Source organism: Gossypium hirsutum, chromosome A05 (genome assembly GCF_007990345.1).
Source record: "Gossypium hirsutum isolate 1008001.06 chromosome A05, Gossypium_hirsutum_v2.1, whole genome shotgun sequence".
NCBI classification, from domain to species: Eukaryota; Viridiplantae; Streptophyta; class Magnoliopsida; order Malvales; family Malvaceae; genus Gossypium; species Gossypium hirsutum.
Genome location: NC_053428.1, coordinates 31,913,760 through 31,979,895, shown reverse-complemented (window position 1 = coordinate 31,979,895; position 66,136 = coordinate 31,913,760). Strand labels below are relative to the sequence as shown.

Genomic DNA, 66,136 nt, shown 5'->3' with positions numbered 1-66,136 from the left:
ATTATTTTTCATGTATACGTTTCTTTATATTGTTGTTTTATTCATTTTTTATATATGTTTCATGACAGATTCACTTATTTTATCATACACCTCCTATTTTATTTCATCTTTTGATCAATCTTATTTGCTTTGTTAATATTATGATTCGACCATCAATATTATTTTTATTGTTATTATCGTATTACTACTATTATATCATTATGTTGTTTTATTTGTTTGCATTTATATGTAAGTTGTTATTATTACTATATTAAACGAGTTAACATATTTCTTTTTTTTAAAAACACATTTATTTTATTTTATTTTATTATTATATATATCATCACTATTGATATTATCATTACTATTATCATTATTTTTATCTCGACTTTTTTATTTTATTATTTTTCATATTTTAAAAGATTTCCTACTTAATATTACGTACATGTATACTTCATTTATTTATTTTTTATATACTTTATGTATACATATTAAAGTTCACAAGGTTGATGTTTTCTATATAAATGATTGTTGATTCGTATATTTTCTTACTATTAATATTTACTCATGCTTCTGTTCATCATTTGTTTCCTTTTATGTACATGGTTTCATTGTCCCATTCATTTTTAAACATTTTACGTTATGTTTGTTTATTTTTTACATCACATATCCCTGTTTTATTGCTTCGCTCATTGATCGAGACTTGTTTACTAATATCGTCTCTACCTTTGTAATTTTGTCATTGTCATCATAACATTGAATCACATATTGTATATCACTTTAAATGTTGCATTAATTTTCACCCTAAATTCATAAAAAAAAAGAGATTCTTTAATAAAAGCAATATTTCGTGTTTGGAAATATCGAGAAAATTGTGCCTTATGTGCTGGGTTTCGATTTATTGTTTGACCAAACAATGGAATATCCTTTTATTTTTTTTAAATGCATGAGTTTTGAAAATCACGAGATGATTTCGGTATCGAAGGTTTGAAATGTTGTGTCCTACGTGCTGGATGTGATATTTTATTTCTTCGAAACAAGAGAATCTTAATCGTTTCACACTATTGCATTTTTATTCGAATTTTCTTTAAACGAGGCAATATTTTGTGTTTGGGAATTTTGAGAAATTGTGCCCTACGTGTTGGATGTCGAATTATCATTTCACTGAACAACCGAATATCCTTTTTTAAATTTCAATGCACAAGTTTTGGAAATTACGAGATGATTTTGGTATCGAAGGTTTGAAATGTCGTGTCCTACGTGTTGGATGTGATATTTTATTTCTTCGAAACAAGAGAATCTTAATATCCACTTCAAGTTATCTAAACATGCATAAAAGGGATCATGTTTTTAAAATTTATTTTAAAATCTTTTCAACTTTCGACATTAAGACGTTAATTAATCAATTTGATACCAATTTTGAGTGTTACGAGGGTGCTAATCCTTTCTCGTACGTAACCGACTCTCAAACTCGTTTTCTCAAATCTCGTAGACCAAAGTCAAATATTTAGTAAAACAAAATGTTTTATTAAAACAATCAAATTAGAAGGTAACCCGATCACACCTCAATAAAAAGGGATTGGTGGCGACTCCCCATTTTCGTTTTCTTTTCAAAATATAAAATCGATCCCCGTTTTTCAAAAAAATGGTTTCGAGAGCTTGGCAACTCCACTGGGGAATTTGAGAGTCCAGCCATAAATTGATTAATTTTTGTCCTTTGTCAAAAATTAAAATTCGTTTTAAACTTACGATCCCTTCATTGCATTTCATCAGTTTTTTTTACGGTTTTCATTATTTTATTCCTATTTCCTTTATTGCTTCAAGTTTTTTTATGTATATATCCTCGCACATTGCATTGCATGACCGTTGTGGTCACACCTTTTAAGTGGGAGTGAAAGACTATTCCTTCGTGAGGTTTTCACCTCCGTATAGGATAGTGGATCGCTTTCAGGATACATTCATACCTATGTCTTCGTGAGATTTTTATCTCCGTATAGCCATAGGGAAATGTATTCCCCTGAACTGAACTCAGTCTATATGAGCCTATAATGGGTGAGGATTGAGGAATCTGCTGGTTCAGGTACCCTTACTCTAGAACCAAACCACATATAACGAGCCCCACGAGCCTACCTTAGGTAGAACCGTACCAAACCCTAGCGATTACTCGCATGGGTGCTTGATTATTTCCTGTTTGCTTTGAGTTTTATTACATGATACTGACTTGTTGTGTTTTGCTGTTATTGCATGGCATCTCATCATAAAAAATGTGTTGATTCCCATTCGGTTATTAAATAAAAAAGCTTAGCATGGAAAAAGGGTTTCTTGATAAAGTGGAGGATAATGCGACGGTCCGAGTATGGTCCGAGAAGAGGCAACAAGAGAAAAGCGATAGTTTGACCGAAGGGTATGAATCAGAATTGTGGGATTTCACTCGCATCGGTGTAACTCAAAGTGACCTACAATAACTAAAAGAGATATAGGGTCAATGGAGTGACGAGGTCAGGAAACATTTTCACTGTAACTACGGTGACCTACCCTATTTGCTCGATGTAAAGGTGGACAAGCATCTGTTTCGAGCCCTCGTGCAGTTTTGGAATCCTGCCTACAATTGCTTCACCTTCGGAAGAGTCGATTTTTTACCTATTGTGGAAGAATACATGGCTTTACTTCGTAGTCTCAAGATTCTGGTCGACAAAGTCTATTCAAGAGCTGCTAATGTCACAGCCTTCGTAAAAAATTTAGTGAGAATCCCGGGGATGAGCGAACAGTGGGTTACAAGCTGAATTAAGCAAAAAAGAGACAGTAAGTGTATTCCTTGGAAGAACTTGAGAGATCTAATTTTAGCGCATCTGGATATAAAGAAGAGGGTTGAAATTTTTGCTTTGAGCATCTACGGTTTGGTTGTCTTTCCTAAGGCATTAGAACATGTAGATGAAATAGTCTCAGACCTTTTCGATCGAGTTGATAAAGGTGTTACACCCGTCCCGACAATCCTAGCGGAAACTTTTAAATCCCTGAACGCATGTCGAAGGGCAGGTGAAGGAAGATATATATGGTGTGCGCAGTTATTATTGACTTGGTTCCACAGCCACTTTTGGAAAGTGGACAAGGTCTCTTATCGAGTTTTCTCAGAGAACTATTCTCCATTGAAGGAATTAGTGGCTACGCCAAGGCGAGATGACCTTTTCGAAGAGAAATGGATAGCGATGCTCCAGAATTTACAAGCCGAAGATGTTGAATGGTGGGCCCCATGGATGATCTCTAATAAGATCTTATACCGTTGTGGTGACTTTGACTGGGTCCCTCTACTAGGGATATAGGGAGCCGTTGGGTATGCTCCACTACTTGTGTTAAGACAGTACCAATCAAGGCAGTTTATACCGGCGACACAAGGGTTGGCTCAATGTGAGTTATCTTATAAAGACGACAATTATAGAAAAAAGGTTCGTGAGATGTCAAATACTTAGAAACAAACCCGAAGAATGAAAGGATTCACTGCAGGTCCAATGACGACCTCCAAGTATGACTGGTGGTGGGGAAAAAGAATCAACGACAACATCCCAATGCCAAGTCAAGAAAATACTCGGCCAATAGAGGAGCATTTATAGGTAATCCTCTCCGAGTTAGAGATCATCAAGCAAGACTTCGAGAAAAGGAGCTCGAAATTGGGAAAGAAGATAGAGCAATTAGAGGTGGAAAAGATACGGCTAGCATTAGATGTCGACATCCATAAACTAGAGGCTGAGAAGCTAAGGAAAGGGAAGAACAAAGCCGAAGAGGGCTTGGATAGTTTGAATACTGATTATAAGAAGCTGCGTATGTCAATAAGAACAGCCGATTTGGGTAAAACGTCGAAGCAGTGGCGTCAAGAAACTGAAAAAGAAAAGACTAGAGCCGATCATTGGGAGAAGAAGTTTCAAGATCTTCGAGTGCGGGAGGATGTTGTAAAAAAAAGTTTATTGGAAAGCCAAAGCGAAAAAGAGAAGTTACAAGCTCGAGTAGCCGAATTGGAAAAATCACTACAGCTGCATCGTAGTCGTAACTCTGTAATTGAGTTGAAAGCTAGCCTAAGCAAGATCGAGGAGTTCAAAAAGAAAATTGAGGAATTCGAGACTGCACTACAAGATAGCAAAAGTTGAGTGAAATTCCTTGAGGCAAACAATGAATATTGCAAGGAACAACTTCACCGCTTTCAAGATCAGATCAGAGATAGAGATTATGTCATGGGCGAAGCTGTGGCTCAAGTTCGAGAGGTAGCCGATCATTTGGAAACTTTAGCAGTTCAGGCTGATGTATTGAGCTTAAAGTACGAATCAGAATCAAATCGAGGCTGGGACTTAGCTTGGCTTCTTAGGAAGGTTAAAGTTTTGGACAATAGGGCAAAGTCGTATATGTAATTATCCGTTCTATGTAAAGAAATTTTGCTTCTAGCAAAATTGTTATAATAAAATTGAATTAGAATCAATGCCTTTTTTTTGCATTCATTCATTTGCACTACATTTCATCATATGCACTAAATTTCATGAAAATGCCCTAATTAAACCAAATTATTTTAGTTAACCTGGAAACCAACAAGATTCAATCAACCGAATACTGCTACAATACTTGTCACAAAACTAAAGCAATGGATCAAAGAATAGAAAGACTAGAACAAATGCAAAAGGATATGCAGGAGCAATTGCAAGTACAGATGCAATAGCAGCTAGCCAAAATGCAACAAGATATGAGGAAACAAATGCGGGAGTCCCAAAATAATATGTTAAACCAATTGGCACAGTTGCTGGTCAGAGAACGCGAGAAAGGAAAGAATACTGTGAACTAAAAGCCTATTTACCCTCCAAGCTTTACTCCAATCAATGTCCAGACACCACCAGAAGTATACCCACGAGGGGTACCCATTACTATCAGGCCTCAACAGCATCAAACCGATACTTCAGCACCGATGAATTATCTAACAGGCTCGGGTTTTAACCCTAGGGATAACCCAATCAATCCCATTGTTCCTGATCTAGATAACGTAGCAGAGATGGAGAAAACAAGAGTGGAACCACCAAAACAACCAGATGATCGATACAAGTGGCTGGAAGAAAACTCAGAGCGATCGAGAACGCTGATTACCGTTGCGAATGGATGCCAAGGACCTAAGTTTGGTCCCAGATTTAGTACTCACTCCTAAGTTCAAGACCCAGACTTTGAAAAATACAATGGAACTAGCTGTCTAGAGGCTCACAACACCATGTTTTGTCGAAGAATGACAGGGTACGTTCACAATGATTAACTATTGATCTACTGCTTCCAAGACAGTTTGGTCGGGTCTGCGGCCAAATGGTACAACCAACTAAGCTGCGCTCAAATTCATTCATGGAAAGACTTGGCACAAGCTTTCATGAAGCAATACGACCATGTGACAGACATAGCACCTAACCGAATCACGTTACAAAATATGGAAAAGAAACAAAATGAGAGCTTCAGGTAATACGCCCAAAGATGGAGAGAAGTGGCGACACAGGTCCAACCACCTCTTCTGGAGAAAGAAATGACTATGCTCTTTATCAATACTCTGAATGCTCCATTTATCAACTACATGCTAGGAAGCGCTACTAAGAGCTTCTCAGACATAGTAATGTCTAGAGAGATGATAGAGAACATGATAAGGTGTGGAAAAATTGAAGTAGGGAAAAATGCCAAGAAATCAGCACCAAGAAGGAAAGAAAATGAGGTGAACAACACGAGCGTGTACAATAAGAGTTATTCCAAGCCAGTCACCATGAGTCAACCAAAGATAGTGACTACTGGCCAACAGGGCTCCACACGACAAGATTCAAACCTGAGGCTAACACAGAAAGAGTCCAGTTTACGCATATCCCAATGTCATACAGAGAGTTGTATCAGAGTTTATTCGATGCCCATGTAGTGTCTCCCTTCTACTTGAAGCCTATGCAACCTCCATTCCCGAAGCGGTATGACTCTAATACCCAATGTGTGTATCCCGTAGGGATAACAAGGCATTCAATCGAGAACTGCATTGCGTTTAAAAAATTGGTAGAAAAGTTTATCAATATGGGTATCGTGAAATTCGACGACCCATCAGGACCTAACGTAGTAGGAAATCCGTTGCTTGATCACACTAATAAAGGGGTAAACGCGATAGTTGAGAGCGGGAGTAAAAGGATTAAGACCGACGTGGTAGAAGTAAAAACCCCATTGAGTTGGGTTTGGAAATAAATGATCGATGGAGGTTTGATTACACAGCATTCAGGGGAAAGGCCTAGAGAAACGAGGAAATACTTCGAGTTTCATGCCGTTGAGGGTCATGACGTCCAAGAGTGCAGTGAGTTTAGGTCCATGGCACAAAATTTGATGGACAATAAAGAGATTGAATTTTATGAAGAAATCGAAGAATCAGAAGAAAGAGAAGTTTACACCTCAGAGGAAGGAACAATAGAAGGGGTCTAAAGAGTTAATCATCCTGTGGTGATAATTTCACGACCGAGGAACAATGAAGCAGGAGGAAAAATGGCGTCGAGAGTCATAATCCAGAAACCAGTATCCTTCCCCTAAAAAGAAAGCAAAAGGGTTCCTTAGAATTACGACTGCAACATGACAATCCCGAAGAAGAAGAGCCAGGCTAGTGCTTTAGACGGGAACGAAGACATAGGTTTTTATACATGCAGTGGGAGACGTTATGATCCCGCGGATACAAGAACTGAAATTTTCAAAGAAAAGACCTCAATAGACGAGCGAAGGAAAGAGAAGAAAATCAGACCTGAATCACCAGTCAATGAGCCAGTGACTAAAAAGAAGGCTAAGAAATTTTTAAAGTTCTTAAAGCACAGCGAATATAGCGTTGTAGAATAGCTATATAAGCAGCCAGCTCGTATCCAATGCTAGCCTTACTTTTGAGCTCGGAACACATCAGAGCACGTTAATGAAGGTGCTAAACGAAACCTATATCGCGGATGATATCTCTGCCAACAAGCTGAACCGTCTTGTCAATAATATAAGCACCGATAATTTTATATTTTTCAATGACGATGAAATACCGCCGGGGGAATTGGGTCAATAAAGGCGCTACACATCACCACCTGCTGTAAAAGATATACACTACCGGGAGTATTGATTGACAATGGGTTTCCACTAAATGTCCTACCCCTATCCACACCGAATAGGTTGCCAGTGGATAGTTCCCACATGAAGACGTGCCAGAACATAGTAAAGGCATTTGACGGCACCGAGAGAAAAGTAATGGGAATGATTGAAATACCCCTTTTAATCGGTCCAAGCACGTACGAGGTAGATTTCTTGGTAATGGACATTAAGCCCTCTTACAATTGCTTATTGGGAAGGCTATGGATTCACTCAGTGCCTTTATCGCTGCATCAAAAGCTCAAATTGGTAACTGAAGGCCGATTGGTGACCATAAACACAAAAGAAGATATTATTGCATCCGTTACCAGCGACGCACCATATGTGGGGACAGATGATGAAGTAATAGAATGCTCTTTTTGATCATTAGAATTTGTGGACGCAACCTTCATCAGCGAAGGGAACAAGGTCCCAGTGCCCAAAATCTCCAAAACTACAATGATGGGCTTACAACTGACAGTTGGGAAACGAGCTTTACCTGGAAAGGGGCTTGGAAGAAGCCTACAATGAAGGATTGAGGCACCCATGCTCATGGACAAACGAGACAGTTTTGGCTTAGGGTACAAGCCAGATGCAAGGCAGAAAAAAAAGATAGAGAAGAAACAAGAAAGGAAAAGAACACGTTTAAGTGGAGAAGAGGTCAAATGGGAGCCAATGACCTTTCCTAATATATCCAGAACATTCGTGTTGGGAGGGACTATTTACTCTAAAGGAAAATCGACAAGGAAAGAGTATGCTTTGAGCATTAACGCTATATCTAATGAAAAAACAAGAGAAGAGGATCAATTAGGCATTTGGTCATACGTGCTTGGGAGCATTTTAAACAATTGGACCGCGGAGGAGATCCCTGTAACTTTTAAAATTAATTCAGAGTAATATCCAAAACAAGCTTATTGCTCTAAGTCTAGGGGCAAGAAGAATCTTTTTGTGAAATAGACTCTTATCCAATATCGTTATTTCAATAAAAATGCATCTTTGCGTATCATCTTGAGCAAATATTCTTTTATTCTTTCCATTTCATTCATAATCATACCACCAATAAATATTCTTAGATTTTTTTGTTCTTTGGACTTTTCTTCATCTCTATAACAGGTCACCAGATATCAATGATATGAGTAACGATGCTACTGACTCAGAGTCTCCTTTTGATAAAGATATGTGTACAGAGGATTCTCAGAATTTTGAAGATGACCGAAACTGTAACCTATCTTCGAATTTGTTAAGAATGGTAGAACAAGATGAGAAACAAATCCTACCTCGCAAGGAGTCAGTGGAAATCGTGAGCTTAGAAGAGGGAAAAGAGGTGAATATTGGAGTTTGTATCGCCGCAGAAACAAGGCGAGACCTCATTGAGTTACTACAAGAATTCAATGATGTCTTCGAATGGTCATATCAAGACATGACTGGGTTGAATACCGATATTGTGGTACACCGATTCCCTATAAAGGAAGAGTGCAAGCCAGTTCAACAGAAGCTCCGAAGGATGAGACCCGATGTTCTGTTGAAAATAAAAGAAGAAGTTAAGAAGCAGTTCGATGCCGGCTTTTTACAGGTGGTTAAGTATTCAGAGTGGATAGCCAATATAGTCCCCGTCCCTAAGAAAGATGAAAAGGTACGGATGTGTGTGGACTATCGGGATTTGAACAAAGCCAGCCCAAAAGATAATTTCCCGTTGCCTCACATTGATACATTAGTGGATAACACGGCAGGTTACTCACTTTTCTCCTTCATGGATGGACTCTCGGGATACAACCAGATAAAGATGTATTCTGCAGACATGGAAAAGACCACATTCGTGACCATGTGGGGAACGTTCTGTTATAAGGTGATGCCATTTGGACTGAAGAACACAGGAGCAAAATATCAGAGAGCCATGATAACTCTGTTCCATGACATGATGCATAAGGAGATCGAAGTTTACGTCGATGATATGATTGCGAAATCCAGAACAGAATAGGAGTACGTACAAGTCTTGAAGAAACTATTTTTAAGATTAGGAAAGTTCCAGCTAAAGCTCAATCCTGCGAAATGTAACTTTGGCGCCAGGTTAGGAAAGTTGTTAGGATTCGTAGTTAGTGAAAAGGGGATTGAGATTTACCTAGATAAAATCAAGGCCATACAAGAATTACCTCCTCCACGCACTAAAAAAGAAGCTCGAGGTTTCCTAGGAAGGCTAAATTACATCGCCCGGTTCATTTCACAACTAACGGAGAAATGTGACCCGATATTCCGCCTCCTTAGGAAACATAACCCAGGTGTATGGGATGAGGAGTGCCAGAGAACTTTCGATAAAGTCAAGCATTACCTGTCTAATACCCTAGTGCGGATGCCACATTGCCCAAATAAACCACTAATACTGTATTTGACAGTGTTCGAGAACTCCATGGGATGCGTGTTAGGCCAACATGATGAGTCAGGAAGAAAAGAAAATGTGATATACTATCTTAGCAAGAAATTCACTAAATGCGAAACAAGATATTCGCCGATCGAGAAATTATGTTGTGCTTTGATCTGAACAACCCGAAGAGTAAGACAGTACATGTTGTACCATACAACTTGGCTCATCTCGAAACTAGACCCTCTGAAGTACATGATGGAGTTAAATTCTTTGAACGGAAGAATGACTCGTTGGTAAATTTTGCTTTCTGAATTTGACAGAGTCTACGTGAACCAGAAGGCTATAAAAAAGAGTGCGATAACAGATTTTTTGGCTAGTAGGGCTCTAGAAGATTATGAGCCTTTGAGCTTTGATTTCCCAAATGAAGACTTAATGTATGTTGCGACCACGGAAAAAGACTCTCAAGAATATCATCATTGGAAACTGAATTTTGACGGAGCCTCAAATGCTGCGGGTAATAGAATTAAGGCAGTTTTGGTATCCCCAAATGGAGATCATTATCCCTTTACTAGTAAATTGGATTTTGATTGCACAAATAACATGGCGGAGTATGAAGCATGCATCATGGGTATCCGTGCGGCTATTGAACGCAAAATCAAAGTGCTAGAAGTATATGAGGATTCTGTATTAGTGATCTATCAGCTCAAAGGTGAATGGAAGACGTGAGACCCTAAGTTGATCAATTACCGAAAGCTGGTTCTAGAGTTAATTAAGGAGTTTGACGATATTACTTTTTGTTATCTCCCACGAGATGAAAACCAGATGGCTGATGCTTTGGAAACTTTGGCTTCCATGATCAAAGTAAACAAGCAAGAGAATGTTAATCCTATTCAGATGAGTATCTATGAAACTCCGGCTCATTGTTACAATATTGAAGAAGAAGAAGAAAAGGACGATCACCCTTAGTATCAAGATATATTGTGATATGTGAGGAATCGTGAATACCTAGACCAGGCGAATGAGAATGATAAGAGGACGTTGAGAAGAGTGACTAGTGATTATGTCTTAGATGGAGAAATCCTATATAAAAGAAAAAAGGATTAGATACTCCTAAGATGTGTGGACGCTATCGAGGCTAAGCAAATCTTGGAAAAGGTCTATGAATGTGTCTGCGGAACACACGCTAATGGTTTCATAATGGCCAGACAAATCATGAGATTCGGATATTATTGGTCCACTATGGAAGGGGATTGCATCAACTACGCCAAAAAGTGCCATAAGTGCCAAATCTATGGGGATAACATTCATGTACCGCCTTCACCTCTTCATGTCATGACTTCTCTATGGCCATAACTCGTCACCATATCGGCCAAAAATGAATGGTGCGGTGGAAGCAGCCAATAAGAACATCAAGGAAATCGTGGGAAAAATGATTGAGACTTATAAAGATTGGCATAAGAAATTACCATTCGCCCTCTACGCCTACCGAAGTCAAGTAGAACCTCCACCGGGGCAGCACCTTTCTCTTTGGTTTATGGAATGGAGGCGGTCCTGCCTATTGAGGTTGAAATTCCTTTTCTACGAGTCCTGTCAGAACTAAAGCTAGATGAAGCAAAATGGATCCAGTCTTGATATGATCAGCTGGACTTAATTGAAGAAAAGAAGTTGAAAGCTATTCGTCATGGTCAAATGTACCAAAAGCCAATGATGCGGGCCTATAACAAGAAGGTTCGCGCTAGAGAATTCCATAAAGGAGACCTTATTTTGAAAAAGATCCTCCCCATACAAAAGGACTTTAGAGGAAAATGGATGCCAAATTGGGAAGGAGCATATGTGGTGAAGAAGGCTTTTTCTGGAGGAGCTCTAATTTTGACTGTGATGGATAGCAAAAGCCTGCCTAATCCCATAAATTCGGATTCGGTCAAGAGGTACTTTACCTAAAAAAAATGGAGGCCAAGGCTAAAACCCGTAAAAGGGTGCTTTGAGACTAAAGGGGTTTTGAGTTGAAAACCCAAGAATGGCCAATTCAAATTTTAATCGAAGACAGGGCATGCGATAGTCTTGTTTTCTCTGAATTAACAAGGAGGGATGCTACATCTTGGGGCATCAACAAATGACTCTTGGTCTTCTAAACGCATATCAAGTTCAAAGGGTTCTTGAGAAGCTCTGTGCAGAGAAGGTCATACTACGATATCTGGGGCACCTATTTTCATGTTATTCATTTTGTACCTTAGCAAAATTTTCTATCTTAATTACTTGATTCATTTCGAGCTTTACTCTCAATAAAATTTCATCTTGTCCATTGCGACAATCTTTTTCAAATGTCTTTCATTGAAATAATGATTAATAGACTAATGATATTCAAAATGGGAGTTCTGCATACTACTCTGAAACACTTCTAAATAGTGCAAGGACCTAAAATGGGACCAGCTGAAGGAAAAGACCGAATAATACGAGTAATATCAAATTAAGCATTAAAAAATGACATTTTGCATTCATACAAACATCAGTCATACATATCTAGTTAGGAGCATTTGATTCATTTTGATCATAGCATTCTAATCATTTGGCATAAGCATAGGTACATGAAACCGATTCTGCAGATCATGTCTCTAGAGGATGGTGTAGCAACATCGGTAAATTCACAGTCTTATCTCCCTGAAGTTGCAGTGGAACAGGCTGAAGATAGCAAATCTTATTTCCCTAAAGTTGTAGTAGAACAGATTGAAGCTATAAATTACAGATCTTATCTCTCTGAAGTTGCAGTAGAGTAGATCAAAACAAGTCTTATCTCCCTGAAGTTGCAATGGAGCAGGCTAAAGATAGCAAATCTTATCTTCCTGAAGTTGCAATTGAACAGATTAAGGATATAAATTACAGATCTTATCTCTCTGAAGTTGCAATAGAGCAGATCAAAATAAGTTTTATCTTCCTAAAGTTACAGTGGAGCAGACTGAAGATAGCAAATCTTATCTCCCTGAAGTTGCAGTGGAGCAGATTTAAGTTGGAAATCACAAACCTTATCTCCCTGAAGTTGCAGTGGAGCAGGTTAAAGTTACAAGTCTTATCTCCCTTAAGTTGCAGTGGAGCAGACTGAAGATAGCGAATCTTATCTCCTTGGAGTTACAGTGGAGTAGATTGAAGCTAGAAATTACAGACATTATCTCCCTGAAGTTGCAGTGGAGCAGGTTGAAGCTACAAGTCTTATCTTCCTGAAGTTGCAGTGGAGCAGACTGAAGTGGAGCATATTGAAGATCCTTAAAGAAAAGAAGCGCTAGGAGAAGTCGAGACTCAGCAGGTCCAGGCAAAATTGTCTCTTTTATAGTCTTTGCTCTATTCTCATCACATGGCAATAAGCAAAGAGGGGCAGCTGAAATGGGTCTATTTTGCCCGGGGCTAAACCAATAACCCAAAAACAAAAATAAAACCAAAACAAGTTAAGAGTCTGAGTCCAATTACAAAAAGACCCCGAAGGTAAAACATACCAGACCCAAATTTACAACCCAAATATAAAGCCCAAATTTTGTAGGCCCAAAGCTAAAAAACCCTAGCCCAAAGAATAGCTCGAAACCTAAACTCATTCAGCCAAAAGAAACCCTAGGCGTCATTTCCCCCTTTCGCGTGCCTCGAGTGCACTGTACCACCTCCATGTGTGCCTTCGGCGTACACATAGCCCGAGGGTCATTTCCTCTATCGACCTTACACCAAAATGGCATGTTTTCGCCCCCGTTGACCCTCTAAGCCTGCAAAACAGAAACAGAAAAGAAAGCAAAGAAGCAAAAACGAAGTAAAACAGTAGCAAGGAATAGACTAAAGCATTTTTTGTATTCGGCTATATAGCCACAAGCACAAAAAGAATGTAATACACATACAATTAAGCAATCAAAAAGCAAAAACTAAAAGGTTGAATCTCATTTTCTTGTTTTTTTATTTCCTGTTTTCTTATTTTCATTTTCTGTCTTCAAATCTATTTTTCACAAAAAATATTTAAAAAAATAGAGAAAAGAAGGCTCACTTGAACCTCGGGGTCCCGTCGCCGGAGTCCCCACTCCATCGTCGGGCCTAATCCCAAAAGAGAAAATAGGCCCTCTTCTCTTAGGCCTTCGGGCACTCTAAACGGAGGTTAAGGAGCCCTTCCTTCGCGCAATCTCGATCACCACCTACAGTGGCATCACGACGGCGGCGGCGATGATGGGTATATAAACCTTAGCAGAGCATAAACTGGGGGGGAAGCTGTTCTTCTTTAGAAAAGGCAGCAAATAAAAAAATTAATAAAAATCGGTTTATATAGCACAACAAAATGGTGCCGTTTTGCACCAAGGAAATCTGCGCTGAAACGATGCCGCATCGGGCCTCTGACCCGTGACCCAATCCATCTCCCTTGAGGATCCGCGTATTTGCGGTGAAGGGGATAATTGCGCGCGCAGCCTCTCTGCTTTCGTGGCGCCTTACAATATGGCCCTCATTTGATTCTTTTTTTAAATTTTGCCCCATGTTTTTGTGTTCAGTTCAGATCGATTCCTTGAAATGCTGCGCTTAAAGGGCTGGGAATATTTTCCCAATCAGCCCGTCAAGGTTCCAGTGCGTTTCAAATCGGTCTGCTACTTTAGTTTTATGTCTAAATTTCTCCTTTAATGTTATCTGGATTTCGATTTAGTCCTTTATTAATTTAATTTCAGTTCATGTATTAATTTATTTATTTCTATTTCTTGTTTATTTTTACTCCTTATTACCTCCTATTTCGTTTTAAAATTTATTTATTCATATTTATATTTTCTTGTTGTGTCGTCATTACTACATATATTTCTGTTGTCTACTTTCTTTATTATTTTCATGTATACGTTTCTTTATATTGTTGTTTTATTCATTTTTTATATATGTTTCATGACAGATTCACTTATTTTATCATACACCTCCTATTTTATTTCATCTTTTGATCAATCTTATTTGCTTTGTTAATATTATGATTCGACCATCAATATTATTTTTATTGTTATTATCGTATTACTACTATTATATCATTATGTTGTTTTATTTGTTTGCATTTATATGTAAGTTGTTATTATTACTATATTAGACGAGTTAACATATTTCTTTTTTTTTTAAAAACACATTTATTTTATTTTATTATATATATATATATCATCACTCTTGATATTATCATTACTATTATCATTATCTTTATCTCGACTTTTCTATTTTATTATTTTTCATATTTTAAAAGATTTCCTACTTAATATTACGTATATGTATACTTCATTTATTTATTTTTTATATACTTTATGTATACATATTAAAGTTCACAAGGTTGATGTTTTCTATATAAATGATTGTTGATTCGTATATTTTCTTACTATTAATATTTACTCATGCTTCTGTTCATCATTTGTTTCCTTTTATGTACATGGTTTCATTGTCCCATTCATTTTTAAACATTTTACGTTATGTTTGTTTATTTTTTACATCACGTATCCCTATTTTATTGCTTTGTTCATTAATCGAGACTTGTTTACCGATGTCGCATCTACCTTTGTAATTTTTTCATTGTCATCATAACATTGAATCACATATTGTATATCATTTTAAATGTTGCATTAAATTTCACCCTAAATTCATAAAAAAGAGATTCTTTAATAAAGGCAATATTTCGTGTTTGGAAATATCGAGAAAATCGTGCCCTACGTGCTGGGTTTCGGTTTATTGTTTGACCAAACAACGGAATATCCTTCTAATTTTTTTTTAAATGCATGAGTTTTGAAAATCACGAGATGATTTCGGTATCGAAGGTTTGAAATGTTGTGTCCTACGTGCTGGATGTGATATTTTATTTCTTCGAAACAAGAGAATCTTAATCGTTTCACACTATTGCATTTTTATCCGATTTTTTTTAAACGAGGCAATATTTTGTGTTTGGGAATTTTGAGAAATTATGCCCTACGTGTTGGGTGTTGATTTATCATTTGACTGAACAACCGAATATCCTTTTTTTAAATTTCAATGCATAAGTTTTGGAAATTACGAGATGATTTTGGTATCAAAGGTTTGAAATGTCGTGTCCTACGTGTTGGATGTGATATTTTATTTCTTTAAAACAAGAGAATCTTAATATCCACTTCAAGTTATCTAAACATGCATAAAAGGGATCATATTTTTAAATTTTATTTTAAAATCTTTTCAACTTTCGACATTAAGACGTTAATTAATCAATTTGGTACCAATTTTGGGCGTTACGAGGGTGCTAATCCTTCCTCGTACATAACCGACTCCCGAACCCGTTTTCTCGGATCTCGTAGACCAAAGGCAAATTTTTAGTAAAACAAAACATTTTATTAAAACAATCAAATTACGAGGTAATCCGATCACACCTCAATAAAAAGAGATTTGTGGCGACTCCCTATTTTCGTTTTCTTTTTAAAATATAAAATCGATCTCCATTTTTCAAAAAAATAGTTTCGACAATGGGAAATCTTCACTTGTTGATGTCTTTGGCACAGTTCTTTGACACTACTCACTACCTCCAGAGTTTGAATAGCTCGTGTCATCTCCGGTTAGCAGCACCACCACCTTTTTATTGTTGTACATATATGAAGCCTGCACTAATGCATTCAATTTCATCATAATTTCGAAATTAAGCATATTCGGGCAAGAGTAATATTAAAATGGATGACTCTTAAAATATTTTAATATTGTACCCCTATTAAATAATAAATAAATTTTTAAAAAACTTAAACAATCTAAAAACTTAAATGATTCATAAGGTAGCCTTTAGTTGAATTTTACCTTTTAAAATTCATGATTTATAAATTCTTTATTTCCAAATTCTTTATTTTAATTAAAATATTTGAAATTCAAGATTTTTAATTAATCCAAAGTTAATTCAAATTTAGATTTAGATTTCAACCAATTCTCACCTTTAAAAATATTTTTAAATTTAGTTATTTAGGAAGATCTTAAATATAGTTACTTGAATTGGACCAGAGGGACCGACCAAACTAATTGAATCAAGAATTGGCTAGGGTACTGATCCAACGAGAGGCACTAAAGCGGTTGATTCGGGAACTGGTAATGACCAATTGAACCGAACAAAAATCGGTTGAACAAGAATTTTTTTATATTATTATTTTTATGAATTTTTTAAAGATTTATTTAATCAAACAGGACAGACTTACGAATCGTTGGCCTAACCTGTTCAACTATCAGATCAATTCTGAAAACTTTGATTTTGAATGAAGAAAATGGCTTTTCCACTTTGTTATGAACAATTTAAGATGGAACTTATTGCATCTATATTTTTTTTAAAGATATATTTTTTTTAATTATACCTTGGCCAACAAAATGTAACTTTTAATTTTTATATTTTTATAATTTCTTTCAGTTAAAATACTAAAAAGAACTCTCAACTTTATCGTATTATGTATTTAAGGCTCTTATGTTTTATTTACACCTAAATAAAATCATATAATTTGATTTGTACCTAAATAAGAGCACTTACATATATATAAATTAAAATTGTAAAAATTATGGTATAAATGGAAATTTTAATATTTATACTATACTAAAATATATATATAAAGCTTTATAAGTAAAATTAATTAATTATTTTTTGAGGTTTTTGAAACCAATGTAAAAGAAGAGAGAACAAATAAATTATCATATTTTTTAATGAATCTTAGATTTTGAAAAGTCCAAATTTTAAAATAAAAATTTTAACTCTTATAAAATTAAACTTAGATTTTCTAAATTTAATTCCAATTTTTTATTTGTTATCCAAGGAAAGAAATTTGATTTTTCAATGAAATTCTAAATCTTTTGACCCAAATCATAGTTTCAAATAGTTCATAAAAAAATTTATTTAAAAATAAATACTCTACATATAAAAAGGATGCCCCAAATTTTCTACTAATGACACGTGTACCAACTTTTTCCAAAAGTATATTGGTAAAATTCTAATTTTGATCTCTCCACTATGTTTCTCTAGTTTTACATTGATATTAATTAATCTAAATAATTAATCATACTTAATTATTTCGGTTAATTGATGGTGTGGATTTAAAAAAAATATTTTTCTAACACACAAATTTTTTTTTTGACATAATAAGTTAGAATGAATATTTCTAAAAAAAAAATTTGGCATTAGTATTTTAACTGAATTAATTGAGGGTATCAACTATTTTAACTAACCAATGGTATTATGTATAGGAACTAAATTATGTCAAATTAAAATGTAGATATTAAATTCTAAATTTGAAAATATTAGGTGACCATAATCATAGAGTAGCCTAAAACAATCTATATATAACACAAACATTTGTCATTTGATTTAATAAAAAGTTTGATATTTTTTTGAAAAATATTAATTTAATTAAAACTATTTATTGAAACGAAACGAGATAACAAATTAATATAAATAAATTGAATGGACTTTGTTTGTGTGGAACTCATAATAAATTAATTTTAAATCTTATTTATACTTATTAATTAATTTGACAAATGAATAAACTTAAACATAAATATTTTTTATCTACGTACGTTTTATTATTAGTGTGATGATATAAGAAAAGAACTCAATTATTATTTGTGTATTGCAATAATTAAACATGAAATAAAGAATAATTAATAGAAATATAAAATTAAAATTAAAAAGATAAGTAAAAATTATTGTAAAATATAAAACCTCATAAAATAAAGTTCCTTTTCTCTTAACATAAAGTCATATGAATAATTTATAAATTACCAATTAAATTTAATTTGCTATTAATTCATATAGATGAATAAATAATACTTCTTGGAGATGTAGTAATAAAGTTTTAAAGTATTAAATATAATTACTATACTAATTGAAAATTGATTTTTATAATATTAATATAACGAAAAAAGATTGTATAAAACAGAAATATATATTTTATGTCACATTATTAGTTTTATTATTAATTTTAAAATTTTAATTTATATTTAATTTTTTAAAATGAAAAACTGGAATTCAAAACAAAGACATAAAATTATTAAAAAAAATACAAATGACATGAATTTACTATTACATATTATCTTATCTCTGTCTTAATAATTATCTTATATAAGAAGAAGATAGTTATCTACAAGGCTGAGTGGTTGATGCAGTCACAATCTATCAAATCAGCAAATGATAGAATTGTGGCTAAGGAACAAAAACATTGGTCACTGGTAATGGGTTCTTTCCTTTCTTGCCGTGGTCTCAAGAAGGAGAAGGAAAAGGAAATTGGGTTTTCCGCCTGACCTTCTAGATTACTGCCTTTTTCTTCTTTCATTAGGATTTAAATCCAATTTTCTTTTATACAATGATTATGTTATTATTGTGTCCAATGACCAATGTTTATAACCATATTACCAAAATCTATTTATTTATTTTGGATTTTGTAATGTAATTTTAAAGATAATGTTTTTTTTTAATTTCACAAATAGTGTTTGAAATTCATTATATATATATTTACTGTAAATATTTATTTTTAATAATTTATTATAATTTTATAAAATATTTGTCAGGCCTATTTTCTTTTTTTCAAATAAATTATTATATATAATTTATAAATCATTTTAATTTTTAATATATTTATAATATATTTTTTTATTCCACGAAAAATCTTAATTTTTTATAAAGATTTATTATTTATAAAAAATTATAGTAAGAAATGAAAATATGATGAAAAAGTAAGTTTGGGTGATATGAAATGAAATCAATGGGAAGAAAGAAAGAGAAGGGGTGGATAAAGGGCGAAAGGGGAATGATGATGAGAAGAGACAAAAGTTGTTGCAAAATGCAACGTCAGCCAAATCCTAATCCTACCAAACCTCCACCACCCCTTTTTCTTTTCCATATCCATATTTTCCTTTGTTCTTATCCTTTTTGTTGTCTTTCCACTCACCTCTTTCTCCTTACGGTTAAAATACGACAGAATTGACTTTCTCTTTTTCTTATTTCATACAACCAATTATCACTCAGCTCATTTTGTTGTATTTTCATTCTATCCACCATTTTTCATTACAAATGACGTGGATTCAATCAAATCTTATAACTCCTCCATATATTTTAAATGAAAATTGAAAAAAAATCATTAAAATTCTAAAAATTACCTAAATTTCTTATTCACTTTTAAAATTTTTAAAAAAAATTCATAATTTTATAAGAATTTTAAAAAAATAAGGAAATAGTAAAAAAATCATAAAAATAATTGAGGAAGGATTAATTTATATTGAGGTTGAAAAGTGATTTTGAGAAAATAAAATATTTATTTTAAACATGATGTTGTAAAGTAGATAATATTTATTTAAATTCATTAATATTATGATATATGAAATATATAAACTTAAATTATAATAAAAATATTAAAAATAAGTTATTAAGGAATTAATATTATGATATAGGTAATGCATGAAATATATAAATTTAAGTTATAATTAATTACAAAAATAAATATAATTGACTCTAATATAAAGTATCATCATTTTCATATGTTATTTTTAGTACGATGCCAAGTTATTATTTTAATATTAATAAATATTCAACTTAGATTATAGTAGAAATATAATAAATTAATTTATGGTAATTCATTGTTAATATTGTTGTATATAAAATATAAATTTTAAATTTTTTATAAAATTAATATATATAAATTATATCTTAATTTTTAGTTTAGTTAACTATTTTTGCATACGTATATAAAAATAAAAAAATATATAAATATCTAGTATCCAAACTTTTTCAACATCCTTCTATGCCTAGTTGAAGGAAAAGGCCTAAGACAGAGACTATTATAAAGGTTAGCCTTCGCCATGGATGATAGCTTAGTCGGTTGGAAGGGATGAGCAAAAAGTAGTCCTCTAGTATTTACCAGCAGCATGGTTGTTTAGCATCAGTTGGTGAACTAAAAATTGATTGATATATTAGTTTTAAGAAAGGAATTAGATCAACTGAATCACAAATCGAGAACCGACTAAATTAATGGAGTTTGATTTTATGTTTTTAGCCCAAACTAGAAAAAAATTCAATTTTAAACCGACTAATTAACTGACTCAAGCCCAACCCAAATCAGGGAAAAAAAAGGAATTTGTAATGTATAACTTATATAGTTAAGTTTGTTAATGTTCTAAATTTGTAAAGTAAAATTGATGTTTACGTCATTATTGTTATTCAACTATATTTTTAACTTTTATAGTATAATTATTTGTTTAAAGAAAATTTGAAAATAAGAAGAACAAAAATTTTAATAATTTAACTAATTTAATCACCTATTTAATTTTAAAAACATTAACGAATAGATAAAAGTTTAACCTTAAGAACAATTGAAGTAGAGTTATGTGCCACATAAGGATTGTACGTTGAAGATAAACACATAATGATATAATTGGACCTTAGGAACAACTTGAGGGATAAATGAGGTTAAATGAAATGTAGATGCATATACCAAAGTACATGGCAAGCTCTTGGTCCACCACAAACAACAATACACTGGGAAATTAAATATTGGCAGGCCTAAACTAAGGTCACTTCATAACCATCCTTAAGGCAATCGGTATACCAAACTGAGCCGAAAAGACCTTACTAGCTTGTGGCCACCGATTATGGCCTCCAACAATGACACTTATCTGATGCAGGCAGGGAAGGTAAAAAGGTCCAATATGCTAAGCTGTATATCCCAATTTACTAGGTAACGTGTAATCTGTAAAATCTATCCAAATATAAAAAAATTTTAGTTGGTGTGAAAGCAAAGGAACCAAGAGGAATTAGGCAGCAGCTTAGGTATGGCTAAAATTAAATAAAATCGACTTTTCTTAAAAAGAAGGTGAGGCCATGTTTGGGTGCCCATTTCCGTTCCCCCATTAATGCTGGATTGGAATCTCATTCTCCTACCTAACTGTATCACCACATGTCCCCATGTTCTTCCCTACCATACCCTCTTTTGGTTTTACTTCAACTACCTACCTTTAACTGCATTTAAAGTACTTTATCAATACAGTACTTTTAACTAAAAAATAAATATAATTAATTGATTGAGCCTTAGTTCGATTGATATAAATATTATTATCAATATAATAAAATGTAAATTTGAGTGTGCTGAAATATATTATCTTCCTATTTATGAATTGGGAGAGATTATGAGTTAATTCTAAATATTATATAAAAAATAAATACCATAATAACTTATATTAAAATTGTTAAAATAATAATTTACATAAAAAATCTACTTGTAACTAACGAAATGTTGTGGTTTCTTTAATGATATTTTCTTTTTGTTTAAATACAAGATTCGGTTACCTACCTCCCAAACATGTCACATGCTGTTTCTCTATCTCTTCCCATTTTATATTTCGCTCTCGTCCAATCAATCAAAGATGCTTAAATTCCATTTTTTTTATTAATAATTTACTTTAATTATCGTAATTGTCTGCCATTGACTTTCTATTTAGGAATTAATAACTTTAAACCTTACTCCATTCCATTAGCCTCACCACTCGGCATCACATGATGTCTATTTCGTCTGTTTACGTTATAAGCTAACTTGTCACAATATTTTTAAATGAATTTTTATTACATTTGATCATTTTCTTACACGAATTTGATTCTATTATATCATTAAAATATTAAACATAATCACAATACAAATGTACAAAAATATATTAAAATATATAAATTAAAATTCTTTTAAGGTACTTTTAAACTAATAAAATCAATTTAAAATTTAAATATATATACGCATGAATTATGAAATTAAAAGAATTTCATTACCAATATATTATTATATTAACGTTCATTTGACTATTTTCTAATTGAATTTAATTTTATTTCTTCTGCATATAAATTCTATCCTTGATTTCTATGTGTTACTTAACGAAAGTGAACAGAGGAAGAAGATGGTAACTGAAAGAGGAGGAGAGGTGAAAGTTGGGAGAGAGGTTCTTGTTATGGAATAATAAGGGAATTGAGGAAGAGAGAATATAGTAAGTCTGTGTCAGCTATTTGTATGACTCTTTTATATTGGGAGATAAATTTGGATACGTGTTCCAAATATAGTGGCTAGTAATCAATTACTCTAACTCTCCATGTGGTCCTCATATAGTGATGTCTAATTCTAAAGTTCTCCAAGGTGAGGTTCAGAAATTAACCCCAAATTTGTAGTGTCGCTAGTTCAATGGGAAACACATGTATAGTTCTCTATGAGTACATTATGAGATCTGCAGAATATATTGAAAGGTCCACGAGATTTGCTACATGAGATATAATAGTATGGTATTTGAGATTTTGAATAATTAGTTACTTGTTGTTTGTAGTAAAAATTTAAGTTGAATTTTTGTTTTTTTAAAAATATACTTGCAAAAAAAAACATAAATTATATTAGATTCATTAATAATAGATTAAAATCTCATGATTGTTCATGACACCTAGGTTTGGTATCAAACTTAGGTAACAACTAGGCTAAATGAACACTTAAATTAATTTACATTTGATATGATAACTTTAGTATATATATAGATATATAAATTTAACTTTTATCCTTGAATTTAACACTGAGTTTTAGCTATTGAGACATTAGTTTAATGACCGAATTTAGGTTATAGAAAAAGAAAAAGAAAAAGCATAGAAGGGTATATCTTAGATGAAGTGAAATGGTGCTTTTAGGTGGAGAAAGAACCGCCATCGTTAGTGGACCCTCTTTTAAGATACCATACACGTGGGTCATGTTTGATTAAATTCATAATTTAATTATTTTACTATTTGAACAACTAATCATGACATTTAACCACATGATCCTACTTCCCAATCATGTTTTAGTATATTGTTGATGATGAACATCAACATCTTTGGTTTTTTAGGATTCAGCTTAAATTCCCATTTATATATAATTATTATGCCTCACTCTCTTGCATCTTCATCCATAAATTGTCGATTTTCTCCATTATATTGTAACTTTATATTAATTGTTCCCACATATCTATATATTTTTGTACTTTATTTATACTAACCCTAACCGGGTTAAGAAAATTACATTAATTTTTTGGTTCCCCTACAGCTACAAAAACCAATGATGTGATGGTATTCAATTTTTATTTTTTTGAAATCTATTGGTCTTCGAAAACTATATTGAATTAGGATTAAATTTTAAATTAAATTAGGTTAGATCCTTATACAAATGCAGAACTCTTCCATAAAAATCAAACCTAAAATCTTACTTAAAAAGTATCTCTCAAACTCAACAAACGTTATACATGAAGCTTTTAAAACTTTGGCCCACAATCAAATTCATTCGTTCCAACTTATTTATTTTAATAAAAAATTATTAATATATATTTAGGATTAGATGAGAGTTGAATATTCATTAATGTAAATATGAAAGGTGTTTGAATTCCGGACCTAATCTAAAATATCCATCGCTTTTTACGAGGAGATTCCTCCAAGACAGGGTTTTATCTTTGCAATTGCATATATTCTTCTCGTTTCAATTCCTCCAAACAATGCCCAAATATATTTGTGATCGAATGCAAAATGCTTTTAGGATAAATTCCTTTCCATTGTCTAATATATCAATCCAATTACCCCAAATGTTATTTTACCATTATTTTTAATAGAAAAAAAATGCCAAACACTGTTATATAGATTAAAATATTATAATATATGAAATATCAATTTTAAAGTATTTTTAACAATTATTTTTAAAAATAAATTAAAACGTATAAATATTAAAATTACATATAAACATAATTTTTTAAAATTAATAAAATATTATAAATGATAGAAATAATTTATTCCAACGAATGTTGTTGCTGTTGTTATTATTACTATCACCACCATCATCACCATCATATCATGTTTGTATTATTTTGATATATATTAACAAATATTTATAAAAATAATTTAGGATAATCCATTTATATTATGATATGTAAAATATAAATTTTAGATACCTTTTAAATAATTAATATAAATTATTTTTAAATTTTAATTTGAATGTATACATTGAGATTAGAAAAACAAAAGCAATATTTTATTATTGTTAAATTAAGAATAAAATAATTTAATATAATTTGATAAGTTTATTAGAGTATAATTGGATAAAGTTAGTATAATAAAATCTACTTTCTATATTTTAGACGGAACATGGAAGTCCAAACATAAGAAATTATAAATATTAATTTACACTTTATATTCATGTTGAATTAGAATTTGGTTATAATTTAAACTATTTAAATTTATAAATAATTATAGGAGTAAGTGAAAAATAAAAAAAAGAGAGATAATGACTCCACTTCATCAAGTTCTACCGGCATATATTTGTCCAACTTATTCTTTTCTTCCAAACAAAGGATTAAAATAAGAATTTCATTTTGTTTACTTCACCGCTCACCGCCATTGCGGTGCAATCAGATTAATCCTTCTGTGTTTTATATTAACTAACAGTTTATTCATTTTTTAGATTTTTAATTGGTGTTAAAATTTTTTTATACGATAGTTTAAATTCATGGTTCAATGTAAATTAAGATTAGTGTGAAGTTTTTATGTGTTTAATAGTTGGTGTATAAATTTATATGGTAATAATATATTAAATACAAAACCATTTATTAATTATTTGTCATCATCATTATCATTAAACAATTACCCTCACATGGATAACTCTTAATCCACATCAAAGCTGCACGTTGACATCAATAACTTTTTAGTAATAATTTTTAGATTTCATTTTGTTTTCACATTTGAAGTTTTCCAATTATGAAATAAGGTTAAAAGAGGATAATTTGATTATGTTGTGCTATATGTGTTAACTTATTAATTTCAACATTTAAAAATATAAAAAAATAGCTTTTAATGAAAATAAACAAATAAAAATAAGATAAATTACATTAGTCACTAAATTATAAGTAAGTTTTTATTTTAATCATTTAATTAAGAAAATTATGATTTAGTCATTAAACTATTCAAAAGTTTTTATTTAAGTTATTAAGCTATTAAAATCAATGTTATATAAATTTTTTTATTCGCATTGCCTACATCCATTAAGAGCTCTCTTTCTCCTCTTTTATAGTTCAGTTTCTTTTCATAAAACTTTTATCTCAAATCTCATTGATTGTCTGAATGATTTGGATCTAAAGTATGATTTTTTATTCGTTGATGGGTACTAATCCACCATATCAATCGTTAAATCATCGCTTGAAACTCATTAGCAAAATCTTTTAACTTAAATAAAAACTTTTAAATAATTGAGCAGCTTAAATAAAAACATATTTTTTTATAAAAATAAAAATTTATCCATAGTGTAACCATATAGTAAAAGATAATAAAACCATTATACATCAGTTGATTTAGTTACGTATTTTAATTGTATTTATTTTTTAAAAACGGCAATTTATATTAATTTTATTTTTTATAAAATTCAAGGAAATTTTTAAATGTTATGGGAGCTTTATTATTATTATTATTATCAAATTGGATATAGTGTAATTTGAAATTTCTTTTTCCTTCAACAAATTCAATAATAAAGCATAGCAAACATCTTGTGTTTGTAATTTAGCTTGGGTTAGTAAATTAAGCATTCATGTCTACCTTTTTCTCAAAACAAGAAAAATAGAATCATATTGAGCACTATATGAATCCCAAGGTCAACAATATGTATTAAACCCATTTGTACTTTTGACAGTTCCTGCAAATTTCACTTGTTCCGAACCCTAACTGCCAACACAAACAGACTGCTTTAGCCGCCATAGCCTGTCCAAGAAACTGGAAATTGCTTTTGTCTAACAGCGGTTTGGATTCGGCTGAGTTAGCAGTTGAAACCCCGGTTGAGTTGTTGTTCTTTCCGGATGAACTAATCCCAATTGATAGCTCCAAATCTAACTCTTGACTATTACCTGCATACTTGTCCTCCTGTTGTTGTTGTTGTTGTTGTTCTTCATCAGTAGTCATTCCACTGCTGCTAGAGTTTCCTTCTTCAATGGATTCTGCTTTGGCCTTAACTTGAAATTCATTGAAATTGAAATCCCGAGATGGGTTTGGAGCAAAGTTGGATTTTGAAGCTTTAGGTACGTTCCTGAAATCCAATTCAGTGGATTTATTGGTGTTGGTGGGTTGATTGAGTGGACCATGATTTTGTGGATCGATTCCTCTGCTTATAAGCTTCCTTTTGATGTGCGTGTTCCAGTAGTTCTTGATCTCGTTGTCAGTTCTTCCCGGTAATCTCGCAGCTATTAAAGACCATCTGCCATTAGAGATTCAATCTGTCAGAAAAAAAAAGAAATGCAAAAGTTGCTTAATTTCGTGAAAGAAGAATAAGAAGTCTCACTTGTTTCCAAGTAAACTGTGGAGTTTAATGATAAGTTCATCCTCAGCTTCACTGAAATTTCCTCTCTTAAGATCAGGCCTCAAGTAGTTTATCCATCTTAACCTGCAACTCTTACCACACCTAAGCAGTCCTGCATATATAATTCAAGAACCCAAATTACTAAAAGAAGCAAAAAAGAGAGAGAGAGAGAAGAAAGATTTGGGATTATTGGGTTAATATTAGTACCAGCAGCTTTGGGGAGGGAACGCCAGCAACCTTCACCGCGGAGACGGATGTAGTCAATGAGGCGTTGGTCTTCCTCTTTGGTCCAGGTACCTTTATTGGTATGTGCCTTTTCACAACAGGGTGATCGTCCCATGATAATTCCGATTAAGAGAACAACTTTGGGATATGCATATATGTAGGGGGTGTTTTGTTTGAAGGGAAAGGACGGATGCAATAATTATTTGAAAGAAAAGGGGAGCTTGTTTTTTTGGGAAAGGAAGTGTGAAGGGAGGATTTATTATAGGGAGGGAGGGGAGAGAGAAAGGTGGGTTCCCAGGGCCAATATATAGTCTATATTGTGCTGTTATTATAACTCGTAATTTTGTTTAAAATATTGATTTAAAAAAGTGTAGATTATAGTTTTGGAGGAGAGGTGGGATTTGACCAAGTTGGTAGGATAGAGGAGAGGAGAGGAGAGGAGAGGCAGATGGGGCTGGATTTGGTAGGTATGTATCTATCCACTTTTTACTCACTTTCATTTTTATTTAAAGGCCTTTGTTTTCGGGTTCTTTTTTGTGGGAGCACTTCTTTTCTTTCTCTTTCATTTTGGGTAACGGGTTTGCTGTCATTTCAAAATCCAGATGTTAGTGTTCTTCTCACAATTAAAATATCTAAAAGGGTGTTTTTATTAAAATAAATAAATATGCATTTCATTCTCTCTATTTCATATACCATGCATTATTTTAATTTTTACTATTTTTAACTTTAATTTTTAATGTGTTTTTATCCTGATTAATACTTAAAAAAAATTATCCTTTTTAGGTAACTAAAATGAAAGCAACTTGAAAGTTGAGAGATCAAAATGAAAGTGTAAACATGATATGACGTATACAGTCAATCACTGTTAAAGATTTAATAATTGGATGACTAAAATAAAAGTATCCTAAAAGTCAAGTGACCAATTAAGTAGTTTACCTTTTCTTTTAACAGTTTTAACTTTTTATGATTTAACTATTTAAGAATATATCATGTGATAAAATTGCCATATATCATCACCTAAACTTATTATGAAAATTTTAAAAATATAAATAAATTTAAAATTAATGAAAATATTTAAAAATTTTCTAAAATTCTAAAAATATATAGTTTTATTTTAAAAAAAAATCTAAATCTAAATCTAAAAATTGAAATCTCTATTTTTTACAAATTGTAAATACAAATACAAATACAAATATATATTTGTCCAACTACAATATTAATCAACAAATATAATACATAGTGATTAAAAGATGAAACCAAAGACAAATAAATTCCCAAAAAACCAAACAAAACCATAAAAAATAAAGCACATAATGTGAGAGAGACTCACACATAGCAAATATAGATGGTGAAATTAATAGAATTCCATAACGTATCAAAACTCCTAAATACATTTAAAAAAAAAAATGAGAAATTTGTTCTCGAAGCCTATAAGAATAAAAAAATGTAAACTCTATGAGAGAATAATCCATTAATATGAAAGAACACAAGTTTAAACATTATAACTAACACTGTTAAGAGGTGCAACCACCGTCCTTATAATATATAATTAAAAAATTCATGCCCAGCTAACCGGTTTTTTCCAAATTTTAGGCGCCAAATCAAATAGATTACGCCTATAATCAATCTAGCATTTTAAGACCTTAGAACACTTTTTTGCTCCAAAATTGCTCTAGAAATTTATAAACAACCCGACAACTTTCTGAAATTTAGGAATGGATTCAGAATGACTTCTTTTTTAACCAAAATAAATATCAATTCTTCTTCACTAATTTTTTTTCTTATCAAATAAATTAATTTAATATTTTTTAAAAAGTATGAATAATTTAATTATAAATTTTTTTTTAAAAAAAATCACACTATATAAAAATAAACACTACTTTGCAATATGCAATATTAATATTATACTAAAAAATTCATAAATATTATTATAATTTCAAAAATTAAATTAAAAAAACTTAGCTTTAGTCTTATTTTTCAATACTAGATATCCTAAATTGCACGTTCTACATTTTCATAAGCTTAAATTCATCAATGATAGAACCTGTTGAAAATTCTCAATAGGTCTTTCGAGTAAGGAGCTGAGAGGAAGATAATTTGTATTTTTTTTACTCTGTGCTCTCAGTCTCGGCCTCAAACTCCTTTATTTTTCTCTCGGCAATGTTGGTACCTTATCAGAGGAAGATAATTTCTTAGTAAAATATACAAATCAAAATACAAGAAAATCACTAACCTAATATGTATGAGTATGAGCATGAGCATGAGCTAAATCAATTAATCTTAGAATTCAGCTTTAAAGTCCATATTGAGTTTATAAGTTTAGTCTTTTAAAACCCATCATATATTAATATTTGATTATTATTAAAGCTATATAATTAAAAAATGAAATTTACTTTCTTAATATAAAATATGACATTATGGCTTAAGGGGGAAAATCATATGAAATACAATTTGGCCTAAAGGAGTTAATGTTATATAACATAGACACTAAATCTAAAATACATGATAATTTATATATAAAATTTAAAAACTTTATTCAAACCATCATCTTTAAATCTCAAAACATAAACTCATAAATCATAATCACTGCTCGAAAAAAAAAAACCCAACAATTTTTCGACAATCTCTACAAATTGCTATGCTAATATCCCTTTCGAATCACATTGATTTTTGTCTCTTTCTTTCAAAAAAAAAAATTATAATCTTGCTTATGATTCTAGCGTTTTCTCCCTCCCAACCACTCTCTTGAAAACATCAAAGAAAATCATGTTTCAGTATATATCATATTTTGCAATCTAAAGCTTTTACCTAAAGGTTGAAATCACTGAAACAAAATATGGAATGTTAAGATTTTAAGCGCCAACTTGAAAGAATGATGAAAAAAAAGAAAATATTTATGTGTTGAAGGTAAAGAGTTTATTAATAATTTTAGATGGATGACGTTAAGGTTTTGCGAAGGATTTCTGGATTCAAGCTCAATTTTAAAAAAGAAATAAAATTAGTAGAGAATTGAAAGAGAACGTAGCAGGAGAAAAGTGTGAATATTCCTTTGTCCATTCAGCATTGCAGTTGCATCGTATAATATTTGACTATATTTCCACGTTCTTTCAATCAACATACTTCTCGAGAAAATACAAAAAATGCCACAACAGTGACCTACAGTAGTAATATTACTTAAAACTCCTTTCTAAGAAAAAGCCTGCATTAATACCCTTTTGTTTGACCAACCCTTGTCCTCAAGGAAACCTATGTTGCAATTCATGTAAAACCTCCCAAGTAGCATCCTCTGTAAAAGCATTAGTCCACTGTGCAAGAACTCGAGTCACTGCTTTATTGCCTGCCGTCCCAAAATCTGACTCGGTTCCTTCACCATGGTTCCATCAGTGCCTAGGGTAGGTAGTTGCTATTAGAAGGTTGTTTCCCGATATATGCTTCTTCAACTGAGATACGTGAAAAGTTCAGTTGACTTTAGAACCTGGTGAGAGTTTTAACTTGTAAGCCATCTTCCAGCTCTATTGAGTAGGTGAGCGTTTGATTGAAACGAGTGAAAAATTTTGAGTTGACGAGTCTTATTTTATTATCTTAATTCAAATTAAATTTTTAAGACGAATCAAATAAAATTATTCAAATTAAATTAAAAAAATTAAATATGTCAAAATGAAATCTTGTTCCTACAATACATGGAGCTCCTAGCTACTTTAATAATCAAATATATATAACCCTTTAATCAAAATTAAATCAACGGTTAAGATTAATATATTAGTTTAATTTAAAATACCCTTTTTATTATTGTCAAAACCCCTTTTTTCTAAAAGATAGACTTATATTTTGAAAATCGCCACCAATTATTTTTGTGAGGTGTGATTGTTTTACCTCGTAATTTGATCGTTTTAATAAAATATTCGATTTACTAAAATAATGAATTTTGGTCTACGAAATTTGAAAAAAATAGGTTTGGGAGTCGATTACGCACGAGGAAGGATTAGCAACCTCGTGACGCCCAGAATTAGTACCTAGTTGATTACTTGATGTCTTAATGCCGAGAATTGAAAATTTGAAGGGAGTTTAAAATACGATCCCTTATTAAAACCTTACTTAACTAAACCAAATTTCATGAAGAATGCTTATTTCAAGTTAATCGAGAAGGAAGGATCATGTTCCATAAGTTAGGACACAATGCCTTAAATCCTCGAGAACGAGAATAAATGCTGATTGATCATTACTTAACTCTTATTTTTTATTTTAAAGTAAATATTCATATCTCGGTTTTAGAAGGAAGTCATATTATGTGAGTTAGGAACACTATTTTTTCTAATTCTAAAATAACGAACATTTACTTCGGTTTAAAAAATTCCCTTTTTATGCATTGCGCGAAAAAAAAGTAACATTTGAAATGACGTGTATTTAATTTATTCGGTATAGTATAGAAACGAGTAAATATATTTGAACACGGTTCGTGACATGGTTGTAGCAATAATAAAATAATAGCGTGCATAAACGAAATGATGATATACAAAAAAAGAAAAAAAAGAAAAAAAATAAAAAATCATACTAATAAATGATGATGATATATCTATAATAATAAAATAACAAATAAAAAATGGCAATAATCATATTATAGTTACAAATTCTAATACTATTTAAATAATAATAGGAAAAATAAATAATAATGATTATAATACAAAAAAACAAGTGTACGAATAGAGAAAATATAAATATCATAATTTTTAAATATAAAAAAGGTAAAACATAATAAATAGATAAATAAATAAATAACATAATATATGCAATTACTATTCTAATTCTAATATAAATAATCAAAACAAAGTAAATAATAATAATAATAATAATAATAGTAATAACGAGTTGTGGTATTTCATTTTGAACTAACTACAGATTTTTGATATCGTGCTGTTGTTTAAATTCAATGCATTGTTAGATGTGATCCTTTCTGGCATCCCTACTGACATATGATCTCTTTCTTCAAGAATTTGCTAACTGCCGACTTTGTAAAGTTGGCATATGAAGCGACCTCTACCCACTTCGTGAAGTAATCAATGACTACGAAAATAAACTGATGCACATTAGAAGCTTTCAGCGAGATCGACCCAATGACATTCATGTCCCACATGGAAAAAAAAAACCATAGAGAAGTCATAATATGAAAAGGTGAAGAAGGCACATAAATTTTGTCTCCATAAAATTGACACTTATAGCATTTATTGGCATAACTGATACAATCCCATTCCATGGTGGACCAATAATATCTTAACCTTATGATTTGCCTAACCATTGTAAAACCATTAGCATGCGTTCTGCAGACGCCCTCATGGACGTCTTCCAAAATCTTCTTGGCCTCAATGGCGTCCACACATCTTAGTAGCACCTGATTTTTTCTTCTTTTATACAGGATCTCCCCATCTAAGACATAGTCATTGGCCAGTCTCATCAGCGTCCTTTTATCATTTTGGGTTGCCTGATCAAGGTATTTACTGTTCTTTACGTATCTCAGTATATTATGGTACCAAGGGTGGTCATCCTTTTCTTCTTCCTTGATGTTGTAACAATGGTCTAGAGCCTCATAAATACTCATCTGAATAGGTTTTACATCCTCTTATTTGTTCATTTTGATCATGAAAGCTAAAGTAGCCAAGGCGTCAACCATCTAGTTTTCATCTCGCGGGAGGTAGCGGAAGGTGATGTCATTAAACTCCTCAATTAACTCAAGAACCAGCCTTATAATTGATCAATTTAGGGTCTCTCGTCTCCCATTCACCTTTGAATTGATAGATCACTAGTGCAGAATCCCCATATACTTCTAGTACTTTGATCTTGCGTTCTATGTTTGCACGGGTACCCATGATGCATGCTTCGTATTCTACCATATTGTTCGTGCAATTAAAATCCAATTTACTAGTGAATGGAAAATGATCTCCATTTGGGGATATCAGGACTGCCCCAGTTCCGTTACCCACAGCGTTTGAGGCTCCGTCGAAGTTTAGCTTCCAAGGATAACCTTTTTGAGAGTCTTCTTCAGTGGTTGCAACATACATTAGATCTTCATTTGAGAAATCAAAGTTCAAAGGCTCATAATCTTCTAGAGATTTACGGGTCAGAAAATCTACTATTGCGCTCCCTTTTATAGCTTCTGATTCACGTAGACTATATCAAATTTGGAAAGCAGTATTTGCCACCGAGCCATTCTTCCATTCAAAGCAGTCGACTCCATCATGTACTTTAGAGGGTCCAGTTTTGAGATGAGCCAAGTTGTATGGTACAACATGTCCTGTCTCAATCTTCAGGCTGTCCAGATCAAAGCGCAACACAACTTCTTGATTGGCGAATATCTTGTCTCACATTTATTGAATTTCTTACTGAGATAGTATATCGCTCTTTCTTTTCCCCTTGACTCATCATGCTAACCAAGCACGCTTCTCATGGAATTCCTGAATACTATCAAGTACAGTATCAGCGGCTTATCTAGGCTAGGAGGCATCAGCACTGGGGCATTGGATAGGTAATGTTTAACCTTGTCAAAATTTTTCTGACATTCCTCATCCCATACACCTGGATTATGTTTCTTAAGGAGACGGAATATGGGGTCGCATATTTCGGTTAATTGTGAAATAAACCTAACGATGTAATTTAATATCCTTAAGGAATCCTGGACCTCCTTTTGAGTACGCGACAGAGGTAACTCCTATATAGCCTTGACTTTGTCTGGGTCAATCTCAATCCTCTTTTCGCTAACTACGAATCTTAGCAATTTTCTTGACCTAGCCCTGAAGGTACATTTTCCTAGATTAAGCTTTAGTAGGAATTTTCTCAATATCAAGAATAATTTTCTAAAAACTTGTACATGATCATTTTCTGTTCGGGACTTCATAATCATATCGTCGAGATAAACCTCGACCATATCATGATACAAAGTTACCATCGCTTTTTGATATGTCGATCCTGTATTTTTTAGTCCAAATGGCATAATTTTAATGCAAAATATTCATCACGTAGTTACGAATATGGTCTTCTCTATGTCTTCAGGATGCATCTTTATCTGGTTGTATCCCGAGAAACCATCCATGAAGGAGAACAATGAGTAACCTGTCGTGTTGTCCACTAAGGTGTCAATGTGAGGAAATGAGAAATTATCTTTTAGGCTAGCTTTGTTTAAATCCTTGTAGTCTACACACATTCATACCTTCCCATCTTTTTTAGGGACGGGGACAATATTAGCTACCCATTCTGAGTATTTAACCACTTGTAGGAAACTATCGTCAAATTACTTCTTGACCTTTTCTTTTATTTTTAACAGAACGTCGGGCCTCATCCTTTAGAGTGTCTGTTGAACTGGCTTGCATTCTTCTTTTATTGGGAGCCAGTGTACCACGATATCAGTACTTAACCTAGGCATATCTTGATACGACCATCCGAAGACATTTTTGAATTCTTAGAGTAACTCAATGAGGTCTCGCTTTGTCTTTGCGGTGATGCAAACTCCGATTTTCACCTCTTTTTTGTCTCATAAGCTCACAATTTCTACTGACTCTTTATGAGGTAGAATCTGTTTCTCATCTTGCTTTACGATCTTTAAAAAATTAAGAGACAAGTTACAATCTCGCTTATCTTCAAAGTCCAAAGGTTCCTCTAGACAGATATCTTGCTCGAAAGGGAATTCTAAGTCAGTAGCAGAGTCGCTCATATCATTGATATTTGGCAATCTGTTATAGGAACGAAGGAAGACCCAAAGAACAAATGAATCTAAGAATAATTATCTGTGTGGTATGAGTATGAATGAAATAAAAAAATAGAAAAATATTTGTCAAGTGGGACACAAAGATGCATTTTTTTATTGATATAAAAATAGTGGACATGTGCCTTTTTCACAAAAGGATTCCTATTGCTCCCAGGCTTAAAGTAACATGCGTGTTCTGAATATTACTTTGAAATGGTCCTAAAAACTACAGGAATCTCCTCCACAATCCACTTGTTCAGGACACCTTCGAGGATGTAGGAACAAATTCCTGATAGTTTTTTTTAGTTCCTACTTCGAAGGTACAAACATCTTTCCTTTCTGAACCTTCGATATCTTCAAAAAATTCCAACTTTTTATTATTCATCAGGCTCTGTACTAGAGTTCTAAACTCGACGCACTTTTGGATTTTATGAAACTTATTGCATGCAATGAAATGTAATGTTAATGAATGAAAAAGATGCATGCAAAAAAGTGTTGATTCTAGTTCAATTTCATTAGAAACATTTTACTAGAAAATAAGTTTCTTTACATAAAGCAGATACATATACGACCTTGCCTTCATATTCAAAACCTTAACTTTCCTAAGAAACAAAGCCAATTCTCAGCTTCGATCTGACTTCGATTCATATTTCAAGCTTTGAACTTCTGGGGTTTGCGAGTGGTCAGCCACTTCTTTTAATCGGACCAAAGCTTCACCCATAATGTGGTCCATATCTCTAAGCTGTCCCTCTCGCAGGCTGTCACCTTTCTCTTGTTGCCTTTTCTCGGACAATATTCGCGCGGTCGTCTTCCACTTTATCAAGAAACCCATTTTCCATGACAAGCTTTCTATTTAGCATCCGAATGTGAATCAACATCCTTTTTATGATGCAAATGCAATGCAATCACAATCAAAACAAAATGAAACAAGCTAGTATATTTCATGCAAAGCTAAAGTAAGCAAGCAATAATAAATAGAGCACCTATTCGGGTGACCACTAAGGTTCGGTATGGTTCTATCTAAGGTAGGTTCTTAGGGCTTATTATATGCAGTTCAGTTCTAAAGTAAGGGTACCTGAACCAATAGATTCCTCGATCCTCACCCATTATAGGCTCATATGGACTGAGTTCAGTTTAGGGGAGTACATTTCCCTATGGCTATATGAAGATGAAGATCTCACGAATACATAGGTACGGATGTATCCCGAAAGTGATCCACTATCCTACACGGAGGTGTAGACCTCACGAAGGAATAATTTCTCACTCCAATTTAAAAAAGCAAAATCGAATGATTATGCAAATGCAATATGCAGAAAACACACAAAAAGAAATTTTGAACCAATAAAACAGATATACTTGATCACTATACAACCCGAGATATCAAAACATGAGGGATGAAATGCAATAAAGGAATCGTAAATTTAAACCAAATTATCAATTTTCGACTAAAAGACCAAAAAGTAATCAACTCGTGGCTTGACTCTATTATATTTTTCCCCAACGAAGTTGCCAAGCTGTCGAAACCCCTTTTTTTGAAAGATCGACTTATATTTTGAAAAAGAAGATGGAGTCGCCACCAATTATTTTTGTGAGGTGTGATTGGGTCACCTCGTAATTTGATCATTTTAGTAAGTTTTAATAAAAGATTTGATTTACTAAAACAATATTTTTTGGTCTACGAAATTTGGAAAAAAAATAGGTTCGGGAGTCGATTACGCACGAGGAAGGATTAACACCCTCGTGACGGCATAATTGGTACCTAGTTGATTACTTAATGTCTTAATATCGAGAATTAAAAATTTGAAGGGAGTTTAAAATACAATCCCTCATTAAAACCTTACTTAACTAAACCAATTTTCACGAAAAAGGCTTATTTCAAGTTAATCGAGAAGGAAGGATCATGTTCCATAAGTTAGGACACAATACAATGCCTTAAATCCTCGAGAACGAGAATAAATGCTGATTGATCATTACTTAACTCTTATTTTTTATTTTAAAGTAAATATTCATATCTCGGTTTTAGAAGGAAGTCATATTCTGTGAGTTAGGAACACTATTTTTTCTGATTCCAAAATATCGAACATTTGCTTCGGTTTAAAAAATTCCCTTTTTATGCATTGCGCGAAAAAAAACGTAACATTTGAAATGACGTGTATTTAATTTATTCGGGTATAGTATAGAAACGAGTAAATATATTTGAACACGGGTCGTGAGATGGTTGTAGCAATAATAAAATAATAGCGTGCATAAACGAAATGATGATATACGAAAAAAGAAAAAAAAATAAAAAATCATACTAATAAATGATGATGATATATCTATAATAATAAATAACAAATAAAAAATGGCAATAATCATATTATAGTTACAAATTCTAATACTAATTAAATAATAATAGGAAAAATAAATAATAATGATTATAATACAAAAAAACAAGTGTACGAATAGAGAAAATATAAACATCACAATTTTTAAATATAAAAAAGGTAAAAGATAGTAAATAGATAAATAAATAAATAAATAAAATAATATATGCAATTACTATTCTAATTCTAATATAAATAATCAAAACAAAGTAAATAATAATAATAATAATAATAATAATATGGGCGAGAATGCATAACCAAAAAGAAATAGAAACATTACACATTTTAAATATTATAAAAAGGGTAATAATATAATAAATAAATAAATAAGATAAAAAAATCTATAAAGGGTTGCTATTAAATAAATGAGGATTAAATTGGAATTAAAATGAAATTAAGGGGACAAATTAAAAAAATAAACTAACAAAACAGAAAAAGGATCAAAATAAAAACACGCGAAAAGGCGCAAGGATTAAATGGAAAATTATCCCAAACTATCTATACGTATCTTTCTAGGGGACCAAATTGAAAATAAAATCAAAATTTCACGTCATAAATTTTAAATAAATAAAAAAGGAAAAAAGGACTGGATTGAAAATTGCCTAAAAAGCAAAAGGATTAAAACTACAAATATACCCTCTTAAGAAAAACATGCAGTTCCCAGATGTGGATCAGCTCGGGCCATGGTTGTGCCAAAATGATGCTGTTTTGACGTTTGGTCATTGGCCCAAAACGGTGCTGTTTCATGGTGCCTATTTAAACCCAAAATTAAAAAAAAAAACTCATTTTTGTTATCTTTCAAAAAAAAAAAAGCTGAAACCTTCCCCTCTTTTTTTTAAAAATTTCGTCCCTTGGCTGGCCTTTGGCTCCGGCGAACCCCCTGACAGCCACCGGTCGTCGGCGATGGGCTCCGCCGTTTCCAGTGGCCGAAAAACATCAAAAGACCCCACTTTCGAGCGCTTTAACTTCTCGAGTCCAAATCTGAGGGAATATTTCCCAAAAATCTTTCAAAAATCACAAAAACTCCAAAAACTTTCATTTGTTTTTTTTCTTTTTTTTAGGGGTTTGGAAAACCCTAAAAATTACCAAACCCTCCACCCACGGCGGCAGAGTGCAAGCATTCCGTAAGTTTTTTTGATATCTTTCTCTCTTCTCTTTTTGTATTTCTATAAAATATAAAAAAATAGAACGAGTAATAAAGTCAACTTTTTGAAGTTTTTGTATTTTGTTTTTCTATTGCCCCCCTCTTTAATCTTACAAGAACTAGGCTTTTATAGCCGTTTTAGATTACAGTATGCCTTTTTTTTTCTTTTTTTTTTTCTCTTTGCTATGCTACTATTCTTGCTATTGTTTGTCTTTGCTTCTTTTCCATTTCTTGCGCTGTTTCTGTTTTCATTTCTGTCATTTTTTCAGGCGTTGGCAAGGTCAACGGAGGAGAGACGCTCCCAAGGAATCAAGGGCGATGTTCGCGCTGACAGCGGCGACTTAGGAACTATGATTTTTTTTATTTTTTCTGAAAATTTTGGGCTTTAGGATTTAGGTTAATTTTGGGCAATTAGAAATTTGAGCTGTAAAATTTTTGACTTATTATTATTATTTATTTTATTTCTTGGTTTATTTTTTATGGGCCCGGGCAAATTTGAGCATTTACAATTATAATTTATCATCTTCTTCTATTAATTTCTTCCCTCTTAACATGTATGAATAAAACTTTTTTTCTTTTGTTACATAAATTTTCTAAAGTTTAATATATCCAAAATTACTATAAATTTTATTTTCCAATCTCTTTCTCCAACAATAATTCTGTTCAATCAAGTTGGATTTATATTTTATTTACTATTTGTATTCAATGAAATGAAATAATCTTTAGAATTATAACTCATATTCTAGATTACAATGAATAGAAAAATACTGAATGTAATATCATTGTGTTTGCTCACTAGTCACCCTCAGCTTATATATATGATGAATGTATTTCTTCTCAACATAACTATTATTTGCTAGTGGGATTGATTGACTGTGGAAGCATAATTCAAATTTCAGGTTTTTTATTGCAGTTGTCTTTACTGAAGGCCAAAATAATGATGCTATTAATTTTTAAGTGAATTTGGATCTAGATTTTATTTAGTTTAAAAAAATTCAAGTGACATAATGAGTCAATAGAGTCTTTCATATATATTTTTTTAACTATAAAACTAAATAATATCACATTTTTATCAACATGCAATTAATTCGAACGGGTTATAAAATTAATTAGTGTTAATATATAAATAATGAAAGTAATACTCTAAAAACAAATGTAGATTTAATATATAGTTTTGATACTTAAATTTGACATTTTTCTTAATTTAATATTTATAATTTTTTTTTACTAATGTTATTCTTGAACTTGATAAAAGTTACACGTATTGCCCTAATGAATTAATACAACTACATAATGAGATAGTAAGCAAGAAAAACATGAATATTTGTAAAGACATTAAAATATATGAAATATCTACATCGTTTTTTAATGAAAATAGTGGCTAAGGAGTTATATATTTCTCCTAATCAGTGTAGTGCTTAAAGCAATCCAACGGTACAAGTATCATTCTAAAGCAGCCTCATAGTCTAAGATCAGGTTGATCATACATTTGTAAACCATTGCTTGAATTTCTTATAAATTTTACCATATAATCAGTTACTTGGTTGCAAACCCTCGTAACATGTCTAATTGTTGCTTCCTATTGCATATGAAGCATGCTCTTCATACGTAAACCAAGAGAACATATATCCAGTCATATTCACATATGTTACTATTTGAACAACCTTTACACAGTCACTTGCAAGCATAACCTTTGAAAAACTTTTATTCCAAATCACCTCCAAATCACCATGAATAACTCATAGTTTCGAATGAAGAATCAAGGCAGTGCCAATATTCCTACTAAAGCTCGATATCTATACGCCTTGTGAATCTTGAATAACACCACCATCTTTGGCATTACTCGTTTGCACACCGGTTGCTCCATGACCATTGACTTTGACCCATCCTTAGGTGGTGTCCACTTCCTAGGTCTTGCATCAGTTGATCTCTTCTTTTTGTCTGCAACAATTTCAAATCCACGAGCCAAGCTCCAGCAAAGTTTATACGGAATTGGAATGGATGAATGCAGAAGTGGATCGTAAAGTTTGTTCAAGTCGAAGATTTGACTTAGGGCTCTAAACATTGGGAAAGAAACTTGAATTTTGACACAACTTGAAATGCAATCAAATCCAAGTTAGTTAAAATAATTAAAATAAGTAGCTAAGATAATTTAAATAGAATAATAAATCTACGATTAGAACAATAAGGAAGAAAATAAAGAAGATAGATGGAAAGATAGAACGTGGTATGTAAAAGTCTTAAGAAGCCTTAAAAACACGAAGAACCCGCAACTCCCTTCAAGCGACTCTAACTTCCCCTCCAAGAAAGAAAACTTGGCAAGAAAAAGTTTGAAAATGACCCCACAATCCGAAAAGATTGTTAAAACTCTTCCAAAAGAAACTTAAAAGAAATTCTTGAAAAGAAAAACTTAAAGAGAATTTATTAACTCAAAAAAAAAAGTTAAATAATGATGAATTGTGTCCAATGCAAAGGCCTATATATAGGTTAGCTAAATAAATCTAAATAAAACTCTTAAGTATAGTAGAACTCTAATTAATCTAAACAAGAAGTAGTTTTAACTAAACTTTTTTGTTGACATAAAACTCCTAAGTAACTTAAACTATTTAATAATTATTAAAATTTTGGATAATAAAATAATAAAATATTAAGAGCTAATAAATATAATATTGTCTCATATATAATAAAAAATAAGCACAAAACTCAAAGCCAATATGATTTAAACTCGAATTAAAAGCCCGAAACTCATAATTCCTGTCATAATACGTCCAAGAATTCTGCTCACACAGACTATATTAAAACGGTCATAATTTGAGCTCCCAAACCGAAAATTGAGTGATTCGAAGTGAGTTTCAAAGCTAAAAGATAGATCTTCGAACGCCATGAAGACATATCAACCCATAAATGTCTGGATTCCATCCAAAAAGTCTTTGTAAGTCTGTTGGTTTCCCAAACTTGAAAATTGGCAACTTCGGTGAATAGAATTTAATAAATTTCACCCATCTGTGCATGTATCATTCACTCTTTCCTCGAAAAGATTCGCTCTCGAATTTTGGTTTGATTTGCCTGGCCTTTGACATTGTTGTTGGGCCTTGAGGTAATGTGAGCCCATCACATCCATGGGTCTGAAATTGGGCCTTGAGACTAGCATCATTCACATTCCTCAAGAAGAGTTTTAAACTAAACTTTCTTATTGACATAAAACTCCTAAATAACTTAAATTACTTAATAATTATTAAAAAAAATTAGAATAATAAAATAATAAATTAATAAGAGCTGATAAATACAATATTGGGCTCATATATAATAAAAATTAAGCACAAAACCCGAACCCAATTTGATTCATCCTCGAATCTTGGTTTGATTTGCTTGGCTTTTGACATTTTTGTTGGGCCTTAAGGTGGTGCGAGTCCATCACATCCATGGATTTGAAATTGAGCTTTAAGACTTACATAATTAAAATAATAAAAGAATAAGAGCTGATAAATACAATATTAGGCTCAAATATAATAAAAATTAAGCATAAAATTAAACTCAAATTAAAAACCCGAAACTCGTAATTCTCATCATAATCACTTCCAGAAATTCTACTAGCATGGTATTAATTAAAACGGTCATAACTTGAGCTCCTGAACCCTAAATTAAGTGATTTAAAGTGCGTTTCGAAGCTAAGAGATAGATCTTTGAACTCCATGAAGACATATCAACCCAGAAATGCCTGGATCCCATCTAAAAATTCATTTGAAATCTACTGATTTCCCAAACTTGAAAATTAGCAGCTTCGGTGAATGGGATTTAATAAATTTCACCCCATACATGCATGTATCAAAAGTGATATCAACTTATCAAAGTTATAGTTTGCTTGGCAGAACACAAATAAGTTGCACTACTTCAAAATTTCCTTGTAGATAAAACCAAACAGTGTACAATACTCTTTTAGGCCTTATGTGAATGACATTCTTCGTGTTAACTATTAACCGTTCTTGTGTTGTATAAGCGAATAAACTATCATAGTGATCTAATGTAACATCCTACACCCGACCCAATGTCGGATCTGGGTATGGAGCACCACGAGTCAAACCATTGAAATCATTAAACATTGTCTTTTAAACCTAACTTTCCAATTCGACAGGTACCCATTTACCAAAGTGGTGTTCCGTAAATTTGAAAAAACATATATAATTGAAAATGAAATTTAAAATGGTACCACGCCACTCTAGAAGGTTAAAGATACAAGTAAATAGCCTTTGACTGCAACTTAGAAACTATCCATTAGTTCATACGAAATTTCCTTTTGAAATACTACTCGAGCTATAATTTAAAATTCAACTCAATTTGATTTAATAACACCATAAACCATAATTAATAATAAGCAGCAAGGTTGCCAATAAATATTCAAAAGTACAAAATATAGTTTTCAAAATACAGTGTGGTTTCTTTTAAATGGGGACATCTAACAATCATCCTAGTACCCCTAACAATTACATGTCACATAAAGAAAATTAGAAAGGCGCACAAATGGGTCGCTAGTTTGGTTGTTCCCTTGCTACCACCACGTTTAACTAACGACTTGAAAGTAAGAAGAAGAAACTAGTTAAGTTCGAGAGAACCTAATGAGCTTTTGGGAAATGAATCCCACTAAAAACACCTTCAGGAATTGAGAGGTTAAACTTAAACTAATGCCAATTTTGGCGGACTCAAATCTCTCTCTAATCTGAAGTATCCACTGGCGGATACTATCGTGATCAGACTCAACCTATCAGTGGACACTAACTGTTTTGGTATCTTGAATATGAAGGACACAAGAACATTTGTTCTGCGTATACACCACTTATACGGACTACCTCATTTTAACTATTAGGTTTACTGTTTACATTTCATGCAACGTGCACTTCTTATTTTACACACATGCACCTCTTTTTCCCATATACTCCCTTCCTTGTATTAGCTTCTGATCCTAGTTTCAAAGAACCATTTTTTGTATTTTCACGCTGATCATTAGAGTTATTTACCAGTCATCACCTCCGTACCCCCTAACATTCATCCTTTTTTTTGAACACACGTGTTGCCTCGCAAGGCCGGGTTTTCACCAGTCACAGTTTGCACTAGAGTGTTATACCAGAGGTAAATCATATTATCGTGTATCTTTTTTTCATCATTATACACAACATCCCTCTATTGCCTCTTTACACCAGTCTAGATATGGAGCTTGTGCACCAAGGAATGAGCATTTACACTATGTATATATCATATTTTTGGGGTTGTTTTACAGTTTATATCCTTGCATGCATCGATTCTTTGAAGCACTACTTTAGACACGAGCACCAGAACTAAAGGACAAAATGACTTACCTGGTTGTACAGTGATAAAGGTTAAATGAAATAATACAGATATCAGACTCAATATATCAAGGAACTCACCAAATTTCTTTACTCGAAGCTTTATCTACTCTATGGATTCCTTCCTTTTGGTACTGGGACCTTTTCCCATTTCTTTAGCTAAAAGAAAATAAAACGACTTCTTTAATAATAAAAAACAACCAAAACTTTATGAAATAACAAGAATTTGCAAACATGCAAATAGTTTCTTGATAGAAGTTTCCTCCCAATCCAACATCCAAATGAAAATCCTATTGAACCATTCTTACAACAACTTTCTATTTGGTAAAACTTAAAAGAAGGTTTAAGAGTTTACCAGCAAACAACTTAGGACAGAAGCTTTCTTAAGCTTAATAGGCAACACTTTCATTAACGATGAAGAACTCTCCTAGTTTTTCTTCAATGATAACAAAGACTAGCAGAGAAGATGAAACGAAAATCTTCTCTCCACTTCTAGGCTATCCTATTTATCAATAACTCACACCCAAATTCCACTCAGGATTAGCTCTAATCAATCATTATTCTCATATGCTTCCACTAATAATCACATCCTACGAGGCTCCCTAAGTGTCATAATTATTGACACATTGCTGTAACTGGAAACACAAAAATATACACACTTTTTCATGCCCTTTTTAACTCAAATTCATGCAGGTTCGGTAAAATTCTTGTTGAAAAATATATAATTATTATAAAATAATCATTTTGTACTTAAATTATTAACGTAATGAATTTTAATTAATTTTATAATTAATTTTGATTATTTTCGACAGATTTGCACAAAGGGCGAAAAATAGCTCAGCAGATACTGCTAGAAACGCAAAACAAGAAACAATTTTGAAGCATCAAGGTGAATTAATTTTTTAGCCTAAGACGGTCCAAATTATGTGTATTAATTCATAATATAATTAATTTTAATTTATATCTAATTTAATTTGGGTTAAATAAATTATTATTAATTAATTATGAAAAGTAGCCCAGTTGAGCTGAATCGAGAAAACTGAACCGACTGAGTACTAGGCAGCCCAAAACTGTTGTAACGACCCGAACTTCAAGGTTATAGGAAAAATATATTTTCGGGTCTCTGATTCTGAAAAATGGATTAGAAAATATTTATGAAAAATAATTACGAAGTTAATTGAGTAATTAACTAGGCTTTAATTAAGTGAATTTAGCTTAATTAAGAGTAATTAGGAAAAATGACTAAATTGAATAAAGGATGAAAGTTGAATTTTAGATTAAAAGAAAATAAAAAGTACCAAATAGAAAATTATACCTAATGTATGAACTTAGGTGGCAAAAGATGAAAGAATCTAGGATTTTCTTAGATTAATTAATTAATTTATTATTATAGTCATTATTATTTAATTGATATTAAATTATTATATTATGAAATAAATAAAAGAAAGATAAGTTTACAGTGATAATTTGATACAAGTGTATGAAAAAAAAATACATGTGTAATAATTATTATAAATACATTTGTAATACATGTGTGTATTTATTTATTATTTAAGTAAATATTAATGTTGTTATTATTATTGAATTGATATTATATTATTAAATAAAGACAAATGTGTGGATATGATTTGATACAAATGTATTAATAAAAAATATATACATTTTTAATACATGTATTTGATATTAAATAGATATTTATTATTTAGTAAAAGATATTTATTAATTAAATAATTATATTATATGATATGATTTTTATGTGATGAATAAATAAAAGTGTGACAAATGTAAGGATATAAATGAATACAAATGTTAAATAAATATTGGTTATTTAACAGATTTTTATTAATAGATATTTATAATGTTATATATATATATATAACAAAACTAAAAAGAAAAGAAAGAAAAGAAACAGAATAGTCAAACGTAAAGCAGGGGAAGGAAAGAAAGAAAGAAAGGAAAGAAAGAAAAGGGGAAATTCAGGGTTTGAAGTTTTAAAGTTTAATAGGTAAGTCAATTTAGCCCTTTTTACTTAGTTTTGATGTTTTAAAAGCTTTAGAACAAAATTTTGACAAAATTAAGTTAATATTTTGAAAGTTATTAGATTTCTAAATATTTTTCATGTTGAATAAAAAGATGAATTAGGGGTTAAATTGATAGAAATTCAAGTTAGAAATGAAATAAGGATTGAATTGTAAAGTAATTCATAAGTTTTATGTTGTAGGGACTAAATTGATGAAATTTTGAAATTAGAAAAATATGCTGGAAATTTTATAGTTAAGTATGAGTTTGGACAAAATTTGAATAGAAATGGAGTATGAATTGAGATAGAAAAAGTAAGTGAATTTAGTTAAGATTAAATTGAAATTAAAGTAGACATTGAATAGAAATTGTATTAATTAGATATAAATTAGTAGTGAATTAACGAATATGAATTGTTTTAATTCCCATAGCTAACATTGTCTCGGGATATTTTGGCTAAGCAAGGCAAAATGGCAAAGACAACGGGAGTTAGCTCGAGAAAATACAGTTTGTATTTCTATAATCTGAACCTAGTTATTAATTGTTATATTTTTTATTCAATGCAATTAATAAATGTTGAAGTGAGAATTATTGTGTTTATAATGGAAATGGATTAATTTGGTATGTGATGAATTTATATTGATTGAATTAAATTGAATTATATATTATAAATATATATGTGTGTGAATGAGATATTGTGCAATTATGATAATTGAATTTTGGATAAATGTTATGATAAATAATTAAGATGAGAATTATTTGTATTGTGTCTTTATAATATTGAATTGAATTGATTTAGTGTGTGATAAATTTATATTGAATTGATTTATGAATATATATGAATGTTTGAATTGAAATGAATATTGATGTGGAAATTGAATAATAAATATTTGTTATATTGGAAAATATATGTAGTTGGAAGTGTGATGAAATTGATAGAAAATTGTGATTATTGTGAAATTGAATATTTATTAGTGAAAAGTGAATGGAATTATATTGAATTGAAAATATATAGTTAATTAATTAAAATATGAATTAATTGAAAACTGAAAAGTGAATTAAATACTCTATTAACTAGTCGGGCTAGTCGGATATAGTTGGCATGCCATAGGATATGGAAGAGTATGGGTTTTGCCGGCTTACTGATCAGGCACTTATGTGCCGACTACTGTTACTGTTACCGTTACTGTTACTGTTTCGGGTTTGTTCCGGTGAGGTACTCTGTGTACCGTACTGCTACTGTTACTGTTACTATTACTGTTTCGGCTTCGGCCGATGAGGCACTATGTGCCGTACTGGTGTGTTGGTTGGATCTGTGTATCCGTCTAGGTTCGAGTCATGTTAATAGGGGTAAATAAAGGAACTGGAAAGATCGACTGTTACTGAATAATTTAATTGTTACTGTATATTTGATTTTTACTGAATAATTGACTGTTATTGGATAACCGATCAACAGTGACGAATCGGGGGGGCTGGCAGTGGCCCCGGCCCCCCCTAAAATTATAAAAAAAATATTTATTATTTAGTCCCTTTAGATTTTAAAACTTTGACCCCCCTTAAATTGTTGTTTGGCCCCCCTTTCCAACTTTGAACATTAAAAAAAACTATTTTTTTAATTTTATCCATATAATATATTTTAACTATTTAACTTTAAATATTTATATAATATATTATTGTAATCAACATTAATATAACATTAAATATAATATTGATATATTTCTAACTTTCTTTTTTTAGATGATAGTTTTTAATATAATATTAAATGTGAACTTAGGTTAAAATTCAATTTGTTAACTAGTGAAAAAGAAGTCTCTTTTCCTATTGCTATTAACAACTATTGTCATCAACGTTTGTCCTTCAAACGTGGCTTCGAGTTCATCTTCTAAGGTTTTTCTTTTCATCTTTTTGTAATTTTACAATTGTTTTTATTGTGTTTTAAAGTTTAGATTGTAATTTTATTTTGTAGTTATTAATTTTGTTTTTATTGTGTTTTAAAGTTTAAAGTTTAATTTTATTTTATAGTTATTAATTTTTTTTTATCTTTTAAGATATTGTAGTTATGAAGTCGTAAACAATTGATTCGTTTTTTAAAAAGAAAAGTACAGAGACTACACAATCACCTTCAGAAGCATCTCAAATTGAGGTACCACATTCATCGTTTGTTCCTTTAAACTCTGATGCTCGTCCTTCTAAAATTCCTAGAGTTGAAGATGAGGCATTTGATTTGTCTAACTTAGAACGTGAACCTGGGTTACGTAAGCAAATATATGAGTATCCAGTTAATATGCGTGATGAAATTCGAAGAGCTTATATTAAGGCTGGACCTTATCAACCTATTCTTTCAAAATATCCTGCTTCCAATTCAAAAAAGCATCCTCGTTATTTTCAACCATCATGGTTTAAACAATTTTCCTGGTTAGAATATTCACCTTCTAAAGATGCAGTATTTTGTTTGCCTTGTTTTCTTTTTAATAGCAATCCAACTAGTCGTTTTGGATCAATAGCATTTACTCATAATGGCTTTAGTAATTGGAAAAAGGTACACGATGGATGCAATTGTGCTTTTTTGACACATATGGGAAAATATCCGAATTCACTGCATAACAATGCACAACGAGCTTATGTAGATTTAATGAATCAAGCTCAACATATTGAAGTATCACTTGATAGACAAACTACACAACAAATTTCAGCTAATCGTCTACGTCTGAAAACTAGTATAGATGTTGTTCGATGGTTGTCATTTCAAGGGTGTGCTTTTAGAGGTCATGATGAAAGCTCAGGATCAAAAAATCGTGGGAACTTTCTTGAACTGTTATCACTATTAGCATCGTATGATGAGAAAGTTGAAGATGTTTTGAAAAGTGCTCCACAAAATGCTAGTTATACTTCTTCAACAATACAAAAAGAGATATTGTAAATATATGCCCATAGAGTTCGTAACGTAATTCGTGAAGAAATTGGTGACAGAAAGTTCAGCATTATTGTGGATGAAGCAAGAGACAAGTCGAAAAAAGAGCAAATGGCAATTATTTTGAGATTTGTTGATAAACAAGGATAGGTAAAAGAATGATTTTTTGATATAGTCCATGTTAAAGATACTGCATCATTGACTTTGAAGAATGTAATTTTTAATGTTCTCTTGCAACATAGTTTTGACATACAAAATATCCGAGGTCAAGACTATGATGGAGCAAGCAATATGCGTGGGGAATTTAACGGCTTGCAAGCTTTGATTTTGAATGATTGTCGATATGCTTATTATGTTCACTGTTTTGCTCATCATCTTCAGTTAGCTTTGGTTGCAGCAGCTAGAGAAGTGGTTGAAGTGCATCAATTTTTTAAAGACTTGTCTGATATTGTTGATATTGCTTCAGCTTCTTCCAAACGACACGATGAATTACAAAAAGCCCAAGCAACTGAAATATCTCGTTTGGTATCCATCAATGAGTTAGCAACTGGAACAGGAATGAATCAGATTGGCACTTTACAATGTCCTGGTGAGACTCGATGGAGTTCCCATTTAAATTCAGTTACTAGTTTACTGAAGATGTACAATGCTACTAGCACAATTCTTGAAAATCTAAAAAATACCGCATCTAACTATTCTCAACGAGGAGATGCTCATAACGCATATAATAGATTGAGATCTTTTGAGTTTATTTTTATTTTGCATGTGATGAAGGAAGTATTAGGGATTACTGATAACCTTTGTCAAGCTCTGCAACGTCGTTCTCAAGATATATTAAATGCCATGAGTTTAGTTTTGACAACGAAAGATTTAATTCAAAAGTTGAGAGATGATGGATGGAATGAATTGTTGAAAAATGTGATATCTTTTTGTGAAACTTCGGAGTTGGATTTTCCAGATATGAATGCTCAATACATTGTGGGTCGTAGTCGCAACAAGAAGGAAGATGTTACAGTGGAGCATCATCATCGAGTGGATATATTTTTTGCTACAATAGATACTCAGTTGCAAGAATTGAAGAGCAGGTTTAACAAAAATGTTGTCGAGCTTCTCACTCTTACTACAGCTTTAGATCCCAAGGAGTTTTTCAAGTTATTTGATATTGATAAAATTTGCATTCTTGTGAACAAGTTCTATCCAGAAGATTTTTCTCAACAAGAGAAAGAACGTCTCCCATATGAGTTGAAGTATTATGAACTTGATGTATGTAAGCATCCTGATTTGAGAAAAATATCAACACTTTCTGAACTTTGCAGAAGCTTAGTTGAAAGTGGAAAGTCAGTCATGTACCCACTTGTTGACAGATTGATTCGTCTTATATTGACGCTTCCAGTTTCAACAGCATCCTCAGAACGTGTTTTTTCTGCCATGAAAATTGTGAAGACTCGACTTCGTAGCAAGATGGAAGATGATTTTTTATGAAGTTCTTTGGTTATGTACATTGAGAAAGAAATTGCAGAAAAGTTTGATATAAATGAAATAATTGATGATTTTATTAAGGTCAAGGATCGAAGAGTGCAATTCAAATAAATTTTAAGATTTCTTTCTAGTTTATTTTTACTTATTAAATTATTTTTCTTTAATTAATTTTTATTTTTAAAGTAATTATTTTTCATTATCTCGACCCCCCACTTGAAATTTCCTGGCTTCGCCCCTGCCGATCAATTGATTGATACTGAATAACTGATTATTATTGAATAATTGATTGTTACCAAATAACTGACTGTTACTGAATAAATAATTATTCTGATTGACTGATTGTTAATGAATATTACTGATTGATTAATTGCTATTGAAAAATAATAAATGATTTTGAGTTTAAAGTAGACCAAAACATTGGTTGGAAAGTGAATGTCTGAATACTCATTGAGTTTGAAAAGTTCAATATATATAAATTAATATGTTTTATAATTGTTTAAGTGTTCGGATTATAGAAATACCACTGAGTGTATACTCAGCGTACGGTTTGTTTCCGTGCGCAGGTTAAGGCTAGACCATTGAATCAGCATCCCAGGCCGATCCCGAATTCAATAAGGTAAAGTATGTTGAGTATTGGTAATGGCATGTACCTAGGATGTCTTATGAGAGTTATTTAGGTTGTGAAAGTATTGATAAAATAAGTAAATTATGGTTGGCAATGGTATATAGTATGAATTTGAAATTTGAAAGAAAAATTCGTAGTAATTCTCATTTAGTCCCGAATTGATTTTACTGTTCATATTGGACCGCGAGGGCCCATTAAAGGGACGTCATCTTAAAATTATGATGAGTCTGAATGTTTATATTTAATTAATGTCGTATTGTATTGTACTGATTGGTAATGTCTCATAACCCTGTTCCAGCGACGGTATGGGGTTAAGGGTCGTTACAACTGTCTCACATGCTACCCAATCAGCTTGCTTGGCTAATTATTTAGCTTGCAAAATAGCCCTTGAAGACTTTTTTAAATTGCAAACAAACCCCTCCACTATTTGTGCCTTTCTAGAGTTGCCTTTACTTTAATATAGCAAGTTTGAAAACTTCAAACTTGCCACATGATAAACATGTCAAATTGCATATTTTTTGTGCTTAATTTGGTTTATTGATGAACTGAACCCTGCTAATTAAGTGTTTTTATGATTTAATTCTTGTCAGGGATGCAATTGATCAAAAGCAAGCTAAAAATGAGCCAAATTAGAAGAAAATTAGTAGAATGGGCCAAAGCGAAAAGATGGAGCAAGCCAAGGACTAGTCATAAATTTGACTTTGTAAAAAGCCAAAAATAGGAAATTCTATTTTAAGTTTATTTTAATTTTATTTATTTTTAATTATTATTATTTTAGATTTTATATTAATTTTCTTAAGCTATTTTTAGTAAACCTTATCTATATAAATAGGGGGTTTTAGTTCTTCGGAAATCATCCATTAATCAATTGTCTTTACATTTCTATTTCATTTTGGAATTCCATTATCCACCTTGTTTTTCTTTTTCTTAATTCAATTGAGCATTAGATTATTTTGTCTTCTTTTTACAAAGTTTGTCTAATTCTCTTTGCAAATATTTTTCCTATCCATTTCCACTACCTTTTTCATATAATTTCTATCATTTCCATAACCTTCAAGCATGATTAAATTCATGCCACACTAAACCCCTTTCAGTTTTAAGTCGGTGTTAACCCTGTAAAAAAAACCCGTGAGTTACGAACCCGAGCTGTTTAACTCCCAACTTTCAATATTTATTATTTCTCCGGATTAAGAGTATGACTTCGTCAACTCACAAAGTCTAGACATCACTAAGTCAAAAAAGACGTCGTTTGAGTTAGTGTGGCTAGACGTACAGTTGGAATTCCGAAAGGATCGATTGTCTAATTGGTCTTCCGTAAACACATTGGCGTGCCAAGTGGGGATTGCTGTTTGGTTCCGTCAAGGGAAGTAGCAACCAAATTTAAATGTCCCAAACGTTTGAGGGCATTGGTTCGAGTTAGGCTCTTCTAGAACACAAAGCTGCCGGAGTTCTAAATCACGAATGTTTCTTAGGTTGTTCGATCGGTAAAGGTTAGTTATAGGACGTTCCATAACTAATTTACACAAGGAAGAGTTGGTGTCCGATGCGTCCTTGGTAGCTATAACTAGCTTATCGGAAAAGAGGAGTTCACCTAATTTCTAGGAACGGGTCAAAGACGGGAAAACCCGTGCTTAAGGCTGAGCTAAGTTTTATTGATTTTTTTTAAAATTATTTCATTATTTATTTTTATTTCATTTTTTACTTTTTATTTTTTACGTTTTCTTGTGTTTATTTCAGGTTTCATATTTTATTTCCCCCCCAAACGTCGCGGGCACGACAATTGCCCAGACACTAATCTGGTCAAGAAACAAACAATTTTCAGTAATTCCAGTCTCTGTGGGATCGACCCTACTCCCTATACTGCTTTAATTTGCAAACTAGGTGTAGGTTTATATTGGTAGAATCGATAGCCATCAGTTTTTGTGCCGTTGCCGGGGACTGGCAACACTTACAATTGTTTAAATTGTCTTCATGACCAGATCTTCATCCGAAGATCTCGAATATGACCCAGAGATCGAGAAATCAGCGCGAGCACGACGAAAAGAGACAGAAGCTCTTAAACGTGCAAGTAAATCAGGAATTGAGCTAGGACAGGGGATCCTAGAATCTGACATTGAAAAATTGAGCGAAGTAATTCGTGTGGAAACAATTCGACGTGGGAAACAAGTAGAAGAGGTTGAACCTGAGACTGAACCACTCTTTGAAACAAAAGGCAACCTTGGTGAACTAGAAAGGATGGCTAACCGAACCATTCGTCAACTAGCTGCTGCTCCTAACGAGCAAACACCATTATGCATTAACTATCCAACCGGAGGAACTCTTTTCGAATTGAAGTCGGGCTTGATTCACCTTTTGCCCACTTTTCGAGGCCTGAAGAACGAAAATCCACACACTCACTTGAGAGAATTCCACATGGTCTGCTCAAGCATGAAACCCCAGGGAGTACCCGAAGATGAGATCAAACTTCGGGCCTTTCCTTTTTCTTTAGTTGATACAGCAAAAGAATGGTTATTTTACTTACCTCCCGTTTCTATCACAACGTGGGATGACTTATCTCGTGTATTTCTTGGCAGGTTCTTCCCAGCGTCACAAGCAGCCGAGCTTAGGAGGGACATAGTGGGAATTCACCAATTGGAGAGTGAATCGCTCTACGACTACTGGGAGCGGTACAAAAAACTGTGTGCGATTTGTCCTCAACATGGGTTGACCGAACAATCACTTCTTCAATATTTCTACGAGGGTTTGCTCCCTATGGAAATGAAGATGATCGACGCTGCTAGCGGAGGAGCGCTTGTCAATATGACCCCTCAAAGGGCAAGAGAGCTAATATCCACCATAGCGGCCAATTCTCAACAATATCGGCCAAATTCAGAACTAACAAGACGGGTTAATGGGGTAAACGTTTCAACTTTAGAAGATAAATTGGATAAGCTTACAAATCTTGTTCAATCTTTGCTTACAGAAAAGAAGAGTTTGACCCTACTATGTGTAATTTGTACTACGTCTGAACACCCGACGGATTTGTGCCCAATCCTTAACGACAATTCAACGGCACATGTTGACACTATGATCCTTTCTCCAACACCTACAATCCCGGGTGGAAGGATCATCCCAACCTGAATTACAGAACTAATCCCCGATACAATCCACCATACCAACCGAGACCTCTGCAACCACCACCACAACATAAGTCGAGCATATCTCTAGAAGCTATTGTGGAAAGACTTGCTGCCGATGCTACAAAATATCAACAGAGGACAGACACATCAATACAAGAGTTAACTAATCAAGTTAGTAAACTCTCGATGGCAGTTAATCGCTTGGAGTCTCAAGGTAAATTACCTTTCCAGATAGAGCCGAACCCTTGGCAGAATGCCAGTGCAATCACTTTCGTAGCGGAAAGGTTCTAGAAACAGTTCCAGCCAAAAATCATGGGCAAGAAAAGGAACGAGAAAAGTAAATCTCGGATCCAACAGTAAGGCCAGAATCAAAATTTCAGAAACCAGTTGTGATGCCACCTCCTTTTCTAGGGAGGCTTGCAAGGGATAAGAAAGATAAGGAAGAAAAAGAAATCCTCGAGACATTCAAGAAGGTGGAGGTAAATATCCCTTTACTCGGCGCTATCAAATAGATCCCTCGTTATGCAAAATTCCTCAAGGAATTATGTACTAGCAAAAGGAGGTTAATAGGTCACGAAAGAGTAAATGTAGGAGAAAATGTCTCCGCAGTGCTGCAAAAGAAAGTTCCACCCAAATATAAGGACCAATGTATGTTTGCTATTCCTTGTGAGATAGGCAATATAGGCATTAAGAAAGCCATGTGCGATTTAGCGGCTTCCATTAATGTTATGCCTTATTCTATTTATAACCTGATTAACGCGGGTCCTTTAAAAGAGATAGGAGTAATAATCCAGTTGGCGGACAGGTCAGTCGTCTATCCCAAAGGGCTGCTTGAAGACGTCCTTGTTAAAGTTAACGAATTAGTTTTCCCTGCAGATTTCTACATTATTAGTATGGAAGATGATAATTTAAATAATTCGTCTGACATTTTGCTTGGAAGGCCGTTTCTAAGTACCGCAAGTGCAAAAATAGATGTTTGAAGTGGGACACTGACCATGGAGTTTGATGGCGAAATCGTGAAATTCAATGTCTACGAGGCCATGGGTCATCTTAACTTACTATTAAATATTTCTAGCATTGATATTTTAGATTGTTTAACTCAATCTTATTTTGAATATCATGACTTTGATGAGTTGGAAACTGTCCTTTACAGAAACATTGACATGGATATTTTACATCATCTCGAGGAATTCGCAGTCATTGAAGATCCGTTGCAAGAGATTGTCAATCACTTGGAAACACAACCCTCATTGACAAACCGAGGTAACCAATTTGAACTATTACCTTTCCAGACTAAAATGTTGCCCTCGGTTTTGCAGCCACCGACCTTGGAGCTTAAAGCATTACCGGACCACCTTAAGTACGTCTTTTTGGGAGAGAAAGACACCTTACCGGTAATAGTGTCAAACAAGTTAACCAAAGACGATGAGGAAAGTCTAGTTCGAGTTCTGAGAGATTATAAGAAAGCCATTAGTTGTACGATAGCTGGCATAAAATGGCTAAGTCCATCCACTTGTATGCACAAAATTTCCATCGAAGACAACACGAAACCAAAGAGGGATGCTCAAAGGCGCCTCAATCCACCCATGATGGAGGTAGTAAAGAAGGAGGTCCAGAAACTGTTAGATACTGGAATGATATACCCGATTTCTGACAGTGATTGGGTTAGTCCGGTTCATGTCGTGCCCAAGAAAACTGGCGTTACAGTGGTAAAAAATCCGTCAGGTGAGCTGGTCCCTACACAAGTCTAGAATGGATGGAGGGTTTGCATCGATTATAGAAAATTGAATGCAGCTACCTGAAAAGACCATTTTCCACTCCCCTTCATCGATCAAATGCTCGAGTGATTAGCCGGTAAGTCCCATTATTGTTGTCTCGATGGGTACTCAGGATTTTTCTAGATTCCAGTGGCTCCGGAGGATCAAGACAAAACGACTTTCACGTGTCCCTTCGGAACATTTGCGTATAGACGGATGCCATTTGGACTCTGCAATGCTCCGGCCACCTTCCAAAGATGCATGGTGAGCATATTCTCTGATTACGTCGAGAAAATCATCGAAGTCTTTATGGATGACTTCACGGTATACGGTAACTCTTTTAACGAATGTCTCAATGAATTTAATCTTGTTTTAAATTATGAGAAATGCCATTTCATGGCTGACAATGGATTAATTTTGGTTCATATAGTTTCCTCGAAAGGAATCGAGGTCGATAAGGCAAAAACGAATATTATTAACTCGTTACCTTACCCCTCATCAGTGAGGGAAGTTCGTTCGTTTCTTGGCTATGTAGGATTTTACAGGCGATTCATAAAAGATTTCTCGAAAATCGCGTGACCACTTTGTAGTCTGTTACAAAAGGATAAAGAATTTGAATTTGACCAGACTTGTAAAGACGCGTTTGATGTGCAAAAGCAGAAATTGGTCTCCGCTCCTATAATGCAGCCACCAAATTGGAACTTCCTATTCGAAATCATGTGTGATGTGAGTGACCAAAGTGTGGGAGCTGTTCTTGGCCAAATAATAGGGAAAGAGCCTCATGTTATCTACTATGCTTCGAAGACTTTGGATGCTTCCCAAAGCAATTACACAATGACCGAGAAAGAATTATTAGCTGTTGTGTTTACTTTAGATAAATTCAGATCTTACCTATTAGGTACTAAGGTAATTATCTTTTCTAATCATGCTGCTTTAAAATATTTAATAGGTAAGAAGGAGGCAAAACCCCAACTGATCAGGTGGATTCTACTCCTACAAGAGTTCGATTTTGAAATTCGAGATAAAAAGGAATGCAAAAACCTAGTAGCTGACCATTTGAGTCGATTACCGATTCCAGTAGACGACACACCATTGAAGGACAACTTTCCAAATGAAAACCTGTTTTCAGCAAATGCAGTGCATCCTTGGTATGCAGACATAGTAAATTTCCTCGTCACAGGTACTGTTCCTTCAAATTTGCCAAGGTCTAAAAAATATAAGATAAGAAAGGATGCACGATATTACATTTGGGACGATCCTTACCTTTGGAAGCATTGCTCGGATCAAGTAATATGACATTGTGTAGCAGAAACAGATGTACAGTCTATCTTAACTTTTTGTCATTCTTATGCATGCGGAGGACACTTTGGACCTAAATTCACCGTACACAAAATTCTCGAATGTGGATTATTTTGGCCAAACATATTTCGTGATGCCTTTTATTTCTGCAAAACTTGTGAAAAATGCCCAAGAGTTGGGAACCTTAGTCGTCGAAATGAGATGCCTCATACTCCTATTCATATTTGTGAAGTTTTTGATGTGTGGGGCATCGACTTTATGGGTCCCTTCATTTCTTATTTCGGTAATTTTTATATACTCTTAGCTGCTGATTATGTCTCTAAGTGGATAGAGGCAAAGGTCACTCGCAATGATAATGCTAAGACTATAGTTGACTTTCTTAAAGGTTCTATTTTTTTCCAGGTATGGCACTCCGCGAGCATTAATCAGTGACAGAGGAACCCATTTTTGCAATAAGATCGTAAGTGCACTTATGGAGAAATATGGAGTAACTCAAAGAATTGCCATTGCTTACCATCCACAAACAAACGGGCAAGCTGAAGTGTCAAATCGAGAGATCAAGTCTATTCTAGAAAAGACAGTTAAACCTAACAGGAAGGATTGGAGTTTGAGACTGAATGATGCACTTTGGGCTTATAAGATAGCTTACAAGGGACCAATAGGCATGTCACCTTACCGACTCGTTTTCGGTAAACCGTGCCATTTTCCGGTCGAGTTAGAGCACAAGGCTTTTTGGGCAGCTAAACAATGTAATATGGAAATGGAATCTGCGGAAAAATCTCAGAAATTAGACATCCAGGAACTTGAGGAAATCAGGAACGATGCGTATGAAAATGCTCAAGTTTATAAAGAAAAAACGAAAGCATTTCATGACAAGTTCATCACTAGGAAGCAGTTCTCAATAGGACAAAAAGTCCTCCTATACGATTCCACCTTAAAAATCTTCGCTGGTAAGCTTCGATCCAAATGGATAAGACCGTTTATTATTACTAATTTATTTACGAATGGTGCAATGGAAATTCAAAGTGAAGAGACGCGAAAGTGCTTTAAAGTGAATGGTCAATGACTAAAACCCTTTTTCGAGAATTTTCAAACACACACAGTTAAGGAGATTGTTCTCGACGAGCCCAAAGTCTGAATAACAGGTCGTCAAGCTAACGACGTTAAAAAAAAGTGATTTTTGGGAGGCAACCCAAATTTATTTTTATTTATTTTATTTTTAGTTTAAGTATATTAGGATGTAAATAAATTAATTAATTCTTATTTAACTTAGTCAATTTGATGTTTTAAGGAACACTATGGGAGTCATTAATTTTGAAAACGACGAGTAATGAAGGTGGCGTGGGCACGACTTGCTAATTTGGTGATAGTAAAAAAAAAAAGAAAACCAACATTCACTAAACACATTTACCCACATACCAAAATACCCAAACACCAAGCCCAATTCCCATTACCTTCAAACCCAAATAAACCACCCCAACTACCCATCCATCAACCCAATATGCATCAACCCAAACCCAATTAAATCCACTTACCCAACACCTAATCTAATTCATCCATACCCAAATACCAACCCAACTACATAATACCCAAAACAAACCCAAGTGAGCAAAAAGAAATGGGCCAAACGGCCTAGATAACCCAAAGAAACAAAAAAAGGAAAATAAAAAAGAAGAAAAAGAAAATTAAAACACAAAAAAAAACAAAATCCCTAATTTCCCAAATTCTTCTCATCTTCTTCATCTTCACTCAAACAAAACCCTAACCCAACACCAAGCCATGCCGTCCCCGTCGCCGACTATTGCCGTCGCATAACCATTCGCCGGCCTTTCATCACCGCCGTAGCACCTCGCCACTCCACCTCGCACCGACGAACCCAAAACCAACCCTCTCCATTTTTCTTTTCTTTTTTCCCTTTTTCATCCTTTCTTCCTTCAACTCCCCTACCACCTACCATCGTCACCGTTCAGAGCCACCACTACCGTGCACCGCCGCTCCTTTTCCCCAACCCCCATTTTTATTCTTCTTGTTATTATTTTTTCTTTTTCTTCTCTTTGAAACACACAACCTATCACCTCTCATCAAAACCGATACCCCCACCATCACCAAAAAAAATTTTAGCCAAAAACGTACCACCCGTCCTCACCGTCGCCATCGCCGCCGTCACTACCGCCGTGCGCTGCACCTATCACCATAACCTCATCCCCTTCCGTGGTCCTTAGCACCATTCGCTTAGCAGCACAGTCCAGAGCCGCCTTATGCTTAACAAGCCAGTCCATTCCCAGAATGAGATCAAACTCTCCAAAAGGTAACTCCATTATATCGCCAGGAAAGATCCTACCTTGAGTTTCTAAGGGTACATCCCTTATACAGCTTGTCTACTCTAACCGATTGACCCAAGGGACTTAGCACAGATACCCCATTCACTATCTTATCAGAATGCACTCCCAAAGACCTAGATATGGCACACGCAACATAAGAATGAGTAGATCCAATATCCACCAAGGCAGTATACGGCATATTAGAAACTAAGAACGTACCAGTTATGACATCAGGTGCGTCGCCCTCCTCTCACCGACGAGCCGCATACACCAACGCTGGCTGTCGAGCCTCAGCATTTCCGGCTTCCCTACCAGGCGCTCCTTGACCTCGACCATTTCCATTCCCATTTCTGCCCCTACCTTGTCCACGTCCTCTCGGTGGTTGTGGTCCACCTCTCATGGGTTGAACAACCCTTTGTACAACAACCTGAGCCTGATCAGCTCTCTGTGGACAGTCCTTAACTCTATGCTCCATAGATCCGCATCGAAAACAAGCACCAGAACGTTTCCTACACTCACCCAGGTGTACCTTACCACAGTCCCCACAGATTGGCGGTCTAACCACATTCATCGAAACGGCTCGAACTGGCTCCTCCACTCTCGCCCTTTTGGCATTCTTGTTTGCTCCACCCGAAGGTCCAGAATCCCTCCGGAAACGGTTCCGATCTTTCTCACGGTTCTACCTTTCAGTACGCTTTACCTCCTCAGCGATCTTAGCTTTTTCCGCCAGAACTGCGAAGTCACGCCCCCTCTGCGGAGCAATCAGCACCTTGAGGTCATCTCTGAGTCCATCCTCAAAGCGAACGTTACGCTCATACTCCGTAGCAACTATTCCCACACCATACCTACTCAGCCTCAGAAATTCAGCCTCGTACTCAGCAACAGTTTTGCCTCCTTAGACCAGATTCAGGAATTCTTTCCTACGGGTGTCCACATAACTTGCCCCGACGTACTTTCCTTTAAAGGCTGTCTTAAGCAGCTCCCAAGTAACCCTATCAGCTGGGGTTCCATCCCTCACGGTGAGCCACCACTGATAAGCCTCATCTCGCAGCAACGATACGGCCCCCTTCAGCTTCTGCTCCACAGAACAGTCCAAGTCATCCATAATTCGTTCCATGGCCTCCAACCAATATTCTGCCACATTCGGGGCTACACTGGATACGCCCCTAAAGATCTCCGCTCCATTAGCCCGGAGTCGTTCAGAAATCGACCCTCGAATTCTGTTGCCCGAACTTACCCCGGTAACCCATTCCAGAACTCGAAGCATTGCCTGCGACAGGGCGTCATCCCCGGCACCATGATCATGAGATTCCACTTCCGTTGCCGAAGGTACCGGTGCTTCTGCTGCTGGCATATGTCCTGAAGACGAAGATCCCGCTCGAGCTCTTCCTCGGTCTCGTCCACGGCCTCTACCTCGAGCTGTTCGCGTACTCATATCGTATAATCTGATTACGAATTTTATGCATTAATTTTAGAATTCCAGTGATTATTACAGATGTTTTATGATTCAAATAGTAATTTAGAGATGGTTTTCGTAGAATCGACGTCTAACTACAGTTTCAGTCTTTTAGCAAGCTTTTCTAGGGTTTCAGTAGCATCCTATCTAGAGTATTCAAGTAAAGTTTCAGTACAGATAGATAATTCAGACTATATTCAGAAAAATTCAGAATACTTACAGGCTTGGGCTGGAGATTCGGAATGCCACCTTCAGAAGTCCAGTTTTAAAAACCAATTTTTTTTTTGAAAATCTTCGTTTTTGTAAACCCATTCCACAGCCGAGTTGTTGCAACCTGGCTCTGATACCACTAAATGTAACACCCCAAACCCGGCCTAAACGTTATGACCGGATCCGGTACGCCACATCGATGCGTTCAAAACGTTCCGTTTTACTTAGTTTGGAAAACTTAGTTGGGGTTGTAAAAGATACTTTTTAAAGCAGGTTAAGGTGAATAGAAGCTGTGCAGCAGGTAGGAAACCAGGAAGAAGAGGAGGTGAGTCCGTTGGACTGCTTAAGTACCAAGCTCCCTTCGGATCCAATCCTAGACATGCACACCACCATTGCCACACCTTAACGACTCATATTATTTTGAGAAAACCGTTTGGTTATGTCTATCTTAAGAAAATGATTAAGTTTGAAAACGTTTGCTTAGCGAAAGTCTTATTTGTAATCGTGTTATTTTGAAATCCCTTAATGTTTTTGAAAACGCGTCCTAAAGCTAACCCATTTTCCTTAGTTATCATAGTTTTTTCATCAGAATAAAATAAAATAATAAAAGTAAAACAAAACCATAAAAATAATTAAAAGGCCTTATTACACTTAAAACCCAAAACCATAGATGAAATTAAAAGGACGTCCAGTTCACCAGAAAGAAACCAGGTTCGTAGAAACATGTGGCCAGTCCAAATCCCTCACAGCTCCAAGCCCACTACGGTTGAGTATTACCTGCGAGGATGAAAATAATGGATGAGTTTTGGAAAACTCAGTGTGTAATTCAACCCAACCATAGCCTAAATCAGTTCAAACCACAGAGACAGAATAAGTTGGCCTCAGCCCAGAACAGATATCAGAATAAAGCCCGTAAGCCCAGAACAGACCAGAACAGATATATCATACTTATGCAGAAACCCAACCATATCCAACCACATACACCCCCATACCATCCTTTCACCATGTCGGGAGACTACTCGACCCATCCAACTGCTACACGCCACAGAAATATGCAGCATGGCTGCCAGATACAGAAAATGTGACAGAGTCACCAGATACAGATATTTTGTGGCAGTGCCACCAGAAAAGATATACGTGGCAGGGCCACCAGAACAGATAATTTGTGGCATAGCCACCAGGACGCTTCCTCCATAATATAACCCATGTCCCCATGCAACAGATATAAATTCATGGCATACATCATACAGATTTAATTCATCATGCTTTTCAGACAAAATTAACCCTAGGGGTATAAAGGTCATTTTGCATACATAGGGGTATAATGGTAATATTACATACATAGGGGTATTCTAGTAAATCTAACTATTTCTAAGGTTTTCATGCATCTCGTAGCTATTACGTTTAGCCAAAAACACTTACGGAGCGTTCTTACCGAATTGGGCCCGTTGGCCCATTGACCCAGTTTTGGCCCATTAAGCCCAAAATATCAAAACGCACGAAATCGCGCGTACTGCAGTTTTATCACTTCCGATTACCAGTAATAATTACCCATACGTCTCACAAACATTCGCACACTCGCAAGCACCCAAAATACCAGTTTTTCGGTATTTCGGCTTTTCAACTTTTGCCGATCTAGCCTATGAAAGGGTGTCAGTTACACACCTGATTTGTGACGACTTGCTGACAAGATCCACGCACGAACTGCCTACAATTACGTTGCTACAATTCTTAGATTGCAAATCACAACACTAATCTCCATAATTACTTACCCATATTCGACTTTGTCCCTAAAAGCCTTTAAAACTTTACCTTCTTGCCGAAATCCGATGGCTAGATCCAAGTCTGATCGATCCAAAGATCCAAGCCTTCGATCCAACCCTTGAGAAGACACTAATCATCAAAATAAATCATCGGTTAAAGACCCTTTATGCCCTATGCCCAAATCGATAGCCTCTCTAGATTTTAGGGACTTCGGCTTTTTCCCAACTTGAAAAAATAAGACTAGATTTGGAGTGATGAACACTTACCACTTATTCCTTCCTGCTTTCCACGTAGATCTAATGCAGATTCAACCTTTAAACGACGGTAAAACTTGAATCTAGAAGCTTTGAAGTTTCGGCTATAAGTCCCTAACTCTATAGTAGTTTCGGCTTTTCTAGGTGATATAGAAAATAATGATTTGAGGCTATAACCCTGTGTAATGTTGTCGGCAGATGCTAGGGGTTTAGAGGAGAGGAATGTTGGTCAAAAAGGAAAACATATTGAGGAATATGGCTTTGGAAAAACGGCACAAGAATATAGCTTTCGGGATTTTGAGATTTGAGGTTCGGCTTTAGTCTAAGAAAATTAATAGAGGAAAGTGATGTAGAGTAGGTGGAGATGGACAAGAGGTTTGAAAGGTTCGGCTATGGAGAAAGAGAATAAGAAGAAAGCAAAAATGGCTAAAGGGAGAAGGTGAGAAAAGCAGCAAACGGCACAACTCCCTCCCTATTACCGAATTTATACTGGCACTTTAACCTAGCCGAATTTACCCCCCTAAAGAAACCCTTGGCCGGCCACCTCTTGCTCCTCAAGAGTCCAAAATTCGGCCAACACAGCTCACCCCAATCAGCTCCTAGATTTCCTCCCTTATCTCTATCCTTATTCAATCCCCTTACCCTCTTAAACTCTTCCTGACAGACTTTTATTTCAGTTCCATTACTTCCCTTTCCTGTACATAAAATTAATCACTTAATTTGCTGTCATTGTGACTTGAACCTCGGTCCTCCCCAAGCTTCCACACGCCACTACATCCTTCCCAGTGGCGTCACAAGCCACTTTACCACTTGCTTCCTTGTGATCCATTTTTCACAAATAATTCCTAAAAGCCCAATTTATCAGAACCCCTTTCTCTTATAGAATTAAATTTAATTAAAACTACCGGGTTTTATCCTAAGCTTGGGCCTTCTAGAGGCCCACCAACATGATTAGTCCTACACATAACAAACAGAACACAGAATTTTAAATTTTACAACTTTTACAGAATTCCCGAAAATTGGGGCGTTACATATTATTTTAGATTTTATATTAATTTTCTTCAGCTATTTTTAGTAAACCCTATCTATATAAATAGGGGGTTTTAGTTCTTAGGAAATCATCCATTAATCAATTATCTTTACATTCCTATTTCATTTTGGAATTCCATTATCCACCTTGTTTTTCTTTTTCTTAATTCAATTGAGCATTAGATTATTTTGTCTTCTTTTTACAAAATTTGTCTAATTCTCTTTGCAAATATTTTTCCTATCCATTTCCTCTACCTTTTTCATATAATTTCTATCATTTCCATAACCTTCAAGCATGATTAAATTCATGCCACACTAAACCCCTTTCAGTTTTAAGTCGGTGTTAACTCCGTCAAAAAAACCCGTGAGTTACGAACCCGAGTTGTTTAACTCCCAACTTTCGATATTTATTATTTCTCCAGATTAAGAGTATGACTTCGTCAACTCACAAAGTCTAGACATCACTAAGTCAAAAAAGACGTTGTTTGAGTTAGTGTGGTTAGACGTACAGTTGGAATTCTGAAAAGATCGATTGTCTAATTGGTCTTCCATGAACACATTGGCGTGCCAAGTGGGGATTGCTGTTTGGTTCCGTCAAGGGAAGTAGTAACCGGATTTAAATGTCCCAAACGTTTTTGGGCATTGGTTCGAGCTAGGCTCTTCTAGAACGCAAAGCTGCCGAAGTTCTAAATCACGAACGTTTCGTAGGTTGTTCGATCGGTAAGGGTTAGTTACAGGACGTTCCATAACTAATTTACACAATGAAGAGTTAGTGTCCGAGGCGTCCTTGGTAGCTATAACTAGCTTATCGAAAAAAAAGAGTTCACCTAATTTCGACGAACGGGTCAAAGACGAGAAAGCCCGTGCTTAAGGCTGAGCTAAGTTTTATTGATTTTCTTTTAAATTATTTCGTTATTTATTTTTATTTCATCTTTTACTTTTTACTTTTTACTTTTTACGTTTTCTTGTGTTTATTTCAGGTTTCATATTTTATTTCCCCCCCCAAACGTCGCGGGCACGACAACTGCCCAGACACTAATCTAGTCAAGAAACAAACAATTTTCAATAATTCCAGTCTCTGTGGGATCGACCCTACTCCCTATACTACTTTAATTTGCAAACTAAGTGTAGGTTTATATTGGTGGAATCGACAGCCATCACCACATGTGTGGCCGGCCATGGCAGGCTCTTTGGCTGCTAATTTTGGCTATTTTTAGCAGCCCTCTCAACCTATAAAAACCTCCATTGGCTGTTTATTTCAACACATCTCAACTTTCTCATCTCTTCTCTTCTCTTCTCTCTCAATCTCCTCTCTTAATTTTCCAGCCATTTTTTTTATTCTCTTATCAATTTCACCTCTTGAAAAAGAGTCATTCATCCACCATTTGGAGCAGCATTAAAGTGTTCGTAGCAGCCTCGGTTCGACAAGAACAAGCGGAGAAGGAAGAGTGGAGCAAACCATTCAAGCCACGAAGAAACACCAGATTTGATTCTTGATCCCTATCCTTTTAATTTTTGTTGTTGTTATGATGAACATTTCTATGAATATTTGTGATGTTGAAATGTTTGATTTAATTGATATGGCTTAAATTTAATTCGTGTTAGGTTGATTGCATTTCGCCTACTTAAATTATTAAAATTATGTTTGTGTTGTTATAGGCCTCGGTAAGATGTTTGATTAAGTAAAATCATGACTAAGTTATTCTTGCATTATAATTGTAAGGTAACTAATGAATTAATTATTTAAACGGATTGAAATTGTAATTAATTGACACGATACGTAACCAGTGCATGTTTAATCATCTAAGGTAGCTAAGGGTTAAATTAGCAACGGTATCTAATGATACATTTACCTTGCATAACTTGCAAGATTATTGTAATTAAACTGTTTCAAGGTAGAAATACATTGTTACCTCATGTAATCTTTTATGTGCTTATGAGATTGAATTAATTGTTTGAATTGGCATAGAGATATGTACAAGAGATTATTTTAATTTCATAAGTACGTATGTGCATTAACACATTTGCTTATTAAAATCTGTTTAATCGGTTGAATTGGCATAGAGATATAGTTAAGAGATAAATGGATTTTGGTAGGTAAATATGTTCATAAGTTAGCAAATTACCGAGTTTCCGTGAATTTATTCGTAACAACATAAACATGAGTTTAATAATTCTAAGTTAAGAGATGTAATTAATCTAGCACAATTATGTCATCTTGATTACAATCATCTTTTGAAATCGTGTACTGGAACTTATATTTTATTTTTATTTATTTTACTTAGTTAAAACTCTAGTTTTTA

General features: G+C 33.7%; 2 protein-coding genes across 2 annotated transcripts; one reads left to right on the top strand and one right to left on the bottom strand.

The window, feature by feature from the left end:
• Positions 1-26,074: 26,074 nt before the first annotated feature.
• LOC107957492 (transcription factor MYB8) lies at positions 26,075-27,485 on the bottom strand. Its single transcript, XM_016893001.2, has 3 exons — positions 26,992-27,485; positions 26,767-26,896; positions 26,075-26,682 (listed from the first exon to the last, which is right to left on the bottom strand). The coding sequence occupies exons 1-3, from the start codon at positions 27,122-27,124 to the stop codon at positions 26,100-26,102; spliced, it is 846 nt and encodes a 281-aa protein (XP_016748490.1). The 5' UTR covers positions 27,125-27,485; the 3' UTR covers positions 26,075-26,099.
• Positions 27,486-37,758: 10,273 nt separating this feature from the next.
• On the top strand, positions 37,759-50,002 carry LOC121228911 (zinc finger MYM-type protein 1-like). The gene is made up of 4 exons (XM_041111932.1): positions 37,759-37,842; positions 38,521-38,571; positions 47,705-48,525; positions 48,763-50,002. The coding sequence occupies exons 1-4, from the start codon at positions 37,759-37,761 to the stop codon at positions 50,000-50,002; spliced, it is 2,196 nt and encodes a 731-aa protein (XP_040967866.1).
• Positions 50,003-66,136: the final 16,134 nt, after the last annotated feature.

Bases quoted from the DNA above. Each gene is read 5' to 3' on its own strand.
- LOC107957492 (XM_016893001.2), bottom strand. From the start codon at position 27,124: ATGGGACGATCACCCTGTTGTGAAAAGGCACATACCAATAAAGGTACC. The intron at 26,897-26,991 runs GTACTAATATTA...TTATATATGCAG, and splicing joins TTCCCTCCCCAAAGCTGCTG to GACTGCTTAGGTGTGGTAAG. The intron at 26,683-26,766 runs GTGAGACTTCTT...CTCTAATGGCAG, and splicing joins CACAGTTTACTTGGAAACAA to ATGGTCTTTAATAGCTGCGA.
- LOC121228911 (XM_041111932.1), top strand. From the start codon at position 37,759: ATGCAGTTCCCAGATGTGGATCAGCTCGGGCCATGGTTGTGCCAAAAT. The intron at 38,572-47,704 runs GTTCGCGCTGAC...TTTTTTAAAAAG, and splicing joins CCCAAGGAATCAAGGGCGAT to AAAAGTACAGAGACTACACA. The intron at 48,526-48,762 runs GTAAATATATGC...CTTGCAACATAG, and splicing joins ACAATACAAAAAGAGATATT to TTTTGACATACAAAATATCC.